We start from the raw sequence: 72,089 nt of genomic DNA, 5'->3' as shown, positions 1-72,089 counted from the left end.
GGAGGCCTAGTGGAAGGAGTGACCGCAGACAGGCATCGAAGGCCTAAAATAATAACACATGGCTGTAGGCAATTTTAAATTGGTTCCAGGGGTACACGGACAGCAGTGGTGTGGTCAGTGGAGGCCTAGTGGAAGGAGTGACCGCAGACAGGCATCGAAGGCCTAAAATAATAACACATGGCTGTAGGCAATTTTAAATTGGTTCCAGGGGTACACGGGCAGCAGTGACCTGGTCAGTGTAGTAGTAGTTGAAAGAATGGACCGCAGACAGGCATCGAAGGCCTAAAATAAAAAAATTGGGCTGGCTGTAGGCAATTTTAAATTGGTTCCAGGGGTACACGGGCAGCAGTGACCTGGTCAGTGTAGTAGTAGTTGAAAGAATGGACCGCAGACAGGCATCGAAGGCCTAAAATAAAAAAATTGGGCTGGCTGTAGGCAATTTTAAATTGGTTCCAGGGGTACACGGGCAGCAGTGGTGTGGTCAGTGGAGGCCTAGTGGAAGGAGTGACCGCAGACAGGCATCGAAGGCCTAACATAACAAACTTGGGCTGGCTGTAGGCACTTTTAAATTGGTTCCAGGGGTACACGGGCAGCAGTGGTCTGGTCAGTGGAAGTCTAGTGGAAGGAGTGACCGCAGACAGGCATCGAAGGCCTAAAATAATAACACATGGCTGTAGGCAATTTTAAATTGGTTCCAGGGGTACACGGACAGCAGTGGTGTGGTCAGTGGAGGCCTAGTGGAAGGAGTGACCGCAGACAGGCATCGAAGGCCTAAAATAATAACACATGGCTGTAGGCAATTTTAAATTGGTTCCAGGGGTACACGGACAGCAGTGGTGTGGTCAGTGGAGGCCTAGTGGAAGGAGTGACCGCAGACAGGCATCGAAGGCCTAAAATAATAACACATGGCTGTAGGCAATTTTAAATTGGTTCCAGGGGTACACGGGCAGCAGTGACCTGGTCAGTGTAGTAGTAGTTGAAAGAATGGACCGCAGACAGGCATCGAAGGCCTAAAATAAAAAAATTGGGCTGGCTGTAGGCAATTTTAAATTGGTTCCAGGGGTACACGGGCAGCAGTGACCTGGTCAGTGTAGTAGTAGTTGAAAGAATGGACCGCAGACAGGCATCGAAGGCCTAAAATAAAAAAATTGGGCTGGCTGTAGGCAATTTTAAATTGGTTCCAGGGGTACACGGGCAGCAGTGGTGTGGTCAGTGGAGGCCTAGTGGAAGGAGTGACCGCAGACAGGCATCGAAGGCCTAAAATAATAACACATGGCTGTAGGCAATTTTAAATTGGTTCCAGGGGTACACGGGCAGCAGTGACCTGGTCAGTGTAGTAGTAGTTGAAAGAATGGACCGCAGACAGGCATCGAAGGCCTAAAATAAAAAAATTGGGCTGGCTGTAGGCAATTTTAAATTGGTTCCAGGGGTACACGGGCAGCAGTGGTGTGGTCAGTGGAGGCCTAGTGGAAGGAGTGACCGCAGACAGGCATCGAAGGCCTAAAATAATAACACATGGCTGTAGGCAATTTTAAATTGGTTCCAGGGGTACACGGGCAGCAGTGACCTGGTCAGTGTAGTAGTAGTTGAAAGAATGGACCGCAGACAGGCATCGAAGGCCTAAAATAAAAAAATTGGGCTGGCTGTAGGCAATTTTAAATTGGTTCCAGGGGTACACGGGCAGCAGTGACCTGGTCAGTGTAGTAGTAGTTGAAAGAATGGACCGCAGACAGGCATCGAAGGCCTAACATAACAAACTTGGGCTGGCTGTAGGCACTTTTAAATTGGTTCCAGGGGTACACGGGCAGCAGTGGTCTGGTCAGTGGAAGTCTAGTGGAAGGAGTGACCGCAGACAGGCATCGAAGGCCTAAAATAATAACACATGGCTGTAGGCAATTTTAAATTGGTTCCAGGGGTACACGGACAGCAGTGGTGTGGTCAGTGGAGGCCTAGTGGAAGGAGTGACCGCAGACAGGCATCGAAGGCCTAAAATAATAACACATGGCTGTAGGCAATTTTAAATTGGTTCCAGGGGTACACGGGCAGCAGTGACCTGGTCAGTGTAGTAGTAGTTGAAAGAATGGACCGCAGACAGGCATCGAAGGCCTAAAATAAAAAAATTGGGCTGGCTGTAGGCAATTTTAAATTGGTTCCAGGGGTACACGGGCAGCAGTGACCTGGTCAGTGTAGTAGTAGTTGAAAGAATGGACCGCAGACAGGCATCGAAGGCCTAAAATAAAAAAATTGGGCTGGCTGTAGGCAATTTTAAATTGGTTCCAGGGGTACACGGGCAGCAGTGACCTGGTCAGTGTAGTAGTAGTTGAAAGAATGGACCGCAGACAGGCATCGAAGGCCTAAAATAAAAAAATTGGGCTGGCTGTAGGCAATTTTAAATTGGTTCCAGGGGTACACGGGCAGCAGTGACCTGGTCAGTGTAGTAGTAGTTGAAAGAATGGACCGCAGACAGGCATCGAAGGCCTAAAATAAAAAAATTGGGCTGGCTGTAGGCAATTTTAAATTGGTTCCAGGGGTACACGGGCAGCAGTGGTGTGGTCAGTGGAGGCCTAGTGGAAGGAGTGACCGCAGACAGGCATCGAAGGCCTAAAATAATAACACATGGCTGTAGGCACTTTTAAATTGGTTCCAGGGGTACACGGGCAGCAGTGGTCTGGTCAGTGGAAGTCTAGTGGAAGGAGTGACCGCAGACAGGCTTCGAAGGCCTAACATAACAAAATTGGGCTGGCTGTAGGCACTTTAAATTGGTTCCAGGGGTACATGGGCAGCAGTGTATGGTCAGTGGAAGTCTAGTGGAAGGAGTGACGGCAGACAGTCTTCGAAGGCCTAACATAACAAAATTGGGCTGACTGTAGGCACTTTTAAATTGGTTCCAGGGTAACACGGCCAGCAGTGGCCTGGTCAGTGTAGTAGTTGTAGAAAGAAGGGACCGCAGACAGGCTTCGAAGGCCTAACATAACAAAAATGTCAAAACAATGGTATTGTCAGTGCCAGGCATTGAAGGATGTCAGCGGCTAGACTACACATTGGTGAAGCTGTGAGAGATAATTTTGCTAGTGGTAGAGCACTGTTTGAGCTGGGGGGGGGAACTGTCTTGTGGCCGGCGGTACAGGCACAGGGCCCCTCATATTACAACGGTGTGTCTGACGTTGGGTGCGCACCACCACCGCCAGAGACACTTTATTGTACTATGAGGGACCCAGTGGCAGTGCCGTCGACCAAAAGCGGCCACACCCACCTCTTCAGACAAACAGCACTCTCAAGGGTCCAAGCGCAAAGTGGCGATAGCACGGCCCCGTGTGGGGAGTTTGGCCATTTCGTGAGGTGGAAACATGTCGTATGCTGGACAATCAGGTGAAGAAAATTACGAGATTGGAAAAGTCATTCAGAATAGTCCACAGGCAAGACCTTTTCATAGGAAAGCTAGGTGTCAGCCGGGCAGGGTGGGGCAAAAGATTTTGAAATCCAGTTGTGGTTCATTTTAATGAAGGTTAGATCATCTACATTTTGGGTAGCCAGACGAGTCCTTTTTTCTGTTAGTATTGAACCTGCAGCACTGAATACTCTTTCTGATAGGACACTAGCTGCCGGGCAAGCAAGCTCCTGCAATGCATATTCTGCCAATTCTGGCCAGGTGTCTAATTTGGATGCCCAGTAATCAAATGGGAATGACGGTTGAGGGAGAACGTCGATAAGGGATGAAAAATAGTTTGTAACCATACTGGACAAATGTTGTCTCCTGTCACTTTGAATTGATGCTGCAGTACCTGTCCTGTCTGCGGTCATAGAAAAATCACTCCACAACCTGGTCAGAAAACCCCTCTGTCCAACGCCACTTCTGATTTCTGCCCCTCTAACACCTCTGGTCTGCTGGCCCCTGGAGCTCGTGTGAGAACGATCACGGGCGCTGTGTGCAGGGAATGCCAGAAGCAAACGGTCAACAAGAGTTGATTGTTTTGTTGCTAATATTAGTTCCAAGTTCTCATGTGGCATAATATTTTGCAATTTGCCTTTATAGCGAGGATCAAGGAGGCAGGCCAACCAGTAATCGTCATCGTTCATCATTTTTGTAATGCGTGTGTCCCTTTTGAGGATACGCAAGGCATAATCCGCCATGTGGGCCAAAGTTCCCGTTGTCAAATCTGCGGTTGTGCTTGGTTGAGGGGCAGTTGCAGGCAAATCTACGTCACTTGTGTCCCTCAAAAAACCAGAACCCGGCCTTGCCACGCCACCAATTTCCCGTGCCCCCGGGAAAGCTTCCTCATTAAAAATATACTCATCCCCATCATCCTCCTCATCCTCCACCTCCTCTTCGCCCGGTACCTCGTCATGTACACTGCCCTGACCAGACAATCGCTGACTGTCATCAAGGCTTTCCTCTTCCTCTGGTGCAGACGCCTGATCCTTTATGTGCGTCAAACTTTGCATCAGCAGACGCATTAGGGGGATGCTCATGCTTATTATGGCGTTGTCTGCACTAACCAGCCGTGTGCATTCCTCAAAACACTGAAGGACTTGACACATGTCTTGAATCTTCGACCACTGCACACCTGACAACTCCATGTCTGCCATCCTACTGCCTGCCCGTGTATGTGTATCCTCCCACAAAAACATAACAGCCCGCCTCTGTTCGCACAGTCTCTGAAGCATGTGCAGTGTTGAGTTCCACCTTGTTGCAACGTCTATGATTAGGCGATGCTGGGGAAGGTTCAAAGAACGCTGATAGGTCTGCATACGGCTGGAGTGTACAGGCGAACGGCGGATATGTGCGCAAAGTCCACGCACTTTGAGGAGCAGGTCGGATAACCCCGGATAACTTTTCAGGAAGCACTGCACCACCAGGTTTAAGGTGTGAGCCAGGCAAGGAATGTGTTTCAGTTGGGAAAGGGAGATGGCAGCCATGAAATTCCTTCCGTTATCACTCACTACCTTGCCTGCCTCAAGATCTACAGTGCCCAGCCACGACTGCGTTTCTTGCTGCAAGAACTCGGACAGAACTTCCGCGGTGTGTCTATTGTCGCCCAAACACTTCATAGCCAATACAGCCTGCTGACGTATGCCAGTAGCTGCCCCATAATGGGAGACCTGGTGTGCAACAGTGGCAGGTGCGGATGGAGTGTTTGTGCGACTGCGGTCTGTGGACGAGCTCTTGCTTCTGCAGGAGGACGAGGAGGAGGAGGAGGAGGGGGTGCGAACGGCTACAGACAACTGTTTACTAGACCGTGGGCTAGGCAGAACTGTCCCAAACTTGCTGTCCCCTGTGGACCCTGAATCCACCACATTTACCCAGTGTGCCGTGATGGACACGTAACGTCCCTGGCCATGCCTACTGGTCCATGCATCTGTTGTCAGGTGCACCTTTGTGCTCACAGATTGCCTGAGTGCATGGACGATGCGCTCTTTAACATGCTGGTGGAGGGCTGGGATGGCTTTTCTGGAAAAAAAGTGTCGACTGGGTAGCTCGTAGCGTGGTACAGCGTAGTCCATCAGGTCTTTGAAAGCTTCGCTTTCAACTAACCGGTAGGGCATCATCTCTAACGAGATTAGTCTAGCTATGTGGGCGTTCAAACCCTGTGTACGCGGATGCGAGGCTAAGTATTTCCTTTTTCTAACCATAGTCTCATGTAGGGTGAGCTGGACTGGAGAGCTGGAGATCGTGGAACTAGCGGGGGTGCCGGTGGACATGGCAGACTGAGAGACGGTGGGAGATGGTATTGTTGCCGCCGGTGCCCTAGATGCAGTGTTTCCTACTACGAAACTGGTGATTCCCTGACCCTGACTGCTTTGGCCTGGCAAAGATACCTGCACAGATACAGCAGGTGGTGCGCTAAATGGTGGTCCTACACTGCCGGAAGGGATGTTGCGTTGATGACTAGCTTCATTGGCCGAGGGTGCAACAACCTTAAGGGACGTTTGGTAGTTAGTCCAAGCTTTCAAATGCATGGTGGTTAAATGTCTATGCATGCAACTAGTATTGAGACTTTTCAGATTCTGACCTCTGCTTAAGGAAGTAGAACATTTTTGACAGATGACTTTGCGCTGATCAATTGGATGTTGTTTAAAAAAATGCCAGACTGCACTCTTTCTAGCATCGGATACCTTTTCAGGCATTGCAGACTGAGCTTTAACCGGATGGCCACGCTGTCCTCCACCAGGTTTTGGCTTTGCCACGCGTTTTGGGCAAGATACGGGCCCGGCAGATGGAACCTGTGGCGATGTTGATGCCTGCTGCGGCCCCTCCTCCTCCTCTGCTTCAGAACTGCTGCCGCCTGCACCCTGTTCCCCCAATGGCTGCCAATCGGGGTCAAGAACTGGGTCATCTAATAACTCTTCTTGTACCTCCTGCGCAACTTCGTCTGTGTCACCGTGTCGTTCGGTGGTATAGCGTTCGTGATGGGGCAACATAGTCTCATCAGGGTCTGATTCTTGATCAGCACCCTGCGAGGGCAATGTTGTGGTCTGAGTCAAAGGACCAGCATAGTAGTCTGGCTGTGGCTGTGCGTCAGTGCACTCCATGTCAGATTCAATTTGTAATGGGCATGGACTGTTAACTGCTTCACTTTCTAAGCCAGGGACGGTATGTGTAAAGAGCTCCATGGAGTAACCCGTTGTGTCGCCTGCTGCATTCTTCTCTGTTGTTGTTTTTGCTGAAGAGGACAAGGAAGTGACTTGTCCCTGACCGTGAACATCCACTAACGACGCGCTGCTTTTACTTTTACCAGTTTCACGAGATGAGGCAAAAGAGCTAGAGGCTGAGTCAGCAAGATAAGCCAAAACTTGCTCTTGCTGCTCCGGCTTTAAAAGCGGTTTTCCTAATCCCAGAAAAGGGAGCGTTCGAGGCCTTGTGTAGCCGGACGACGAACCTGGCTCCACAGCTCCAGACTTAGGTGCAATATTTTTTCCCCCACGACCACCTGATGCTCCACCACTACCACTACCCTCATTACCAGCTGACAATGAACGCCCCCGGCCACGACCTCTTCCACTAGACTTCCTCATTGTTTTAAAAACGTAACCAAACTAACGTTATTTGTTGCAGTCACACAACTTACACGGTGAGCTATAACTTCTGTATGATTTAGCTACCCCTTTACAGGTTGGTGAGACCACAGCGAAAATCAGGCCCAATGTTACACACTCTTTTTTTGGTGGCTGCAAATTAGAGAGATGCCCCACACGCAGGACTGTCACTGAAGCACAAATGTTAATATTAATGTCACACTATTATTTTTTTTTTATTTTTATTTTTTTCAGGAACACTTTAGAAACCCCCCAAAAAAAAAAAAATAGATTTTTGCAGGGAGAATTTAGAAAACAAATGTAACAAACTATATGCTTTCTATGGGCCACTGAGTGAGAGATGACGCACACAGGAATCAGGAGTGGCACACAAGCCCAGAGGCCAATATTTTTCTACCAATGATTGATGGAGTTATTTTCTCTGGTAGATTTTGGAACCCAAATCAAGGAAAAAAAATGTAGGCTTTCTATGGACCACAATTGGAGAGAGAGAGAGAGAGAGATGGCACACCCAGGAGTCAAGACTGGCACACAAGCAGAAAGGCCAATATTAATCTCCCACTGTTTTTTTTGGTTGTTTTTTTTTTTTTTTTTTTCAGGGAGACTTTAGAAAAAAAAATAATAAAAAAAATATGATTTTATCAGGAAGAATTTAGAAACCAAATAAAATAAAATGATTTTTTCAGGGAGAATTTAGAAAACAAATAAAACCAAAAATAGGCGTTCTATGGCCCACTGACTGAGAGATGACGCACCCAGGAGTCAAGACTGGCACACAAGCAGAAAGGCCAATATTAATCTCCCACTGTTTTTTTTGGTTGTTTTTTTTTTTTTTTTTTTCAGGGAGACTTTAGAAAAAAAAATAATAAAAAAAATATGATTTTATCAGGAAGAATTTAGAAACCAAATAAAATAAAATGATTTTTTCAGGGAGAATTTAGAAAACAAATAAAACCAAAAATAGGCGTTCTATGGCCCACTGACTGAGAGATGACGCACCCAGGAGTCAAGACTGGCACACAAGCAGAAAGGCCAATATTAATCTCCCACTGTTTTTTTTGGTTGTTTTTTTTTTTTTTTTTTCAGGGAGACTTTAGAAAAAAAAATAATAAAAAAAATATGATTTTATCAGGAAGAATTTAGAAACCAAATAAAATAAAATGATTTTTTCAGGGAGAATTTATAAAACAAATAAAACCAAAAATAGGCGTTCTATGGCCCACTGACTGAGAGATGACGCACCCAGGAGTCAAGACTGGCACACAAGCAGAAAGGCCAATATTAATCTCCCACTGTTTTTTTTGGTTGTTTTTTTTTTTTTTTTTTTCAGGGAGACTTTAGAAAAAAAAATAATAAAAAAAATATGATTTTATCAGGAAGAATTTAGAAACCAAATAAAATAAAATGATTTTTTCAGGGAGAATTTAGAAAACAAATAAAACCAAAAATAGGCGTTCTATGGCCCACTGACTGAGAGATGACGCACCCAGGAGTCAAGACTGGCACACAAGCAGAAAGGCCAATATTAATCTCCCACTGTTTTTTTTGGTTGTTTTTTTTTTTTTTTTTTCAGGGAGACTTTAGAAATAAAAATAATAAAAAAAATATGATTTTATCAGGAAGAATTTAGAAACCAAATAAAATAAAATGATTTTTTCAGGGAGAATTTAGAAAACAAATAAAACCAAAAATATGCGTTCTATGGCCCACTGACTGAGAGAGAGAGAGAGATGGAACGCTTAGTACTGGCACACAAGCCCAAAGGGCAATATTAATCTCCCTTTTTTTTTCCAGGGAGAATTTCTGAAACCCAAAAAAAAAATAAAATAGGCTTTCTATGGCCCACTATTTGTGAGAGAGATGGGACGCTCAGGACTGGCACAGATGGCACGCTCAGGACTGGCACAGAAGCCCAGAGGCCAATATTAATCTCCCTTTTTTTCTGGGAGAATTTATAAAACCAAAAAAATATTTAAATAGGCTTTCTATGGCCCACTATTTGTGAGAGAGATGGCACGCTCAGGACTGGCACAGATGGCACGCTCACAACTGGCACAGAAGCCCAGAGGCCAATATTAATCTCCCTTTTTTTCTGGGAGAATTTATAAAACCAAAAAAATATTTAAATAGGCTTTCTATGGCCCACTATTTGTGAGAGAGATGGCACGCTCAGGACTGGCACAGATGGCACGCTCACAACTGGCACACAAGCCCAGAGGCCAATATTAATCTCCCTTTTTTCAGGGAAAATTTATAAAACCAAAAAAAAAATTAAATAGGCTTTCTATGGCCCACTATTTGTGAGAGAGATGGCACGCTCAGGACTGGCACAGATGGCACGCTCACAACTGGCACACAAGCCCAGAGGCCAATATTAATCTCCCTTTTTTCAGGGAAAATTTATAAAACCAAAAAAAAAATTAAATAGGCTTTCTATGGCCCACTATTTGTGAGAGAGATGGGACGCTCAGGACTGGCACAGATGGCACGCTCAGGACTGGCACAGAAGCCCAGAGGCCAATATTAATCTCCCTTTTTTTCAGGGAGAATTTATAAAACCCAAAAAAAAATAAAATAGGCTTTCTATGGCCCACTATTTGTGAGAGAGATGGCACACTCAGGACTGGCACACAAGCCCAAAGGCCAATATTAATCTCCCACTGTATTTTTATCAGGGAGAATTTATACACCCCACAAAAAAAAATACAGAAAAATGAAAAGGCTTTCTATGGCCCACTATGTGAGAGAGATGGCACACACAGGGATGGCACTCTAGCAGAAATGCCAAATTGCCAATCTTAATCTCCCACCAAAAAAAAAAAAAAAAAAAAAACAGGGAATGTCCTACAATTACTATCTCCCTGCCTGCAGTAATCTCAGCCAGGTATGGCAGGCAGCTACTATCTCCCTGCCTGCAGTAATCTCAGCCAGGTATGGCAGGCAGCAATAAGGAGTGGACTGATGCACAAATGAAATAAAAAGTGTGGACAAACAAAAAAGATAGCTGTGCAGAAAGGAAGGAACAAGAGGATTTGTGCTTTGAAAAAAGCAGTTGGTTTGCACAGCGGCGTACACACAGCAATGCAGCTATCAGGGAGCCTTCTAGGGCAGCCCAATGAGCTACAGCGCTGAGGGGAAAAAAAAAAAAAAAAAAAATTCCACTGTCCCTGCACACCGAGGGTGGTGTTGGACAGTGCAAATCGCTGCAGCACAAGCGGTTTTGTGGTTAATGGACCCTGCCTAACGCTATCCCTGCTTCTGACAAAGCGGCAGCAACCTCTCCCTAAGCTCAGATCAGCAGCAGTAAGATGGCGGTCGGCGGGAACGCCTCTTTATAGCCCCTGTGACGTCGCAGACAGCAAGCCAATCACTGCAATGCCCTTCTCTAAGATGGTGGGGACCAGGACCTATGTCATCACGCTGCCCACACTCTGCGTTTACCTTCATTGGCTGAGAAATGGCGCTTTTCGCGTCATTGAAACGCGACTTTGGCGCGAAAGTCGCGTACCGCATGGCCGACCCCGCACAGGGGTCGGATCGGGTTTCATGAAACCCCGACTTAGCCAAAAGTCGGCGACTTTTGAAAATGTTCGACCCGTTTCGCTCAACCCTAGTGGGGAAATTGTTTGTTCCTGATAGATGGACTAGTAGGGTAATTTCTGAGGTTCATTGTTCGGTGTTGGCTGGTCACCCTGGGATTTTCGGTACCAGAGATTTGGTGGCTAGGTCCTTTTGGTGGCCTTCCTTGTCGCGGGATGTGCGTTCGTTTGTGCAGTCCTGTGGGACCTGTGCTCGGGCTAAGCCTTGCTGTTCCCGTGCCAGCGGGTTGCTTTTGCCTTTGCCTATTCCTGAGAGGCCCTGGACGCATATTTCCATGGATTTTATTTCTGATCTTCCTGTTTCTCAGAAGATGTCTGTCATCTGGGTGGTTTGTGACCGGTTTTCTAAGATGGTCCATTTGGTGCCGTTGCCTAAGTTGCCTTCCTCTTCTGATTTGGTTCCATTATTTTTTCAGCATGTGGTTCGTTTGCATGGTATTCCGGAGAATATTGTGTCTGACAGAGGTTCCCAGTTCGTTTCTAGGTTTTGGCGGTCCTTTTGTGCTAGAATGGGTATTGATTTGTCTTTTTCTTCTGCATTCCATCCTCAGACAAATGGCCAAACGGAGCGAACCAATCAGACCTTGGAAACCTATTTGAGATGCTTCGTGTCTGCTGATCAGGATGATTGGGTGACCTTTTGCCGTTGGCCGAGTTTGCCCTTAATAATCGGGCTAGTTCGGCTACCTTGGTTTCGCCTTTTTTTTGTAACTTTGGTTTTCATCCTCGTTTTTCTTCAGGGCAGCTTGAGCCTTCTGACTGTCCTGGTGTGGATTCCGTAGTGGACAGGTTGCAGCAAATTTGGACTCATGTGGTGGACAATTTGACGTTGTCTCAGGAGAAGGCTCAGCGTTTTGCTAACCGTCGTCGGTGTGTTGGTCCCCGGCTTGGTGTTTGGGATTTGGTCTGGTTGTCTTCTCGTCATGTTCCTATGAAGGTTTCTTCCCCTAAGTTCAAGCCTCGCTTTATTGGGCCTTATAAGATTTCTGAAATTATCAATCCAGTGTCTTTTCGTTTGGCCCTTCCAGCTTCCTTTTCCATTCATAATGTGTTCCTTAGATCCTTGTTGCGGAGATATGTGGTACCTATGGTTCCCTCCGTTGATCCTCCTGCTCCGGTGTTGGTTGAGGGGGAATTGGAATATGTGGTAGAGAAGATTTTGGATTCTCGTTTTTCGAGGCGGAAGCTTCAGTATCTGGTCAAGTAGAAGGGTTATGACCAGGAGGATAATTCTTGGGTTGTTGCCTCCGATGTTCATGCTCCCGATTTGGTTCATGCTTTCCATTTGGCTCGTCCTGATCGGCCTGGGAGCTCTGGTGAGGGTTCGGTGACCCCTCCTCAAGGGGGGGGTACTGTTGTGAGTTCCGTTCTGGAGCTCCCTCCTGTGGTTGCTAATGGTATTTTTGCGAGTTCTGCCCTTGGGCTCCCTCTGGTGGTTTCAAGTGGAACTGCTGCTCCGTTAGGTAGCTGTGGCTGCTGCCTTCACTAATCGCCTTGCCTGGGTTTGTTATTTAAACCTGCTCTGGGCCTTAGTCCATGCCTGCTGTCAATGTTCTTGGTTGGATTTGATTCTTCCCTTGGATTTCTCATATGGCCAGTCCTTGTCTGCAAAAGATAAGTTTTGCTAGTTTTGTTTGTCCATTTGCTTGGACTCTATTGCTTTGCATTTTGTCCCTTTTGTCCAGCTTGTCACTATGTCTTATTCAGGCTAGCTAGAAGCTCTGGGAAAGCAGATTTGCCCCTCCACACCGTGAGTCGGTGTGGAGTTCATTTTTGTAAACTCTGCGTGGATTTTGTAGTTTTTAATACTGACCGCACAGTATCCTTTGCTCTCTGTCTATCTAGTTTAGTTTTGGCCTCCCTTTGCTGAAATCTAATTTCATTTCTGTGTTCGTCATTTCCCTCTCCTTTCACAGTCAATATTTGTGGGGGGCTGTCTTTCCTTTTGGGGGTTTCTCTGAGGCAAGATAGCTTTCTATTTCCTACTTTAGGGGTAGTTATATCTGAGGCTGTGACGAGGTGTCTAGGGAGTGTCAGGAACATCCCACGGCTATTTCTAGTTGTGTTGTTAGGATTAGGGACTGCGGTCAGTAGAGATACCACCTTCTCAGAGCTCGTTCCATGTTGCGTTTTAGCCACCAGGTCATTTCAGTGTGGCCTCTTAACCACCAGGTCATAACAGACCCCTCCATTGAAAACAGTATCCGCAAAAATAAAGTACATCACAGCAGTAATAATATCCCTTAATTAGTCCCTACAGTTATAATGTCCCCTATCCTGGCCCATTCCTAAAATAATGTCCTCCATCCTAGTACCTTTCTGTAATAATGTCCCCATCCTGGGCCCCTTCCTGTAGTGTCTACCATCCTGGCCCCCCATATTTCTCCATCTTGGCCCCCATATGTCTCCATCTTGGCCCCATATGTCTTCATCCTGGTTCCCATATGTCTCCATCCTGACCCCATATGTCTCTATCCTAGTTCCTATACGCCTCCATCCTAGTTCCCATGTGTTTCCATCCTAGGTCCCATATGTCTGTCCCCCATATTACGGCTTTTCAGTAAAAAAAATAAATTCTTCATATGCGAAGTGAATGGGCCGGCGCATAGCAGTGAAGTCATGCTCCTGCGACACGGATATGTGAACATGAGCATAGGTTATTATTGGTACATGGGGTCCGTGAAAACAAACTGATACCACAAGCACTAGAAACACAAATATGTAAAGGTGATATAAAAGTTGTTTCCTAAGATTACGAGAGTAATGGCCTATACTTAGCATAGGTCATCATCAATATCAGATTGCTGCAAATCCGACACCCGATCACCTGTTTTTAGCAGTGGCCATGTGTAATTAGTGGACAGAGCCAAACACTACCGCTCTTTACTGAAGAACTGCAGTTCTGTTCCTAATCAGGTACGGAGATGTTGAGCTGCAGTACCTGGGAATAGTCACGAGTCAGACACAGTGTATGCAGCTGTAGTGTTCTGCTCTGTTAACTAATTAGATGGGTCCTATACTCAGCCTATGGGAATCCACAAGGCTCCATCGAGTGTTACATATGAGTTCTGGCCCCAGTGTAAAATGTTTACAAACCCACCTTGTCCAAGAACTCATTTCTCATCAAAGCATCACTGCTTTTCCATCAATATTTGCAGATGATACAAAACTATGTAAAGCAGACAATACTGGTGCTCAGGAAGGATATAATGGAACTAGGGCGAGTACAAAGGAGGGCAACAAAATAAATAAAGGGGAATGGGGGAACTACAATACCCAGAGAGATTAGGATTACTTAGTCTAGAAAAAAGACGACTGAGGGGCGATCTAATAACCATGTGTAAGTATATAAGGGGACAATACAAATATCTCTCCGAGGATCTGTTTATACCAAGGAAGGTGACGGGCACAAGGGGGCATTCTCTGCGTCTGGAGGAGAGAAGGTTTTTCCACCAACATAGAAGAGGATTCTTTACTGTTAGGGCAGTGAGAATCTGGAATTGCTTGCCTGAGGAAGTGGTGATGCCGAACTCAATCAAGGGGTTCAAGAGAGGCCTGGATGTCTTCCTGGAGCAGAACAATATTGTATCTTACAGTTATTAGCTTCTTTAGAAGGACGTAGATATGGGGATTTATTCTGACAGAACATAGGCTGAACTGGATGGACAAATGTCTTTTTTTCGGCCTTGCTAACTATGTTAGGATTACATTTCCCAGAAGCCTTCAGAGGAAGATGTCAAAGTCGTTATTTCTAAGCAATGAGATTGGCATGTCAACAGAAAGGAACAATCCTAATTTAATGGGGGAGCGTGTGCTGAGGATTGATTGATTCATGTCCCTGATCTCCGGTAGCAACAGTGCAGCCATTTGTGAAGGGGCGGCCACAACCTCCAGGCCCTTCCCCCTGGCCCACACTGTTTCCAGACCGAGGACGCATATTCGCTACTTGAAAACTCTGGGCCAGGGAACTGGATCAGGGTGCAGCTTTTTGTTGGTTAGGGGAACTGCCTGCTATTTTAACAGGTGATTCCACTGAACCAGGGAGAACCTCTTGAATACCACCACTGCTTCAGCTTGAGACTACTTCCCCAGCATAGATGGTGGAGAGAGTAGTGATGGACCAGTTCATACACTCTCTGGTGAGGCTGGTTCAGTGGTTTGCCCAGGGAGATCCCCGAACACCGATGCCGGATAAGCCAGGTGGAGAGACACCGGGAGGTCGATAATTCCCTGGAATGTCATGGGGCTTTAACGTCACTTTACTGGGGTTCCCAAAGGGGTTGACACTCAAATACACTTCTAAGCCACTGTATTGCTATTGCCAGCGCCCTTGCATGGTCCCTCTTTTCCCCCATGCAGGGAAGCCTGCATTCTAACTGCTCTGGTCCGCAATGTGCTCCCTGTCTCCAGCTGTTATGCGCCTCGCCGTTACTGGCGGCACACCTAGTGCACACACTCTCTTGCTTATAAAGGGGCAGCGCGCACACACAGTTAACCCGATGTCCCTGATCCTAATGCAGTCATTGCCTCATCCTTGTGCCCCAGTCTGTGTGCTGCCAGTCCCTCAATCAGTATCCGTGACCTACAGTAAAGACCAAAAGTTTGGACACACCTCATTTAAAGACTTTTCTTTATTTTTATGACTATGAAAATTGTAAATTCACACTGAAGGCATCAAAACTATGAATTAACACATGTGGAATTATATACTTAACAAAAAAGTGTGAAACAACTGAAAATATGTCTTTTATTCTAGGTTCTTCAAAGTAGCCACCTTTTGCTTTGATGACTGCTTTGCACACTCTTGAAGTAAACAAGTGACCAACAGCACTCACTCATTCGGGCGCCCGTTCCATATCCAGGGAACCCTCCTGGGTAATACGCTAATATCTGCACAGAAGAACAGCGCTCCACCGGGTGTAGTAATCCAAAAAACAATCTTTATTCAGCCATATAGCATCAGCGACGTTTCGACCATATGCTGGTCTTTGGTGCTTGAAAAAGACCAGCATATGGTCGAAACGTCGCTGATGCTATATGGCTGAATAAAGATTGTTTTTTAGATTACTACACCCGGTGGAGCGCTGTTCTTCTGTGCAGATATTAGTGCTTTGCACACTCTTGGCATTCTCTTGATGAGCTTCAAGAGGTAGTTACCGGAAATGGTCTTCCAACAATTTTGAAGGAGTTCCCAGAGATGCTTAGCACTTGTGGACCCTTTTGCCTTCACTCTGCGGTCCAGCTCACCCCAAACCATCTCGATTGGGTTCAGGTCTGGTGACTACGGAGGCCAGGTTATCTGGCGTAGCACCCATCACTCTCCTTCTTGGTCAAATAGCTCTGACACAGCCTGGTGGTGTGTTTGGGGTCATTGTCCTGTTGAAAAATAAATGATGGTCCAACTAAATGCAAAGCAGATGGAATAGCATGCCGCTGCAAGATGCTGTGGTATCCATGATGGTTCAGTATACCTTCAATTTTGAATAAATCCCCAACAGTGTCACCAGCAAAGCACCCCCACACCATCACACCTCCTCCTCCATGCTTCACGATGGGAACCAGGCATGTAGAGTCCATCCATTCACCTTTTCTGCGTTGCACAAAGACACGGTGGTTGGAACCAAAGATCTCAAATTTGGACTCATCAGACCAAAGCACAGATTTCCACTGGTCTAATGTCCATTCCTTGTGTTCTTTAGCCCAAACAAGTATCTTCTGCTTGTTGCCTGTCCTTAGCAGTGGTTTCCTAGCAGCTATTTTACCATGAAGGCCTGCTGCACAAAGTCTCCTCTTAACAGTTGTTGTAGAGATGTATCTGCTGCTAGAACTCTGTGTGGCATTGACCTGGTCTCTAATCTGAGCTGCTGTTAACCTGTGATTTCTGAGGCTGGTGACTTGGATAAACTTAAGCAGAGGTGACTCTTGGTCTTCCTTTCCTGGGGCAGTCCTCATGTGAGCCAGTTTCTTTGTAGCGCTTGATGGTTTTTGCAACTGCACTTGGGGACACTTTCAAAGTATTCCCAATTTTTGGGATGGACTGACCTTCATTTCTTAAAGTAATGATGGCCACTCATTTTTCTTTACTTAGCTGCTTTTTTCTTGTCATAATACAAATTCTAACAGTCTATTCAGTAGGACTATCAGCTGTGTATCCACCAGACTTCTGCTCAACACAACTGATGGTCCCAACCCCATTCATAAGGCAAGAAATCCCACTTATTAAACCTGACAGGGCACACCTGTGAAGTGAAAACCATTTCCGGCGACTACCTCTTGATCATCAAGAGAATTCCAAGAGTGTGCAAAGCAGTCATCAAAGCAAAAGGTGGCTACTTTGAAGAACCTAGAATATAAGACTTATTTTCAGTTGTTTCATACTTTTTTTGTTAAGTATATAATTCCACATATGATAATTTTGATGCCTTCAGTGTGAATTTACAATTTACAGTCATGAACATACAGAAAATCTTTAAATGATAAGGTGTGTCCAAACTTTTGGCCTGTACTGTATATACAAAAGAATTTCAGTGTATCCTGTGTGATACAGTTATATGAAAAAGTTTGGGCACCCCTATTAATATTAAGCTTAATGTTTTAGAATTTTTTTTTTTTTTGCAACAACTATTTCAGTTTCATATATCTAATAACTGTTGGACACAGTAATGTTTCTGCCTTGAAATGAGGTTTATTGTACTAACAGAAAATGTGCAATCTGCATTCAAACAAAATTTGACAGGTACATAAGTATGGGCACTCTTATCATTTTCTTGTTTTAAATACTCCTACCTACTTTTTACTGACCTACTAAAGCACTTTTTTTTTGTTTTCTAACCTCATTGAGCTTTGAACTTCATAGCCAGGTGTATGCAATCATGAGAAAAGCTACTTAAAGTGGCCACTTGCAAGTTGTTCTCCTGTATGAATCTCCTCTGAAGAGTGGCATCATGGGCTCCTGTTGTGAATTCTGTTGTCGGGCTCCCTCCTGTGGTCATGAATGGTACTTCGGCTGGTTCTGTCCATGGACTTCCTCTGGTGGGTGTTTCTGAGTTTCCTTCCTCAGGTGACGAGGTTAATTCGTTAGCTGGCTGCTCTATTTAACTCCACTTAGATCTTTGCTCCATGCCACCTGTCAATGTTCCAGTATTGGTCTTGTTCACTCCTGGATCGTTCTTGTAACCTGTCTTCCCAGCAGAAGCTAAGTTCCAGCTTGTATTTCTTTGGTTTGCTATTTTTCTGTCCAGCTTGCTATTTTTATTGTTGTCTTGCTTGCTGGAAGCTCTGGGACGCAGAGGGAGCGCCTCCGCACCGTGAGTCGGTGCGGAGGGTCTTTTTTGCGCCCTCTGCATGGTCTTCTTGTAGGTTTTTGTGCTGACCGCAAAGTAACCTTTCCTATCCTCGGTCTGTTCAGTAAGTCGGGCCTCACTTTGCTAAATCTATTCAATCTCTGTGTTTGTATTTTCATCCTTACTCACAGTCATTATATGTGGGGGGCTGCCTTTTCCTTTGGGGAATTTCTCTGAGGCAAGGTAGACTTTATTTTTCTATCTTCAGGGCTAGCTAGTTCCTTAGGCTGTGCCGAGTTGCATAGGGAGCGTTAGGCGCAATCCACGGCTATTTCTAGTGTGTTTGATAGGATTAGGGATTGCGGTCAGCAGAGTTCCCACGTCCCAGAGCTCGTCCTTTATTATCAGAAACTATCAGGTCATTCCGTGTGCTCTTAACCACCAGGTCCATTATTGTCCTGACCACCAGGTCATAACAGTACAGGTGGCCCAAAGTACTAATGCATCTCAATAGAGGGATAAGAGAAGTTCTGAGACCATTTTTTTTTCTTTGCAGTGTGTTTTGTCTCTCTCTTCCCCTTTACCTCTGGGTGGTTCAGGACACTGGTGTAAACATGGACATTCAAGGTCTGTCCTCTTGGATGGATAATCTCACTACAAGGGTACAAAACATTCAAGATTTTGTGGTTCAGAATCCTATGTTAGAGCCTAGGATTCCAATTACTGATTTGTTTTTTGGTGATAGATCTAAGTTCTTGAATTTCAAAAATAATTGTAAATTGTTTCTTGCCTTGAAACCTTGCTCCTCAGGTGACCCTGTTCAACAAGTAAAGATCATTATTTCTTTGTTACGTGGTGACCCTCATGACTGGGCATTTTCCCTTGTGCCAGGAAATCCAGCATTGCATGATGGTGATGCGTTTTTCCTGGCGCTTGGATTGCTTTATGACGAACCTAATTCAGTGGATCAGGCAGAGAAAATCTTGCTGGCTCTGTGTCAGGATCAGGATGAAGCGGAGATATATTGTCAGAAGTTTAGAAAGTGGTCTGTGCTCACTCAGTGGAATGAATGTGCCCTGGCAGCAATCTTCAGAAAGGGTCTCTCTGAAGCCCTTAAGGATGTCATGGTGGGGTTTCCCATGCCTGCTGGTCTGAATTAATCTATGTCCTTGGCCATTCAGATCGATCGACGCTTGCGTGAGCGTAAAGCTGTGCACCATTTGGCGGTACTATCTGAGCATGGGCCTGAGCCTATGCAATGTGATAGGACTTTGACCAGAGCTGAACGGCAAGAACACAGACATCGGAATGGGCTATGTTTTTACTGTGGTGATTCCACTCATGCTATCTCCGATTGTCCTAAGCGCACTAAGCAGTTCGCTAGGTCTGCCACCATTGGTACGGTACAGTCTAAATTTCTATTGTCTGTTACTCTGATTTGCTCTTTGTCATCCTATTCTGTTATGGCATTTGTGGATTCAGGCGCTGCCCTGAATTTGATGGACTTGGAGTATGCTAGGCGCTGTGGTTTTTTCTTGGAGCCCTTGCAGTATCCTATTCCATTGAGAGGAATTGATGCTACGCCTTTGGCCAAGAATAAGCCTCAGTACTGGACCCAATTGACCATGTACATGGCTCCTGCACATCAGGAGGATATCCGCTTTCTGGTGTTGCATAATCTGCATGATGTGGTCGTTTTGGGGTTGCCATGGCTACAGGTTCATAATCCAGTATTGGACTGGAAATCTATGTCTGTGTCCAGCTGGGGTTGCCAGGGGGTACATGGTGATGTTCCATTTTTGTCTATTTCGTCTTCCACTCCTTCTGAAGTTCCAGAGTTTTTGTCGGATTATCGGGATGTATTTGATGAGCCCAAAGCCAGTGCCCTACCTCCTCATAGGGATTGCGATTGTGCAATTAATTTGATTACTGGCAGTAAGTTTCCTAAGGGCTGATTGTTCAATTTATCTGTGCCAGAACACGCCGCTATGCGGAGTTATATAAAGAAATCCTTGGAGAAAGGCCATATTCGCCCGTCGTCATCACCGTTAGGAGCAAGGTTCTTTTTTGTGGCCAAGAAGGATGGTTCTTTGAGACCTTGTATTGATTACCGCCTTCTTAATAAGATCACAGTCAAATTTCAGTACCCTTTGCCGTTGCTGTCTGATTTGTTTGCTCGTATTAAAGGGGCTAGTTGGTTCACCAAGATAGATCTTCGAGGGGCGTATAATCTTGTGCGTATTAAACAAGGCAATGAATGGAAAACAGCATTTAATACGCCCGAGGGCCATTTTGAGTACCTGGTTATGCCATTTGGGCTTTCCAATGCTCCATCAGTATTTCAGTCCTTTATGCATGACATCTTCCGAGAGTACCTGGATAAATTCCTGATTGTGTATTTGGATGATATTTTGGTCTTTTCGGATGATTGGGAGTCTCATGTGAAGCAGGTCAGAATGGTGTTCCAGGTCCTTCGTGCGAATTCCTTGTTTGTGAAGGGGTCAAAGTGTCTCTTTGGAGTTCAGAAGGTTTCATTTTTGGGGTTCATTTTTTCCCCTTCTACTATCGAGATGGACCCTGTTAAAGTCCAAGCCATTTACGATTGGACTCAGCCGACATCTGTGAAGAGCCTGCAAAAGTTCCTGGGCTTTGCTAATTTTTATCGGCGCTTCATCGCTAATTTTTCTACTGTTGCTAAACCGTTGACTGATTTGACCAAGAAGGGTGCTGATGTGGTCAATTGCTCTTCTGCAGCTGTAAAGGCTTTTCAGGAGTTGAAGCGTCGTTTTTCTTCTGCCCCTGTGTTGTGCCAGCCAGATGTTTCGCTCCCGTTTCAGGTTGAGGTTGATGCTTCTGAGATTGGAGCTGGGGCTGTTTTGTCGCAAAGAAGTTCTGATGGCTCGGTGATGAAGCCATGTGCTTTCTTTTCTAGAAAGTTTTCGCCTGCTGAGCGCAATTATGATGTTGGTAATCGAGAGTTGTTGGCCATGAAGTGGGCATTCGAGAGGTGGCGTCATTGGCTTGAAGGAGCCAAGCATCGCGTGGTGGTCTTGACAGATAACAAGAATTTGACTTATCTTGAGTCTGCCAAACGGTTGAATCCGAGACAGGCTCGATGGTCGTTATTTTTCTCCGTTTTGATTTTGTGGTTTCGTACCTTCCGGGCTCTAAGAATGTGAAGGCTGATGCCCTTGTCAAGGAGTTTTGTGCCTGACTCTCCGGGTGTTCCTGAGCCGGCGAGTATTCTCAAAGAGGGGGTAATTTTATCTGCCATCTCCCCTGATTTGCGGCGTGTGCTACAAAAATTTCAGGCTGATAGACCTGACCGTTGCCCAGCAGAGAAACTGTTTGTCCCTGATAGATGGACTAGTAGAGTTATCTCTGAGATTCATTGTTCAGTGTTGGCTGGGCATCCTGGAATCTTTGGTACCAGAGATTTGGTGGCTAGATCCTTTTGGTGGCCGTCTTTGTCACGGGATGTGCGTTCTTTTGTGCACTCCTGTGGGACTTGTGCTCGGGCTAAGCCCTGCTGTTCTCATGCCAGTGGGTTGCTTTTGCCCTTGCCGGTCCCGAAGAGGCCCTGGACGCATATTTCTATGGATTTTATTTCGGATCTCCCCGTCTCTCAAAAGATGTCGGTCATTTGGGTGGTTTGTGATCGCTTTTCTAAGATGGTCCATTTGGTACCTTTGTCTAAATTGCCTTCCTCCTCTGATTTGGTGCCATAATTTTTCCAGTATGTGGTTCGTTTACATGGTATCCCGGAGAACATCGTTTCTGACAGAGGTTCCCAGTTTGTTTCGAGGTTTTGGCGATCTTTTTGTGCTAGGATGGGCATTGATTTGTCTTTTTCCTCGGCTTTCCATCCTCAGACAAATGGCCAAACCGAACGAACTAATCAGACTTTGGAAACATATTTGAGATGCTTTGTTTCTGCTGATCAGGATGATTGGGTGTCCTTTTTGCCGTTGGCTGAGTTCGCCCTTAATAATCGGGCCAGCTCGGCTACTTTGGTTTCGCCGTTTTTCTGCAATTCTCGTTTCCATCCGCGTTTCTCTTCAGGGCAGGCTGAGTCTTCGGACTGTCCTGGTGTAGATACTGTGGTGGATAGGTTGCAGCAGATTTGGACTCATGTGGTGGACAATTTGACATTGTCCCAGGAGAAGGCTCAACGTTTCGCTAACCGCCGGCGTTGTGTGGGTCCCCGACTTCGTGTTGGGGATTTGGTTTGGTTGTCGTCTCGTTATGTTCCTATGAAGGTTTCCTCTCCTAAGTTTAAGCCTCGTTTCATTGGTCCGTATAAGATTTCTGAGGTTATCAATCCTGTGTCATTTCGTTTGGCCCTTCCTGCTTCTTTTGCCATCCATAATGTGTTCCATAGGTCGTTGTTGCGGAGATACGTGGCGCCTGTGGTTCCATCCGTTGATCCTCCTGCCCCGGTGTTGGTTAAGGGGGAGTTGGAGTATGTGGTGGAGAAGATTTTGGATTCTCGTATTTCGAGATGGAAACTCCAGTACCTGGTCAAGTGGAAGGGTTATGGTCAGGAAGATGATTCCTGGGTTTTTGCCTCTGATGTTCATGCTGCCGATCTGGTTCGTGCCTTTCATTTGGCTCATCCTGGTCGGCCTGGGGGCTCTGGTGAGGGTTCGGTGACCCCTCCTCAAGGGGGGGTACTGTTGTGAATTCTGTTGTCGGGCTCCCTCCTGTGGTCATGAATGGTACTTCGGCTGGTTCTGTCCATGGACTTTCTCTGGTGGCTGTGGGTGTTTCTGAGTTTCCTTCCACAGGTGACGAGGTTAAGTCGTTAGCTGGCTGCTTTATTTAACTCCACTTAGATCTTTGTCCATGCCACCTGTCAATGTTCCAGTATTGGTCTAGTTCACTCCTGGATCGTTCTTGTGACCTGTCTTCTCAGCAGAAGCTAAGTGACTGCTTGTTTTTCTCTGGTTTGCTATTTTTCTTTCCAGCTTGCTATTTTGATTGTTGTCTTATTTGCTGGAAGCTCTGGGACGCAGAGGGATCGCCTCCGCACCGTGAGTCGGTGTGGAGGGTCTTTTTGCGCCCTCTGCGTGGTCTTTTTGTAGGTTTTTGTGCTGATCGCAAAGCTACCTTTCCTATCCTCAGTCTGTTCAGTAAGTCGGGCCTCACTTTGCTAAATCTATTTCATCTCTGTGTTTGTATTTTCATCTTTACTCACAGTCATTATATGTGGGGGGCTGCCTTTTCCTTTAGGGAATTTCTCTGAGGCAAGGTAGGCTTTATTTTTCTATCTTTAGGGCTAGCTAGTTCCTTAGGCTGTGCCGAGTTGCATAGGGAGTGCTAGGAGCAATCCACGGCTATTTCTAGTGTGGTTGATAGGATTAGGGATTGCTGTCAGCAGAGTTCCCACGTCCCAGAGCTCGTCCTATATTATCAGTAACTATCAGGTCCATTATTGTCCTGACCACCAGGTCACAACAGACGCCCTTCTCGGATATGCTGGGATTCTGGTGTCGGGGACGTATCTACGGCTACGGTCCAATGATCTCCTTGCTTCACTGTCAGCTGCAGGGCCTGAGTTGGTGTTACTTCGTTTGACATGGCCATAATTTGAGTCACTTCACTTCTGGGAATCAGTGTGATGTTACCCTCTCCCAAATTGACATACTGTATTGGAACCGTCCCATCCCGTATGATGGCTAGTGTTATGACCTTGTGGTCAGGACAATAATGGACCTGGTGGTTAAGAGCACACGGAATAACCTGATAGTTACTGATAATAAAGGACGAGCTCTGGGACGTGGGAACTCTGCTGACCGCAATCCCTAATCCTATCAAACACACTAGAAATAGCCGTGGATTGCGCCTAACGCTCCCTATGCAACTCGGCACAGCCTAAGGAACTAGCTAGCCCTGAAGATAGAAAAATAAAGCCTACCTTGCCTCAGAGAAATTCCCCAAAGGAAAAGGCAGCCCCCCACATATAATGACTGTGAGTAAAGATGAAAATACAAACACAGAGATTAAATAGATTTAGCAAAGTGAGGCCCGACTTACTGAACAGACCGAGGATAGGAAAGGTTACTTTGCGGTCAGCACAAAAACCTACAAAAAGACCACGCAGAGGGCGCAAAAAAGACCCTCTGCACCGACTCACGGTGCGGAGGCGCTCCCTCTGCGTCCCAGAGCTTCCAGCAAGCAAGACAACAATAAAAATAGCAAGCTGGACAGAAAAATAGCAAACCAAAGAAATACAAGCTGGAACTTAGCTTCTGCTGGGAAGACAGGTCACAAGAACGATCCAGGAGTGAACTAGACCAATACTGGAACATTGACAGGTGGCATGGAGCAAAGATCTAAGTGGAGTTAAATAGAGCAGCCAGCTAACGAATTAACCTCGTCACCTGTGGAAGGAAACTCAGAAACACCCACCAGAGGAAGTCCATGGACAGAACCAGCCGAAGTACCATTCATGACCACAGGAGGGAGCCCGACAACAGAATTCACAACAGTACCCCCCCCCTTGAGGAGGGGTCACCGAACCCTCACCAGAGCCCCCAGGCCGACCAGGATGAGCCAAATGAAAGGCACGAACCAGATCGGCAGCATGAACATCAGAGGCAAAAACCCAGGAATTATCTTCCTGACCATAACCCTTCCACTTGACCAGGTACTGGAGTTTCCGTCTCGAAACACGAGAATCCAAAATCTTCTCCACCACATACTCCAACTCCCCCTCAACCAACACCGGGGCAGGAGGATCAACGGATGGAACCACAGGCGCCACGTATCTCCGCAATAACGACCTATGGAACACATTATGGATGGCAAAAGAAGCAGGAAGGGCCAAACGAAATGACACAGGATTGATAACCTCAGAAATCTTATACGGACCAATGAAACGAGGCTTAAACTTAGGAGAGGAAACCTTCATAGGAACATAACGAGACGACAACCAAACCAAATCCCCAACACAAAGTTGGGGACCCACACAGCGCCGGCGGTTAGCGAAACGTTGAGCCTTCTCCTGGGACAATGTCAAATTGTCCACCACATGAGTCCAAATCTGCTGCAACCTATCCACCACAGTATCTACACCAGGACAGTCCGAAGACTCAGCCTGCCCTGAAGAGAAACGCGGATGGAAACGAGAATTGCAGAAAAACGGCGAAACCAAAGTAGCCGAGCTGGCCCGATTATTAAGGGCGAACTCAGCCAACGGCAAAAAGGACACCCAATCATCCTGATCAGCAGAAACAAAGCATCTCAAATATGTTTCCAAAGTCTGATTAGTTCGTTCGGTTTGGCCATTTGTCTGAGGATGGAAAGCCGAGGAAAAAGACAAATCAATGCCCATCCTAGCACAAAAAGATCGCCAAAACCTCGAAACAAACTGGGAACCTCTGTCAGAAACGATGTTCTCCGGAATACCATGTAAACGAACCACATGCTGGAAAAATAATGGCACCAAATCAGAGGAGGAAGGCAATTTAGACAAAGGTACCAAATGGACCATCTTAGAAAAGCGATCACAAACCACCCAAATGACCGACATCTTTTGAGAGACGGGGAGATCCGAAATAAAATCCATAGAAATATGCGTCCAGGGCCTCTTCGGGACCGGCAAGGGCAAAAGCAACCCACTGGCACGAGAACAGCAGGGCTTAGCCCGAGCACAAGTCCCACAGGACTGCACAAAAGAACGCACATCCCATGACAAAGACGGCCACCAGAAGGATCTAGCCACCAAATCTCTGGTACCAAAGATTCCAGGATGCCCAGCCAACACTGAACAATGAATCTCAGAGATAACTCTACTAGTCCATCTATCAGGGACAAACAGTTTCTCCGCTGGGCAACGGTCAGGTCTATCAGCCTGAAATTTTTACAGCATCCGCTGCAAATCAGGGGAGATGGCAGACAAAATTACCCCCTCTTTGAGAATACCCGCCGGCTCAGGAACACCCGGAGAGTCAGGCACAAAACTCCTTGACAGGGCATCAGCCTTCACATTCTTAGAGCCCGGAAGGTACGAAACCACAAAATCAAAATGGGAGAAAAATAACGACCATCGAGCCTGTCTCTGATTCAACCGTTTGGCAGACTCAAGATAAGTCAAATTCTTGTGATCTGTCAAGACCACCACGCGATGCTTGGCTCCTTCCAGCCAATGACGCCACTCCTCGAATGCCCACTTCATGGCCAACAACTCTCGATTACCAACATCATAGTTACGCTCAGCAGGGGAAAACTTTCTAGAAAAGAAAGCAAATGGCTTCATCACCGAGCCATCAGAACTTCTTTGCGACAAAACAGCCCCTGCTCCAATCTCAGAAGCATCAACCTCAACCTGAAACGGGAGCGAAACATCTGGCTGGCACAACACAGGGGCAGAAGAAAAATGACGCTTCAACTCCTGAAAAGCCTCTACAGCTGCAGAAGACCAATTGACCACATCAGCACCCTTCTTGGTCAAATCAGTCAACGGTTTAGCAACAGTAGAAAAATTAGCGATGAAGCGCCGATAAAAATTAGCAAAGCCCAGGAACTTTTGCAGGCTCTTCACAGATGTTGGCTGAGTCCAATCGTAAATGGCCTGGACTTTAACAGGGTCCATCTCGATAGTAGAAGGGGAAAAAATGAACCCCAAAAATGAAACCTTCTGAACTCCAAAGAGACACTTTGACCCCTTCACAAATAAGGAATTCGCACGAAGGACCTGGAACACCATTCTGACCTGCTTCACATGAGACTCCCAATCATCCGAAAAGACCAAAATATCATCCAAATACACAATCAGGAATTTATCCAGGTACTCTCGGAAGATGTCATGCATAAAGGACTGAAATACTGATGGAGCATTGGAAAGCCCAAATGGCATAACCAGGTACTCAAAATGGCCCTCGGGCGTATTAAATGCTGTTTTCCATTCATCGCCTTGTTTAATACGCAAAAGATTATACGCCCCTCGAAGATCTATCTTGGTGAACCAACTAGCCCCTTTAATACGAGCAAACAAATCAGACAGCAACGGCAAAGGATACTGAAATTTGACTGTAATTTTATTAAGAAGGCGGTAATCAATACAAGGTCTCAAAGAACCATCCTTCTTGGCCACAAAGAAGAACCCTGCTCCTAACGGTGATGACGACGGGTGAATATGGCCTTTCTCCAAGGATTCCTTTATATAACTCCGCATAGCGGCGTGTTCTGGCACAGATAAATTGAACAATCGGCCCTTAGGAAACTTACTACCAGGAATCAAATTAATTGCACAATCGCAATCCCTATGAGGAGGTAGGGCACTGGCTTTGGGCTCATCAAATACATCCCGATAATCCGACAAAACCTCTGGAACTTCAGAAGGAGTGGAAGACTAAATAGACAAAAATGGAACATCACCATGTACCCCCTGGCAACCCCAGCTGGACACAGACATAGATTTCCAGTCCAATACTGGATTATGAACCTGTAGCCATGGCAACCCCAAAACGACCACATCATGCAGATTATGCAACACCAGAAAGCGGATATCCTCCTGATGTGCAGGAGCCATGCACATGGTCAATTGGGTCCAGTACTGAGGCTTATTCTTGGCCAAAGGCGTAGCATCAATTCCTCTCAATGGAATAGGATACTGCAAGGGCTCCAAGAAAAAACCACAGCGCCTAGCATACTCCAAGTCCATCAAATTCAGGGAAGTGCCTGAATCCACAAATGCCATAACAGAATAGGATGACAAAGAGCAAATCAGAGTAACAGACAATAGAAATTTAGACTGTACCGTACCAATGGTGGCAGACCTAGCGAACCGCTTAGTGCGCTTAGGACAATCGGAGATAGCATGAGTGGAATCACCACAGTAAAAACATAGCCCATTCCGACGTCTGTGTTCTTGCCGTTCAGCTCTGGTCAAAGTCCTATCACATTGCATAGGCTCAGGCCCATGCTCAGATAGTACCGCCAAATGGTGCACAGCTTTACGCTCACGCAAGCGTCGATCGATCTGAATGGCCAAGGACATAGATTAATTCAGACCAGCAGGCATGGGAAACCCCACCATGACATCCTTAAGGGCTTCAGAGAGACCCTTTCTGAAGATTGCTGCCAGGGCACATTCATTCCACTGAGTGAGCACAGACCACTTTCTAAACTTCTGACAATATATCTCCGCTTCATCCTGACCCTGACACAGAGCCAGCAAGATTTTCTCTGCCTGATCCACTGAATTAGGTTCGTCATAAAGCAATCCAAGTGCCAGGAAAAACACATCAACATCACGCAATGCCGGATCTCCTGGCGCAAGGGAAAATGCCCAGTCTTGAGGGTCACCACGTAACAAAGAAATAATGATCTTTACTTGTTGAACAGGGTCACCTGAGGAGCGAGGTTTCAAGGCAAGAAACAATTTACAATTATTTTTGAAATTCAAGAACTTAGATCTATCACCAAAAAACAAATCAGGAATTGGAATCCTAGGCTCTAACATAGGATTCTGAACCACAAAATCTTGAATGTTTTGTACCCTTGTAGTGAGATTATCCATCCAAGAGGACAGACCTTGAATGTCCATGTTTACACCAGTGTCCTGAACCACCCAGAGGTAAAGGGGAAAAGAGAGACAAAACACACTGCAAAGAAAAAAAAAATGGTCTTAGAACTTCTCATATCCCTCTATTGAGATGCATTAGTACTTTGGGCCACCTGTACTGTTATGACCTGGTGGTCAGGACAATAATGGACCTGGTGGTTAAGAGCACACGGAATAACCTGATAGTTACTGATAATAAAGGACGAGCTCTGGGACGTGGGAACTCTGCTGACCGCAATCCCTAATCCTATCAAACACACTAGAAATAGCCGTGGATTGCGCCTAACGCTCCCTATGCAACTCGGCACAGCCTAAGGAACTAGCTAGCCCTGAAGATAGAAAAATAAAGCCTACCTTGCCTCAGAGAAATTCCCCAAAGGAAAAGGCAGCCCCCCACATATAATGACTGTGAGTAAAGATGAAAATACAAACACAGAGATGAAATAGATTTAGCAAAGTGAGGCCCGACTTACTGAACAGACCGAGGATAGGAAAGATTACTTTGCGGTCAGCACAAAAACCTACAAAAAGACCACGCAGAGGGTGCAAAAAGACCCTCCGCACCGACTCACGGTGCGCAGGCGCTCCCTCTGCGTCCCAGAGCTTCCAGCAAGCAAGACAACAATAAAAATAGCAAGCTGGACAGAAAAATAGCAAACCAAAGAAATACAAGCTTTAACTTAGCTTCTGCTGGGAAGACAGGTCACAAGAACGATCCAGGAGTGAACTAGACTAATACTGGAACATTGACAGGTGGCATGGAGCAAAGATCTAAGTGGAGTTAAAAAGAGCAGCCAGCTAACGAATTAACCTCGTCACCTGTGGAAGGAAACTCAGAAACACCCACCAGAGGAAGTCCATGGACAGAACCAGCCGAAGTACCATTCATGACCACAGGAGGGAGCCCGACAACAGAATTCACAACAGGCTAGCATTTGTGCCACATGGAGTCCTGGGGGTAGTTGTTATGTAGTAGCTGGTTCGATCTGGATCTTAACCCCTTTTAGAGGGGTACAGGTCCAGACAGGCAGGGTAAGCACGGTCTGTCCTGGTGGCAGTACGAGTGAAGCAGAGGCTGAGACAATCACTTTTCCCAACGCTCCTCGATCACTGGAGGATTCCTGCGCTTGAGCCACGTGGATTAACTGTTGGAACACTCTTTGTTGGGGAGTTTGTGGGCTCCACTGCTTCAAAGTTACATCTAAAGGCTCATTGTTGAGGAGAATCCCGAACTCTTTCAGCACGTTCATTCCCAGGGTGACAGCGTGTCCGTTTCCTGCTTCTCCAGTGGTCAACACTACTCCCTTATGGCCTAGATCTTTGCTGCAGATGGTTATTTGCATCCAGACCACCACTGTGACTAGGACGGGCAGGGCCGCCATCAGGGCATGACAGCCATCACTACAGTATGGGGCCCGGTGGTCAGAGGCAAAAAGGGGGGCCCGCACACGCTGGCAGGTCACTCCGCTCGGGCCCCCTTCTCTTTGTTTCTGTTCATCGGGCCCCTGGACATTTTGTTCTGTGTTCTGCCGAACGCCCGATGCATAACAACACTGTGGTGATTTAAAGATACACCTACAGTGTTGTTAATGCATCGGGCGGACGTAAATGGGCACTGTACCTTTAAGTTGACACTGGCCCGGGGACATCATGGTCCTGACGTCACTCTGCTCCTGCTCACACTTCCTCATGCTGAGCAGCAGAGCAGCGTGCCGTGTGCCAGGTGTCGGCGGCCTGACAAAGTAGGCTGAGGAGGAGGAGGAGGAGGGGGAGGCGGCGGGGGGCTGTCAGACTTACTGCAAGTTAGGAGACTGCACTGTGGCCAGTCTCTCGGAGTCTCGAGCAGATGAGGCTTCAGGTGGCTGGCTGATGAGGGAAGGCGAGTGGGGGCTGCATCCTACAGGGTTCAGTGGGAGGATAGTGGGGAGTGGGACTGCCAGTCCCCACTAGCCTCCCCCTGGGCCCTGCAGCCCCCACTAGCCGCTGCCTCCCCCTGGACCCTGCAGCCCCCCAGCCCCCACCAGCCTCCCCTGGGCCCTGCAGCCCCCACTAGCCGCTGCCTCCCCCTGGACCCTGCAGCCCCCCAGCCCCCACCAGCCTCCCCCTGGGCCCTGCAGCCCCCACTAAATGCTGCCTCCCCCTGGACCCTGCAGTCCCCCAGTCCCCACCAGCCTCCCCCTGGGCCCTGCAGCCCCCACCAGCCTCCCCCCGGACCCTGCAGCCCCCCAGTCCCCACCAGCCTCCCCCTGGGCCCTGCAGCCCCCACTAAATGCTGCCTCCCCCTGGACCCTGCAGTCCCCCAGCCCCCACCAGCCTCCCCCTGGGCCCTGCAGCCCCCACCAGCCTCCCCCTGGACCCTGCAGCCCCCCAGTCCCCACCAGCCTCCCCCTGGGCCCTGCAGCCCCCACCAGCCTCCCCCCGGACCCTGCAGCCCCCCAGTCCCCACCAGCCTCCCCCTGGGCCCTGCAGCCCCCACTAAATGCTGCCTCCCCCTGGACCCTGCAGTCCCCCAGCCCCCACCAGCCTCCCCCTGGGCCCTGCAGCCCCCACCAGCCTCCCCCGGACCCTGCAGCCCCCCAGTCCCCACCAGCCTCCCCCTGGGCCCTGCAGCCCCCACTAAATGCTGCCTCCCCCTGGACCCTGCAGTCCCCCAGCCCCCACCAGCCTCCCCCTGGGCCCTGCAGCCCCCACCAGCCTCCCCCTGGACCCTGCAGCCCCCCAGTCCCCACCAGCCTCCCCCTGGGCCCTGCAGCCCCCAGTCCCACTAGCCTCCCCCTGGACCCTGCAGCCCCCAATCCCACTAGCCTCCCCCTGGGCCCTACAGCCCCAAGTCCCCACTAGCCTCCCCCTTTGCCCTGCAGCCCTCTAACCTCCCCTGGGCCCTGTTGGATGTGGCAGCCAGTCATGGACTGGGGCCGCATCCAACAGGGCCGAGGGCGAGGCTAGTGGGAACTGGGGGCCACGTCCAACAGGGTGAGGGGAGGCTAGTAGGGTAAGGGTGCTAAGGGGAGTGTGCATTCAGCAGGTGGAGATTGCTAGGGGGAGTCTGCGTCCTGCAGGGGGAATCTGTTGTGGGGAGTCTGTGTCCCATTGGTGGAGGCTGCTAGGGTGAATCTGCATTCCGCAGGAGGAATCTGCTGCGGGGAGGCTGTGGAGACGGCGAGGACAACCAGGGCTAGTCGACGATGCGTTTCAAGAGGATGCCAACCTCTGCGAACAGGTAGCAAACAAGAATAGTTGACAATTGTAAATAGTTGTGGAATTAATGGTGCTATAAAAGTAAGTAAAATAAATAATAATTCTTATTTATATAGCGCCAACATACTCTACAGCACTTTACATTATATAGGGGACTTGTACGGACAATAAACATTACAGCATAACAATAAACACAAATCAAAACAGATACCGAGAGGAGTGAGGGCCCTGCTGCTCGCAAGCTACAAACTATGAGGAAAAGGGGAGACACGAGAGGTGGATGATAACAATTGCTTTAGTTATTCGGACCAGCCATAGTGTACCAATGATCACGACCAGCGATACGACCTGGCCGTGATCGTTGGTAAGTCGTTGTGTGGTCGCTGGGGAGCTGTCACACAGACAGCTCTCCAGCGACCAACGATGCCGAAGTCCACGGGTAACCAGGGTAAACATCGGGTTACTAAGCGCAGGGCTGCGCTTAGTAACCCGATGTTTACCCTGGTTACCATTGTAAAAGTAGAAAATAAAACACTACATACTTACATTCCTGTCGCGTCCCCCGGCGTCAGCTTCCCTGCACTGTGTCAGCGCTGGCCGGAAAGCAGAGCGGTGACGTCACCGCTGTGCTCTGCTTTACGGCCGGCCGGCGCTGACACAGTGCAGGGAAGCTGACGCCGGGGGACGCGACAGGAATGTAAGTATGTAGTGTTTTTTTTTCTACTTTTACAATGGTAACCAGGGTAAACATCGGGTTACTAAGCGCAGCCCTGCGCTTAGTAACCCGATGTTTACCCTGGTTACCAGTGAAGACATCGCTGAATCTGCGTCACACACGCCGATTCAGCGATGTCAGCGGGTGATCCAGCGACGAAATAAAGTCCTGATCATTCCCCAGCGACCAACGATCTCCCAGCAGGGGCCTGATCGTTGGTCGCTGTCACGCATAACGATTTCGTTAACGATATCGTTATGTGTGACGGTACCTTTAGGCTCAGGTGTTCATGTAAAGTTGCATGAACCAGTTAACAGCCGAAATATGTAGCAGTACAGATACAGAGGGCTAATAACTGCATAAAGTGTATGAGAACATGATGCGAGGAACCTGATTATGGTTTAGGTTTTTTGAATGGGCCACACAGGGATAGTTAGGTTAATGCATTGAGGCGGTAGGCCAGTCTGAACAAATGAGTTTTTAGGGCACGCTTAAAACTGTGGGGATTGGGGATTAAAGGGCACCTGTCACCCCGAAAATCGCGGGTGAGGTAAGCCCACCGGCATCAGGGGCTTATCTGCAGCATTCTGTAATGCTGTAGATAAGCCCCCGATGTTACCTGAAAAAGGAGAAAAAGACGTTAGATTATACTCACCCAGGGGCAGTCCCGCTGCTGGTCAGGTCAGATGGGTGTCGCTGGTCCGCTGCGGCGCCTCCCATCTTCTTTCCATGACGTCCTCTTCTGATCTTCAGCCACGGCCCCGCGCAGGCGTACTTTGCTCTGCCCTGTTGAGGGTAGAGGATAGTACTGCAGTGCGCAGGCGCCGGAAAGGTCAGAGGCCCGGCGCCTGCGCACTGCAGTACTTTGTCTGCCCTCAACAGGGCAGAGCAAAGTACGCCTGCGCCGGAGCCGTGGCTGAAGATCAGAAGACGTCATGGAAAGAAGATGGGAGGCGCCGGAGCGGACCGGAGACGCCCGTTTGACCTGACCAGCAGCGGGACCGCCCCTGGGTGAGTATAATATAACGTCTTTTTCTCCTTTTTCAGGTAACATCGGGGGCTTATCTACAGCATTACAGAATGCTGTAGATAAGCCCCTGATGCCGGTGGGCTTACCTCACCCGGGATTTTCGGGGTGACAGGTTCCCTTTAATCGTATTAACCTGGGTAGTAAATAAATGGGGTGATCTCCCCTTTACTGTTGACTACTTTTTATTTTTTATACGATCACTTTGAGTTAAGTTTTGAGGTGTATTTATGTTCTACAATTTATAGATTTTTAATAAATGCCAATAAAGATATTTTTTAGTTTTGCATAATTGGTGATTATATATGCAATAATATACACTGTTTCCATTTATTTGGTGGGCAGGCTGAGGCGGCAGCGGTGGGCAGGCTGAGGCGACCATTAGATTCTTCTTGACTGGGTAGTGCGCGCTGTGGCAACATCGGCTGTGTGAGTAAATAACAAGTCCATGTATTCGTTTGTCCACCATTTCAGTATGTGATTGTATGATACAATTATTCCTTTCCCCTCCCACTCCCCAACAGCAATGTATATATGTTACTGGATGAGCCTGAGCTGCTGCAAAACCTAATGCCCAATTACAACATCAGGCAGCAGCTCAGGATCATCCAGTAACTTATAACTTTTGGTTGAGGTTGGGAAGTGGGGTGGAGAATAATTGATGCAAGAGAGTATATATGATTGGGAAGCATCTTTATTATTATGGCAGCGTAATGTTTGAAAGGGGGAAATCGGTCTGTGCTCACAAAGCAGTGCATGGATCGGGCGCCGATCTCCTGACCAGCGTCCTCATACATGCTGTGAGGCTGCTGAGTTCAGGTCAGGAGACCCGCGGCCCATCCCAAGTGCAGACCGATATTCACCAATGGTTCCTCTAGTCAGATTCCTCTTGTTAGATCAAGAGTCTACCTTGTCGTCGTGGCAGCTTAAAAAATCTTTTGGTCAAAACAAAAGCTGATGGCTATGTATATGATATGGTGTTAATGTGTGATTGGTGAGGACGTGGTGCAGAAGTGTTTTTCCAAGAGTGGGTGGTGGGACTGTGGAAGGTTCGATGGTTGGAGGCGGAGCTAGGGTGGAGGTGGAACTGGGGGTGGAGCTTGGGTGGAGTTTGAGGGGGGGCCCCGAAATTTTGACAGTATGGGGCCCTGAAATCCCTAGTGGCAGCCCTGAGGACGGGCAGGTGATTGGCAGCTGTCAGTTTTATCACTGGGCCCCACTCAGGCCGCATGGCTTCAGGAAAATGTTGCCTAAAGTACTTTTCAGGCATTGTAGTCACCTGCGAGCCAGTATCTACAACATACAGTTATATGAAAAGGTTTGGGCACCCCTATTAATCTTAAGCTTAATGTTTTATAAAAATTGTTTTTTTATAAAACATTAATAAATGTCACCAGAAAAGTGACATTAATATTTAGTAGATCCTCCTTTTGCAAAAATAACAGCCTCTAATCATACAATTAGGTTCTGTAGAAGGACGTAGATCTGGGGATTTATTATGATGGAATATAGGCTGAACTGGATGGACAAATGTCTTTTTTCGGCCTTACTAACTATGTTACTATGTTACTTCCTGTAGCTTTTAAGGAGTTCCTGGATCCTGGATGAAGGTAATTTTGACCATTCCTCTTTACAAAATAATTCCAGTTCAGTTAAGTTTGATGGTCGCCGAGCATGGACAGCCCTCTTCAAATGATCCCACAGATGTTCAATGATATTCAGGTCTGTGGACTGGGATGGCCATTCCAGAACAGTGTAATTGTTCCTCTGCACTGATTCATGAACATTATTGTCAAGAATCTGCTGATACTGAGATGAATCCATGCATCCCTCAACTTTAACAAGATTCCCGGTGCCGGCATTGGCCACACAGCCCAAAAGCATGATGGAACCTCCACCAAATTTTACTGTGGGTAGCAAGTGTTTTTCTTGGAATGCTGTGTTTTTTGGCCGCCATGCATAATGCCTTTTTGTATGACCAAACAACTCAATCTTGGTTTCATCAGTCCACAGGACCTTCTTCCAAAAAGAAATTGGCTTCTCCAAATGTGCTTTTGCATACCTCAGCCGACTCTGTTTGTGGCGTGCTTGCAGAAACGGCTTCTTCCGCATCACTCTCCCATACAGCTTCTCCTTGTGCAAAGTGCGTTGTATAGTTGACCGATGCACAGTGACACCATCTGCAGCAAGTTGATGCTGCAGCTCTCTGGAGGTGGTCTGAGGATTGTCCTTGACTGATCTCACCATTCTTCTTCTCTGCCTTTCTGATGTTTTTCTTGTCCTGCCACTTCTGGCCTTAACAAGAACTGTACCTGTGTTCTTCCATTTACTTACTATGTTCCTCACAGTGGAAATTGACAGGTTAAATCTCTGAGACAGCTTTTTGTATCCTTCCCCTGAACAACTATGTTGAATAATCTTTGTTTTCAGATCATTAGACAGTTGTTTTGAGGAGCCCATGATGCCACTCTTCAGAGGAGATTCAAACAGGAGAACAACTTGCAAGTGGCCACTTTAAGTAGCTTTTTTTTTCAAAGCTCAATGAGGTTAGAAAACCCCAAAAAGTGCTTTAGTAAGTAAGTAAAAAGTAGGTAGGAGTATTTAAAACAAGAAAATGATAAGGGTGCCCATACTTATGCACCTGTCAAATTTTGTTTGAATACAGATTGCACATTTTCTGTTAGTACAATAAACCTAATTTCAAGGCAGAAACATTACTGTGTTCAACAGTTATTAGATATATGAAACTGAAATAGCTGTTGCAAAAAAAAACAATTTTTATAAAACATTAAGCTTAAGATTAATAGGGGTGCCCAAACTTTTTCATATAACTGTACGACCAATCTTCCTACACACACATGAAAGAGCAGTTGAAACTAGCAACATCAACAATACCATCTAACATAACATGCTTCAGGAAACAGTGCCAGTTGCATTCATCATATTAGGGGAGAGTTACTTAAGTGTTTGACCTAATATTGTAGGCTAATTTTAAGTTAACATAGTAACATAGTTATTAAGGTTGAAGGAAGACTTTAAGTCTGTCTAGTTCAACCCATAGCCTAACCTAACATGCCCTAAAATGTTGATCCAGAGGAAGGCAAAAAAAAAACAATGTGGCAAAGAGTAAGCTCCACACTGGGGAAAAATTCCTTCCCGACTTCACATACGGCAATCAGACTAGTTCCCTGGATCAACACCCTAACAAGGAATCTAGTATATATGTCCTGTAACATTATACTTTTTAAGAAAGGCATCCAGTCCCCTCTTAAATTTAAGTAATGAATCACTCATTACAACATCATACGGCAGAGAGTTCCATAGTCTCACTGCTCTTACAGTAAAGAACCCGCGTCTGTTATTATGCTTAAACCTTTTTTCCTCCAGACGTAGAGGATGCCCCCTTGTCCCTGTCTCAGGTCTATAATTAAAAAGATTAAGTTGATAACTTTGTATGGCCCACAAATGATGTTATAAGTAGTCAAATTGCCCTTGGCAGAAAAAAGATTCCCCACCCCTGTTATAAACAATTCTCCACAGAGTGGAGAAGGAAGAAAACATGCTCAGTACCAAACGGGGCAGAAACAAACAGGTTGTAGAAAAGAACATGAAGAGAAAATAAGTTCAGGATTAAAGCTGTGCTGATATATAAGCTAATGACAGCAGCACCATAGGTACACAAAGAACTCATATTCAACCTGTATTACAGGGGAATTTCCACAAGAAACTTAGATCAGCAGAAAACTTTAAGGGGGTCTGAAAATGAATGAAGAAATAAAGATTGTAGATTGAAACAGTGCAATTGTATTAACTAAAGATAAATATTAACTAATGTTAGAATTAAATTTGCCAATGTATCCATAGTGTGGCACCCCAGGAGTCTGGATGCTACAGTGGCAATGCCTCCCTCACAGGGGGTAATGTCATGCATGGAAGCAAGAAGGGATACCCTTAACAGGTAACACTGGCATACAATACCTTTCCTGACTCCAGACCAGTAGGGGGAGCTCTAAACCAGGTTTCAGGGGAACTTCCCTATAAGTTCTGGTCTGGAGGCGGGATTAGTCAGTGAGTCTGAGCTAGTGAAGGAAGAGGAAACAAGTGAGGAGAAGCTGGGGATAGGAGCTGCAACTGAGCTCACCCAAGGACTGAGCGCAACACACCGGACACCGGAGTCCATGGTTGTGTAAGAACTGCATGCCCAGCAACTGACTCCAGAGAACAGGAGATTACAGGTCTCCTTGCCACATCTGACGCCCGAAGGCACAACAGCAAACTAGAGAGCCCGAAGTCACCACGAGGGAGTGACATCAGGAAAAGGCTGGAGCTGCCTGCCATGCGGGTAGTGTTCCACTTAAAGGACAGACTGAGAGAGGGACTTGAAGAGAGCTTAAGGCATCAAGAACCTAAAGAACAGCGTAGTAGGGAGGCTTCCAACCCCACCTGGCTAACGTGATTCTGAACTGCCCAGATCTTGAATACCACCTGTACCTGTGCTCCGGACTGCACCTACAATTAAAGGTAAAGAAACTACAGTCCCTGTGTCCGCCAATCATTCCGGCACCCCAACATTCACAACCCCTCATAGACTGTTCCAGTAGCCCTGGGGCCCCGCTCCGCCTGTGGGGAGCAGAACCATTCCAGCTGCATCACCATCAGCCCCAGCGGTCCCTTTTAAGCAGTGTCTGCCGTCCATAGCTGAATACCACAGATGGCGTCACGAACAATCCCCTACAAACGTTCCCTCATCCCTTTTAATAGCATGCCCAGGGCTACGGACCGGGTCACTGCTGCTGTGACCACCCCTTTAAGAACCGTCCGAGTACCCCACGGCCTTAGCGGGTGTTGCAATAGTCTTTAAATTTCATAGCAAATGGCAAAGTTAAATGAGTTACATAGTAAATGCCAGTAGCATTGATTCCATTTATGCTGTTTATTCATCGTGTATTTGGGAAGCTTTGTTACATACTCATGCTTGGACAGAATGTATAGCCATTGTTTTCTGAAATAAACATATTCAGCAAATCTATTTCTATCTAATTTCGGATGAATTCATAATGTTCATCTACACATATATACCTACTTACATATGTGCATATTTATTCAGCCAACCCTATTTACCATTTTACTTATATCCCATCTCGTGATATTGTATCTCTTCTGCATGGAAATAAGAAGTTATGATAATTTAGCTTATTTTCAGCACTGTGCACCTCCTAGTAAAAGTAAGCGGGTAACCTTAGCCAGTATTTTTCATACGTTGGCTGCATAAGGCTACGTTCACATTTGCGCCTTTGGGCGCAGCGTCGTCGACGCATATCGACGCATGCGTCATGCGCCCCTATGCATGGACATGCGTTTGTATGCGTTTTCATGCGTTTTCCGACGCATGGGTCGTTTGGCTGCACCCGGCGGGGCGCGGCCGACGCTACATGTTGCATTTTTGTAGCGTCGACATTTTTTTTCAAAACGCATGCGTTGCTCTTGCGTCGTCGTTGTGTCGTTTAAAATCCCATTGAAACCTATTGACGACGCAAACAACGCAAGTGCTTGCGTCGCAGTGCGTTGTGCGACGCATGCGTCGTTAAATAAAATAACAAGATAAAGTGTCTAGACGGTGTCTAGACAGTGACAAAACAACCCATATATAAAATAAAGGTTGATGCATTGTTTGTCAGTTGGCTGCAGCATTGGACACGCACCAGACAAGCTCTCTCCCATCTGCTTTCAAGAGATGTAAGTATAGAATGTATTCTGCGCATTTTCTTGGTGTATTTTTTAATTTTTTTTATTTTTATTGCAAGTTGTGGATGTTTAATTTAATGTTTGTACTGTACTTTATTCCGGCTATACTGTTGTTGTTTAATGGAAATTGGTATTTTTTTATTCTGGTTGTGATGTATTTCTGGCGTTATATGATGGCGTTTCATTGTCTCCGGTCTTGTTGGTTTTATTGCAAAGTATGGTGGTCTATCCAGGATTGACTTTTCTTTTCCCTTATTTTTTATTTTTTTTTTGTATGAATTTATGGTGCTTTAAATTTATTTTGGGTTGTTCTGTATTGCATGCGGTTGTTCCCCTGTGGTTTTTTTTTTATAGAAATGTTTTTTTTCTTACCAGGTTCTGATGTATTTCTGGGGTTATATGTAACCGTATGGCGTTATCTTGGCTCTGTTGTTTTTTAAGAAAATTGTAAAGTATGGTGGTTTATCATGGATTGCCTTTTCTTTTGCCTTTCTGAAAAAAAAATTATTGTAAAAAATAGATATGTGTCTTTTTTTGATTTGTACATAGGGACTGTTGTTTATTTTTTTGTTATCTTTTCTGGGACTGTTGTATTCTGTTTTGCTATACTCTGCCATTGGCATTGTACTACGAGTGCACTGTTCATTGTGGTCGTAATGTTTATGTATTGATTTTTTGATATTTTCTTCTATGTGGCTGTGTATTGTGCATTCTGTTAATGTAATAATTATTTAACTTTTTCCTTGCAGAATTTATCTTGTTAAACCATGGCCAGCGACTCAAGCCACACAACACCGGAGAGGAGTTCGGTGAGTACATTATCTACTGTTGGTTACTATTCGTTGTACTTGTACACGTGTCAGTACATGTTTTGTAAACTGTTTTCCAGGCTTCTTCAAATGAGGAGGAAGAAGCGAGCCAGCAGGAGCAGCGAACTCGGGGCCAAGCTGTGGCGGCAAGACGGCGAGTAAGTATTTTTTCAAACAACATTAGGAATGTTTATATATTTAATTTTTTTTTTTGGGGGGGGGGAGATTTGTATTTAGCTTGCAAATATTAATGTTTTCCAATTATTCTAGGTTTCACGACGGGACCAACATGAGGCGATTGACATAGATATGATGGTCGCCTGTATCCAGGAGCGAGGCCCGTTGTGGGACAGCCGTGACCCCCCGTCACGCGGACCAGGTTGTTTTGAGACGTATGTGGGCTGAGGTGGCCAAATCGCTGTGGGATGGCTTTGACAACGCTTCACCCACGGACAAAGGAAACTTTTGTAAGTATTGCTGAAACGCCGCTCTGACCCTTCAGGCCAGGATAACACAACCGTGTGCGATGTGATCAACTCCTGCAAGTTTGTTGCATCGCACACGGTTGTGTTATCATTTGAAAATGTACAATCTCTAACCTTTTTTTTTTTTTTTTGGCTTTTTCACAGTCAAAAAATTGAAGACAAGATGGCGTTCCATGAAGGACCGTTTCAATCGGGGCCTGCGGAAGGAGGAGGAACAGGCTCGAAGTGGTGCTGCTGCGGCAAGGACATCTACGTATAAGTACACACGACTTCTACAGTTCATGAGACCGATCCTTGGCCGACGAGAGTAAGTATTTAGTACCTATTCCAACACATCGGGTATTGTACAACATGCATGTTCACGTAGTATATTGTCCAGCCATGTAGTATATTGCCCAGCCATTTAGTATATTGCCCAGTGACGTAGTATACAGCCCAGAGACACATAGTATATTGCCCAGCCACGTACAATATTTCATAGTGGCGTAGTATATTGACCGTGACGGCATGGCGGGTCCAACGATAAGCTTAAACCATGACGCCCGTCACAAACGGCTATGGAGGGTGAGTATAGCATCATAATTTTTAAAATCTAAATTTTTACATTTTTTAATACTGATGCAGTATAGGCAGCGTCAATATTAAAAAGTTGGCGACATAAAGGTTTAACGGCGGCAACGGATTGCACCCGCGGCATAACGTGGTGCGTTACCGCCGTTAAGTGTTTATGACAGAGGGGAGTATGCGGGCGACAGGCATTCACTGTGGGGAGTAAGGAGCGGCCATTTTATTCAGGACTGTGCCCCTCGCTGATTGGTCGTGTCAGCCATGTCAGCCCGCTGGCCAGAACAATCAGCGAATGAGTAACGGTTACTGAAGGACAGACAGAATGACAGACGGAACTGACCCTTTACAATTATGTTAGATTATTTTATAGTGTTGTGTGATGCAATGTTAACTTTATATTGCACAGGAGGTGGCGAATGTAAAATTTTATATTTTGTATACTAATGTTTTCCTTATGTTTTTACAGAAGACACAGCAGCACCCTCGAGCCTGTTCGGCCATCTGGAGCGGTCCTTCAGGAATCGCCATGTGAGCAGTCACAGCCATCCCACAGCGTGAGCAGGCTTGCACCACCATCTGGAGATCCGGCAGCCGGTACATCTGGTGTTCCCCTGGCCGAGGCCTCAGGCGCTCCTTCTTTCGGGTATTCCCGACAGCGTCAGCGGGCATCGGACAGGCCACTAATACCCGAATATTTTCATTTGGGCACGGTTTTCCAAAATTGTTTCAAGGTGCTGGGAGATAGGATGGACACTGCTCTGGCCACTATCGACCGGCGCCTTGAATCAATGGAATCCGAGCTCATGAAGCCGGCGAAACATTTTTTAGTACAATTGCGAAGGGCATGGTGGAACACCTTACGCCGGAACTCCAGATTTCGGTGATGCAGGCCTGCAACAACGCCTATGTGAGTGCTCTGCAGCAGGCCAGGATAATGCAGTCAGCGGCTACAATGCCAGTAGTACCAACGCTGTCAAGCATGACTCCTAGTCCTGCTGCAGAGCAACTCTACCGAGGTCCGGGTGCTGAGGGACGCCGCCACCGACACCATCGCACCGTGCCGCCGAGTCATGCTCCTGCCAGGCCCTCAAGTTCCCGAAGACGGCCTGCGGAGGAACACCCAGAGGGAGAGAGGAAGAAAAGGAAAACCCGGACAGCTACGGCAGCTCTGGCTGCTCCAACACCCACAACGAGCTCTCGGCCGGGTTCAACCCGGAGCAGGAGTAGCCAGAGCCAGTCAACAGTCACTCGTAGACTGGTCGTGCATCCCCTTCCCCCTCATGAGTTGGCAATCTCACCACAGACGGCCACAGGGTGGTCTGAGATACCGTAATGCATCCTGGAGTATGGTTCCTCCAACCCCTCCTCCTCCTCCTCCTCTAATCTTTGCCCCTTTTTTCTTGTGTCCCCCAATAAAAAAGTTTATGTTGCAAAATCAATGTATTTTTATTGTAGTTGCCGGCAGCTCACACCGTGCGCCGTGTACACAAATCTTTGGTTTTTCACACCTCATATCTGCAATGTAAGACACTATTTTAGCAATTTTTTAATCTCCTTTTTTTTCGCGTCTCTCATTGTACTATGAGGTGTTAAACACAAAAAGAGAGGAATAAATATTACAATTTTTAGGCTGCCGTCACACTCGCAGTATGCTGCCGTCACACTCGCAGGATTTGGTCAGTATTTTACTTCAATATTTGTAGCAAAAACCAGGAGTGGAACAAATAGAGGAAAAGTATAGTAGAAACATATGCACCACTTCTGGATTTATCACCCACTCCTGGTTTTGGCTTACGAATACTGATGTAAAATACTGACCAAATACTGCTAGTGTGACGGCAGCCTAAACATACTTGAAGGTAATGGGTCAGGTGAGGTGGTAGCAATGGTCACGTGGCCAAGAGTCACCACTATTTGACTCAGGATATTTTCCAGCATCCTGAGTTCAATAGTGTTAACTCACTAGAGTTGAGCGAACATGATCGGCTCCCTCCTTGGCAAGCTATAACACTTGCCGACTATAGCATATGGAAGCCGGCTTCCTGGAGTGCGGATTTTTTTCCTCCACCGCAGCCGCATGTTCCGAGGCTGTGTGACAGGCAGAACACATGCACAACCCATGCCTATATGTTGGCCTCGCCATGCATGTGTAGTGCCTGTCACACAGCCGTGGCACATGCAGCTGCGGCAGCTGAAAAATGCTTCAACCAGCGCGCTACATGAAGCCGTGTTCCATATGCAACTAGTCTGCAAGCTTCATAGCTTGACAAGGAGGGAGCCGATCATGTTCGCTCAACTATGAAACACACGGCCATGTGAACATAAGTGGGGTGGTTAGGCAGAGTGTATTTGGGAACTGGTGATCATCACCTGACTACATTTTTTGTGGTACACACAGTTGGTATTAAAATACACAGTGGAATAGTTTTAAAAAATTTTTTATTGAGCACAACTTTTTTAAAAAAAGGGGAGCAGTATTTAAAGGAAAGGCACAATAAAGTACATTTGTTGAAAACACAACTCAGTAGAAAATCTAGGTACATTACAAAATTAGAAGAACATTACAGTAGGCACACAAATGGTTATTTTATGGACACAATTGTGTTAAAATCTTTAATTGTCAGTATTTTCTTTGACTTTAATCACAATACATTTATGGTACGTTAAAAGCAGGATAAAGTAGAACTGTTACATAAACACTACACCATTGTATCTTGCCATGACACACGGCCAACATCAGAAACAAAACAGGAAGCAAATCGATCCCTCATCTGCCCAATTTCAACAGTTGTCCTCAGAGGATGATCTTGGTAATCGGGCAATGGGTTTGGTATGGGTTCATCTAGTTCCACGTTTAGTCTCACAATAATATAATTGTGTAAAACCACACAAGCCTTCACCACCTCATCCACTTTCTCAATTTTCAGATTGATGGCGGATCCTAAAGTACGCCATTTGGACACCGGGATCCCAAAGGCGCACTCCACAGTTCTTCTGGCCCTGGACAGTCTGTAATTAAAAATACTTTTGGTGTGGTCCAAGCCACGACTGGAGTAGGGTTTCACTAGGTTGGCACACATTTGAAATGCCTCATCCCCAACCACAACAAATGTCATCGCCGGGCCTTCTGTGTTGGGAAGAGGTTGTGGCTGGGGGAAATTAAAATTGTTCCCATATAACCTTCGGCCCATATCTGACTCTTTAAATGTCCGTGAGTCATTTGTCCAGCCAAACGCTCCAATATCCACGGCGACAAACCTGCAGTCCGCACCTGCAATTGCCACGGTGGAGAAGTATTTTTTGTAATTAAAGAACTGAGATCCAGTTCTTGCAGGCTTTGTAATCCGAATGTGCTTCCCATCCACAGCTCCAATACAGTTAGGGAAAGAACACAGTTATTCAAATTTTTTGGCGTTGGCCTCCCAAATTTCACTTGTAGGGAGGGGTAAAAATTCTTCACGGAGATTGCCCCACAAAGCGCAGCATGTGTCCGCAATAATTCCCGAAAGTGTGGAGACTCCAATCCTGAATTGAAAATGCAGGGATCTCAAGGTCTCTCCGGTAGCCAGGAAACTGCCAAGAAGAAAAATAAATAAATTTAATTAAAGTACAATAAAAAAAAAAAAACATTTACCATACCCACACAAAAAGAAAAAGCCAGAACATATCATAGTCATTCAAATATAGCTACATTACGTACCATAGAGTCACCAGCAGCCGTTCCTCTGCGGAAATTGATCTCCGAAGCTGTGTGTCCTGCCTGGTAATGGCTCCTTCCACACGACGCAGCAGATAGCGGAAGCTGTCCTCAGACATCCTGGTATATTCAAAATATTTTTTCAGGTTCTCATTTAGCTCGCCAAATAAACAATGGTAGGCTCCATGGCTCCCCCGGACTTCCACTATAGGGTGTAGCCAAAAGCGCCGATGACTCCTTCTCCGTTTTTCTCTTTTCCTTTGTTCATGAAAGGCAATAGCATAAGCATTAGCCAAGGCAAAATCCAACTCCATATTCATGTAGATACTCTCCATGGGACGCTCCATCATGATGCTGTAGCCGAATGGGAGGAATTCATCTATGCCGGGGTATATATACACACTAATTCCATTACACCCACCCTCTTCTATCCATTGGTGGTCTTTATCTAGTGTCTAGACACTAATGGGTTTTTTTTTCCTGCAATTGTGACACCATTGTTTGACAATGCATGCGTCATGAAACGCAGCGTTTTTTGACAAAAACGCAAGTCAAATTGAAAAAAAGCAGCGTTTTTCGACACGTGTTCAACGCATGCGTCCAAATATGCTGCGTTTTTTGTGCGTTTTCAAAGCGTCATGCGTTGCGTCACCGACGCTGCGCCCAAAGGCGCAAATGTGAACGTACCCTAAGTCATTAGTCGATATTTACTTCCACCGATGTAAGGAAAGCCAGTAAAAATAATATTTAGTACTGAAGAGATACTCGAGTGGGTATGAGATGACATAGAAGGAAATGGCAAACATTAAAATGATATCTACCGTTGTAATAGAGATCACTTCTCTTTTGTATAAATTCTACTTATAAATTATACTTTTGATGATGGTCACAAACTGATTTCAAATTAAAAGGATATGAAAACTAAACATACTGTATATGTAATTTCCTGATGACACATTCCCTTTAAGGACAGCTAGATAAGGCAGGATGGTAAGACTATACACGCACATAAGCTTCCACATGCATCTCCCCTGTCATTTCACAATCATAATGACTGATTTCAGCTAACTTATTATTTTCATTACAAGGTGCATAATCTCCAAAGGATAAGTAAAGCAATTTACTTTTTTTTTTGTAGCAATACAAAATAAAGCTCACCCCAGCTCTATAAATAAGCCCTTATCTAACTAAATCAAAGAAAAATAAGTCATGGCTGAGAATGCAGCGACCCAAAAAGAACAATTTCCTATGAACCATGTTTTTCTTGTGCAAAATGTTTTTTTTTCTTTTCAAAAAGTAAAAAAATAAAATATTGGTATCTTTGCATTTGGACCTACTGTTAGAGTATTGTTACCATGTTGTTATTAATGAATGGTAAACAGCTGAAAAAAAGCCAAACACTATTGCTGTTTTTGATAGTATCCCCCACCTTTTATGGCTACAAAACTATATATACATGTACAGTATATAAATATATATTTACTAGTTGGTGGCCCGATTCTAACGCATCGGGTATTCTAGAATATGCATGTCCACGTAGTATATTGCCCAGCCACGTAGTATATTGCCCAGTGACGTAGTATATTGGCCAGTCACGTAGTATATTGGCCAGTCACGTAGTACATTGCCCAGCCACGTAGTACATTGCCCAGCCACGTAGTATATTGCCCAGCCACGTTGTATATTGCACAGTGACGTAGTATATTGCACAGTCACGTAGTATATTGCCCAGTCACGTAGTATATTGCCCAGCCATGTAGTATATTGCCCAGCCACGTAGTATATTGCCCAGTGACGTAGTATATTGCCCAGCCACGTAGTATATTGCCCAGTGACGTAGTATATTGCCCAGCGACGTAGTATATTGGCCAGTCACGTAGTATATTGGCCAGTCAGGTAGTATATTGCCCAGTCACGTAGTACATTGCCCAGCCACGTAGTACATTGCCCAGCCACGTTGTATATTGCACAGCGACGTAGTATATTGCACAGTCACATAGTATATTACCCAGCCACGTAGTATATTGCCCAGTCACATAGTATATTGCCCAGGCACGTAGTATATTGCCCAGCCACGTAGTATATTGCACAGCGACGGAGTATACAGCACAGAGCCACGTAGTATAGAGACTTAAAAACAAAAGTAAACATATACTCACCTTCCGAAGGCCCGTTGAAGTCCTGCTATACTCACCATCCGCCGCCTTTCCCGCTCCTCGCGACACTCCCGGGACCACTCCATTGCAAGCGGCAGCTTCCGGTTCCAGGGCTGGTATGAGCAGGACCTGTGATGACGTCGCGGTCACATGACTGTGACGCCACGGCAGGTCCTTGTCGCACACCAGCCCTGGGACCGGAAGCTGCTGCTTGCAATGGAGCGGTCCCAGGAGCATCGCGAGGAGCGGGAAAGGCTGCGGATGGTGAGTATAGCAGGTTTTATGTTTTTTTTATTATTTTTAACATATTTTTACTATTGATGCTGCATAGGCAGCATCAATAGTAAATAGTTGGGGACACACCGGGTTAATAGCAGCGGTAACAGAGTGCGTTACACCGCGGGCCGTTACCGCTGCCCTTAACCCTGTGTGAGCGGTGAGTGGAGGGGAATATGGAGCGGGCGCCGGGCACTGACTGCAGGGGAGTAGGGAGGAACTGATCGGACTGTGCCCGTCGCTGATTGGTCGCGGCAGCCATGACAGGCAGCTGCCGAGACCAATCAGCGACGCTGGATTTCCGTTACGGAAGTTGAGGACAGGCAGACGGAAGTACCCCTTAGACAATTATATATATAGATATGTATAGCCCCATACACACCCATGCTTGTATATTTATTACATAGTTTCCTTTCTAATGGAGGAGCTGATGGACTGGTCGTCTGGTCACTGGCTGCTCCATCAGCAGTCATTTTATATCTAACAAGAGAAGAGACTATGTAATAAAAGGGGGCGCTGTGAATTGCAAAAATAACAAGAATACACTATGTAAGGGACGGTGCTGTACATAACAGCAGAGGAAGCAATATAATAAAGGGACGGCAGCATATATAACTAGAGACGATGGTGCATTATAAGGGAAGGTGTTATACATAATAAAAGAGGAAACTATGTAACAAAAGGCTGTGCTATACATAATGCTTGAGTACACTATATACTAAGGGACTGTAGTATACATAATAAGTGATTACACTATACAGCTCTGGCAAAAATTAAGAGACCACCACATCAAAACCCTGTCATGGGCAGCCCAATCTCCAGACCTGAACCCCATTGAAAACCTCTGGAATGTAATCAAGAGGATGATGGATAGTCACAAGCCATCAAACAAAGAAGAACTGCTTAGATTTTTGCGCCAGGAGCAGTGTGAAAGACTGGTGGAAAGCATGCCAAGACGCATGAAAGCTGTGATTAAAAATCATGGTTATTCCACAAAATATTGATTTCTGAACTCTTCCTGAGTTAAAACATTAGTATTGTTGTTTCTAAATGATTATGAACTTGATTTCTTTGCATTATTTGAGGTCTGAAAGCACTGTTGTTGTTTTTATTTTAATTTTGACCATTTCTCCTTTTCAGAAAAAAAATACAAAATTTATTGCTTGGAAATTCGGAGACATGTTGTCAGAAGTTTATAGAATAAATGAACAATTTAAATTTTACTCAAAAATATACCTATAAGGAGAAAAATCAGACAAACTGAACATTTTGTAGTGGTCTCTTAATTTTTGCCAAAACTGTATACTAAGGGACTGTGCTATGCATAATAAGGCTACATCCTTGTGCAGTGTCTGTGTGCTGCCCGCTTTTACAGAGGCATTGAGCATGTCCTATTGTGATCCTCAAAATGAAATCAAAACAGAACATTCTCTGGGCCTCACGGACCTCATTCTCAGATCTGTGATTTTCATGTATGTGTGAATGGACCTATAAAGCTCTATGAGTCCGTGCGCCATCTGATAAAAAAAACCTGGAAGCACACAGACATTTCACACAAATGAGAGAATGTAGGATAAAGGAGTTTACAGAATAACATTATCACGTTATTAACATTATCACCAAGTCGCACAGTGCAGATACAGAATAATATCTACATCCAGGCACTTTCCGCTGACGTATTGTCTGATTAGAGCAGCTTTCTGCTTTTTCTTCTCCATCTGGTCAAACCTTTATGTCGACATCTCCCAGACGCGACTTGTCTTGTGAAGATGATCTTCGCAGCTCTGAAAATAACAAGGTCACATACATTGTATACAGATATGTACCCCAACATTAATGTACTATTAGCCACGCACCATTAAAAATATAAAGTGCTAAGCAACACTGTGCTCTCATTAACTATGATCTCTGACTCCCAATAATATAAACTATTCAGTCTGTGACTCTCCCCAATTAACTGTAAGGCTATGTGCACAAGTTAGATTATATTCACCCAGGGGCGGTCCTGGTGCGGTCCAGTCCGATGGGCGTCACGGTCCGGGTCCAGCACCTCCCATCTTCATGAGATGACGTCCTCTTCCTTGCTTCCTGTCTCGGCTCCTGCGCAGGCATACTTTATCTGCCCTGTTAAGGGCAGCGTAAAGTACTGCAGTGCGCAGGCACTGGGCCTCTCTGACGTTTCCCGCTGCTTGCGCACTGCAGTACTTTGCTCTGTCCTCAACCAGGTTAATCACTGGTTTCTCGGTGGCGGTGGCCATCTTCCTGAGGCTGCGCATGCGCAGATTGTGTGTTCTGCTTCCTGGGGCTTCAGGAAAATGGCCGTTGGAAGCAGCGCATGCGCAGATGGAGATCACGGTGGCCATTTTCCTGACGCCAAGATCTCAATCCGCGAACTCGGCTTCAGGAAAATGGCCGCCGCGACCTCAACCTGTGCACGCTCGGCCTCCCACAGCCATTTTCCTGAAGCCCCGGGAAGCAGAGAACTCAATTTTGCGCACGCGCGGCCTCAGGAAGTTGGCCGCCGCCGCCACCAAGAAAGCCGTGATTCCCCCGGCTCTTCTACTTGCCTTGGATACTGGGCTGCGGAGTCACCTCACCTGTGGAAGGGACTCTGCTCACGCCATACCGCTCACCGCCCCTCATCATCTCCGCACCTCTGCTGCCGCCACCCCACTGCCGCCACCACACCACTGCCACAACCAACCGGTAAGCCTCCATTCGACCTATATGACGCACCCCCCATTTTTCTCACAAATTTTTTTGGGGAAAAGTGCGTCTTATAGTCGGAAAATATGGTATGTAAACATATAGGTTGTAATATTTATTTTCTCATCTCATAAGCCCCTGATGCCGGTAGGCTTAGCTCAACTTCCATTTTGGGGGCGACAGGTTCCCTTTAACAACTGAATATAACACAAAGCAGTCATGCAATTGATGTCATATCTGCACAGAAGACACTTGCAGATCATCCTGTCAGCCAATCACAGATGTGCTTGTAAGGCAGTGTGTGATTGGCTGAGAGGTTACCATGCACAAATGTCACTGTGCACTCCATATAACCTTAAACATGTACCAGGCGCTCTGTAGATCTCTATCCCCATCCACCCCCTATATAGTGGATCGGTCATTTTAATACACTTATTCCAGGGGGGCCGGCCCTTCACCTACCTAGACCAGTGATTAATTCATTCCTCCCCTCACCCCCCCTATTTTCACGTGTAATGTAAAGACCCAGTCCCGCGGATCACTGAGGCTCTGGGAAGAGTGCACAAACTACTGCCCGTGCACAGCAACAGTGAGTCACAAGCAGAGCAACCTTCAGTGACTCACTGTGACTGAGAGGCCCTCCCCCTCCCTCCCTGGCCCAGCGTCTGCTACCCGTCACATCACCGCAGACCGCAGCAGTGACAGCCGGCTGGACAGCAGCATAATATATGCTAGCAGGTGAGGAGGGGGGCCCATTTATCTGTCATATCACATGCGTGCACAGAGCGGGCCCCCCGCTTCTCCTGTTAGCAGTAATACTACCACCGGCTGTCATTCACATTCATTGCTTTGTATGTCCGTCGGGGGCCCCCTCCCGCTCTGGGCCCCTGTGTGGTTGCACAGGTTGAACAGGCGGTATGTACGCCCATGATTGCAAGTGATGCACCGCCTTGTGAGATGCAGGGCCGAGTATCTCGGAGGATGGTTCAGTCACGGTGACTCCGATGGCTCTAACAATTTCTAGGTTCGGTGGCAATTATAAAGAGGGAGACGACGGATATATGAGACTGTGAGTTATGTTGATGCCCACAAGGGATGAGGCTGCGGATGAAAGAAGCATATACCGGGGTCTCATGCAAACTCGAAAGATGAACTTTACTGAAGACTTGTAACAATCCTTATATTTTTCACTATAAGGCCGGAGTCACACTAGTCTGTAATACGGACGAGTGCTATGCGATAAAAAAAAAATCGCATAGCACTCTGACCAGTATTTCTCTATGGGGCAGCTCACATCTTCCATTTTTTCTCGTCCGTATTACACTTGCGAGTGAAATCACAGCATGCAGCGATTGTCCGCGTATCTCAGCTGAGAAGCGCCAATGCAAGTCTATGGATGTGAGAAAAAAAAATCACACAGCACAAGGACATCAGTGTGACTTGTGAGAAATCCTCAGACATTGGCAGGTGATATGATATTGGCTCAGCCATTATTTGCTCATTTTGCAAGTGTGTGAGAAAATCTCACCATTCGGATGAGATACGGATGAGATACGGATGACACACGGATACTTTTTTGAAAAAATAAAACGCATCCTGGCATTGCACACGGATGAGATACGGATCACCATACGGAGAACATTTGTGCGATTCTCAGCAGCCATAATCGGACAGATTTTTTATACATTGTGTGTGACTCCAGCCTAAGAGTTATGGGTAGCCGATAAAATTTTTCTTACAATTGCGACGGTCAAAGCCTTTTTTCGGTCCCGGCCTTGGGAGGATGGTGGTAACTTTTCATTTGACTAATTGTGCTGCATGAAGGCGGAGGATCAAACTGACCTTAATCAGATCGGAGTATCCAGGGAATCTGCTGCGCAGTTCTACAGTTCCTTCTCTTGTCTCAGTACTCTGTTGCTGTAAGACGCGGGGCACTCCGAATACTGTGCTATTTGTACACCCCACTTGTTCCAATCCAGGAGCCCAAATTCTCTACCTCCTCTCCCCACCAAAACCATCCATAAAGTGCTTTTTGTCCCGCACGCACCACCTCCAACTGCCACTTATCTTCCAATCAGAAAAACACGTTGCAATGCCAAACGAAGGCAAAAGAGGGCAGCATAGTACTACAAGTTGTAATACCAAAACAAGGCAGGAGAGGGCAGCATAGAATTAGTTTACCTCCTCCCAAGGCAAGACAAGGAGCCGGTGTGGCAAGTGTAACCATGTAAGGAATAGAGAACACACTTACCATATGATTTATAACATACATTAGTAATGGCTTTCCTGGTCACTACACAAGCAACTGATAAATATATCAACCACATGGTCCAATGATGTCACTGGGAGAATTTTAGATACTTGAAGCTGCATTGACGCCACAGACATATTTTACAGGTAGAGATATATTGTACTGAGATATATTATACTACAGAAATACAGAAAGCCTTTGATTCTTCACTTAAAAATGGAACGTTTTTAGTTGTTGTTTTGTTACCTTGTGTGTAAAAACATTGCTGAACTGTGCTGTTTTGGTGCATTTCCTTCTCTTAAAGGGCCACTGTCACCCCCTCCAGCCGTTATAAACTAAAAGAGCCACCTTGTGCAGCAGTAATGCTGCATTCTAACAAGGTGGCTCTTTTAGTTTTTGGTGCATGTATTCCCAAAATAAGTTTTATTACTTCTGCAAAGTACCTGTCTTTATCCAGGGAGGCAGGTCCTCACCCCCCTGCTTGAAACGCCACACTGCCGTCACTCAAATATTCAGGGGCTCCGGGCGCCGCCCCCTCCGCGCTGTATTTGCTTGAAATCCGGCGCCTGCGCTGTGTAGTACTGTCTGGTGCAGGCGCAGTGAGCTCTGGCCATGTGACGTCACAGCCAGGCTTGCAGACTGCGCCTGTGCGACCAGTGTGGCCACCCACCTTGGGAATCCCAGCCCCGCAGTGTGTTATGCATTATGCACAGTGCGGGGCTGGGATTCATAGGCAGGGCAGTCGCACAGGCCCTAAAAAAAGCCACACAGACATCCCGGAAGTCTGCCGCTCGCCTCCACGGAGTTGCAAGCAGCATGGCATCCATCATTAATGTGGATATGCTCCTCATCCTGGTCCAAGAAAGGCCTGAAATCTGGGACCAGCGGGATCCAAACTACTCCAACCGGGCCAGGAAAGAGGCAGCTTGGAGGGCCATCTGTGGGATGCTATTCCCAGATTTTGACCAACACACACGTGCGGAGCAGACACAACTTTGTAAGTACACTCATATTGCGACATTAATTAACCTTGAAAAATGCTTTACCTACACGATTTCATGCAGATTTTTCTTTGGCTTAGGCCGGCGTCACGCTAGCGAGTTTTACAGACGTATGAGAGGTGCAGAAAATACGGATTGCACACGGTACAATGATTCTCTATGGCCCAGCTCCAGGCTACTAATATCTGCCCTCAGTCACTGGCTTTCCCACTCTGGCGGAGAAAATTGCGCGGGAGCCCACGCCAATTTTTTCTGGGATTTAACCCTTTAATTTAATAGCTACAGCCCCCAAATTTTACACCAAGACACCTCTTACATTACTAAAGATGAATATGTAATAAAAGAAGGGATATGAGATGGTTTACTGTATGTAAACCATGTCTCGTATCATGTCGGGTTTGAGAAGGAAATAGGAAAAGCCGGAAATTGAATTACTGGCTTTTCTGCTATCTAGCGCTGTATGAAATATTAATATATATATATATATATATATGTTTCTCATATACATATTTATATATATATATATATAGACAGTATATATGTTTTAACGAATATTTGAGACCATGGATCCATTGTATGTCCGTTTTGCAAACCTGCGAGAAAATCCATACGGATTACATACGGAGGATGACATGCGCAAAATACGCTGACACACCCTGCCTACGGATGACATATGGATCACTATTTTGGGAACATTTCTGCGTATTACGGCCGTAAAAAACAGACTGTATTTTCATACGCTGAGTGTGACGCCGGCCTTACTCTGTTTTTTTAAAAGAATTTTTGCCCCAAAACAAAGATGCTGAACATGAGAAAGTGTTTGCGTACATACATAATATAGATGTTGCGTTGGGTACTATTTTTGGTAACGCCAGACTGGTACAGAGGGGAGTGGACCCTGTCCTTGTGTTGTTTCATTTTATTGTGTATAATGTATTTGTTGTTTTAAGCAATTTAAACTTTAGGTAATGCATTTAATAAGGCATTTTATTAGCATCGTTAAAATATGATCAATCAATGCCAACTGTTTTAATCAATGTTGAGAATGAGCTTATATAATATTTACCATGTCATTGCAGTGGAAGATGTTATGACACGATGGCGCAGCATCAGGGACCAATACAGGGTCGGACTGGGGCACCGGGACACCGGACAATCCTCCGGTGGGCCCCGCCCCCAGCTCCTGCCTCCTTCATTTGTGCCTGCCTGGCCCCTGCATCATGCTCATAGTGTAAACCCAGCCGGCACCGCATTATATAGACGGCACCGCAGCAGCTGGCAGACTGCACAGGTGATGGGAAGTGCAGGAGCAGCTCCTTCACATCACCTGCTGCCGCTGCCATTCCTCTGCCAGGAGAGCTGTGTGCAGAGGGCGGACCCTCAATACAGCCAGCACAGTCAGAGGAACAGCTGACTGTGAGGCTGAGAGCAGACAGCACACAGCTCACCCGCAGTCACCTGTTTCCTTTCCTGTGCTCCACGGCTCTGCTCCTCTTCAAAAATGCCCTGGGCAGCAGTGTAAACGCTGATTGGCTGCAATTCAGCCAATCAGCGTTAGTTTTCTTTGTGTGAGCTCACAGCACAGCTCAGGCAAGGAGCTGTGCTGTGATTGGCATACCTCCCAACCGTCCCGGATCCAGCGGGACTGTCCTGATTTTGACAGTCAGCCCCGCGATCCCGGGCGGGACATTAATTGTCCCGCACTGGTTGGGAGGTATGTGAATCACCCGGTCGGTCAGCTGAGAGCTCCCTGCACCCGGCCAGCACAGCAGCACATAATGGCTGCTCTGTGCACAGGACCTGTGATGAGGTCACAGGATGGGAGGAGTCAGGGGTCACATGATCGGATTCGGGAGGAGGACCTCCGTGTACAGGACTTTGCTGGTTGCCATGGCGCCGGAGGAGGGTAAGGCAGCGTATGTGTGAGGTCAGGAGGTGTTTACAGGGTGGATGTAGCAGAGCCGTGTGTGTACGAGGTGTATGGAGCTGAGCCGTGTGTGTACGAGGTGTATGGAGCTGAGCCGTGTGTGTACGAGGTGTACGGAGCCGTGTGCATGAGGTGTACGGAGCGCAGCCGAGTGTGTACGAGGTGTACGGAGCCGTGTGCATGAGGTGTACGGAGCGCAGCCGAGTGTGTACGAGGTGTACGGAGCCGTGTGTATGAGGTGTACGGAGCGCAGCCGCGTGTGTACGAGGTGTACGGAGCCGTGTGTATGAGGTGTACGGAGCGCAGCCGCGTGTGTACGAGGTATACGGAGCCGTGTGTATGAGGTGCACGGAGCGCAGCCGCGTGTGCATGAGGTGTACGGAGCGCAGCCGCGTGTGTACGGAGCCGTGTGTATGAGGTGTACGGAGCACAGCCGCGTGTGTACGAGGTGTACGGAGCCGTGTGCATGAGGTGTACGGAGCGCAGCCGCGTGTGTACGAGGTGTACGGAGCCGTGTGCATGAGGTGTACGGAGCACAGCCGCGTGTGTACGAGGTGTACGGAGCACAGCCGCGTGTGTACAAGGTGAGCGGAGTCGTGTGTAAGAGGTGTATGGAGCACAGCCGCGTGTGTTATGAGGTGTACGGAGCACAGCCGCGTGTGTACGAGGTGTACGGAGCCGTGTGCATGAGGTGTACGGAGCACAGCCGCGTGTGTACGAGGTGTACGGAGCACAGCCGCGTGTGTACGAGGTGTACGGAGCACAGCCGCGTGTGTACGAGGTGTACGGAGCCGTGTGCATGAGGTGTACGGAGCACAGCCGCGTGTGTACAAAGTGAGCGGAGTCGTGTGTACGAGGTGTACGGAGCACAGCCGCGTGTGTACGAGGTGTGCGGAGCGGAGCAGCGTGTGAAAGGTGTACGGAGCGGAGTCGTGTGTAAGAGGTGTACGGAGCCATGTGTACAAGGTGTACGGAGCGGAGCAGCATGTGAAAGGTGTACGGAGCGGAGTCGTGTGTACGAGGTGTACGGAGCACAGCCGCGTGTGTACGAGGTGTACGGAGCGGAGTCGTGTAAGAGGTGTTCGGATCAGAGCAGAGTGTGAAAGGTGTATGGAGTGGAGCCACGTGTGTACGAGGTGTACAGAGCAGAACCACGTGTGTACGAGGTGTGCGGAGCAGAGCCATGTGTGTGCAAGGTATACGGAGCAGAGCAGTGTGTGCAATGTGTATAGAGCGGAGCCGTGTGTGTACGAGGTGTACGGAGTAGTGCCGTGTGTGTACGAGATGTATGGAGAGGAGCCGTATGTGTATGAGGTGTACGCAGCGGAGCCGTGTGTGTGCAAGGTATACGGAGCGGAGTAGCTTCTGCAATGTGTATGGAGCGGACCGGTGTGTGTATGAGGTGTACGTAGTGCCGTGTGTACGAGATGTATGGAGCGGAGCCGTGTGTGTATGAGGTGTATGGAGCGGAGCTGAATGTGTACGAGGTGAACGGAACGGAGCCGTGTGTGTTTGAGATGTATGGAGTGGAGCCGTGTGTATGGAGCAGAGCCGTGTATGCAAAGTGTACGGAGCGCAGCCGCGTGTGTAGGAGTAGCTATGTGTGGCCATTATACGGTACGAAGTATCATGTGCGGCCAATATACAGTATGGAGCATCATGTGCGGCTGTTATACAGTATTGAGCATCATGTGGGGTCATTATACAGTATGGAGCATCATGTGGGGCTATTGTACAGTATATAGCATCATGTGTGGCCGTTATACAGTATGTAGCATCATGTGTGGCCGTTATACAGTATGTAGCATCATGTGTGGCTATTATACAGTATGGAGCATCATGTGCGGCCATTATACAGTATGGAGCATCATGTGTGGCCATTATACAGTATGTAGCATCATGTGTGGCCATTATACAGTATGGAGCACTGTGTGGCCGTTATACAGTATTGAGCAACATGTGTGGCCATTATACAGTATTGAGCATCATGTGTGGCCGTTATACAGTATGGAGCACTGTGTGGCCATTATACAGTATTGAGCATCATGTGTGGCCATTATACAGTATGGAGCATCATGTGCAGTCATTATACAGTATGGAGCACTGTGTGGCCATTATACAGTATGGAGCATCATGTGCGGCCATTATACAGTATGGAGCACTGTGTGGCCATTATACAGTATGGAGCATCATGTGCGGCCATTATACAGTATGGAGCACTGTGTGGCCGTTATACAGTATTGAGCATCATGTGTGGCCATTATACAGTATTGAGCATCATGTGTGGCCGTTATACAGTATGGAGCACTGTGTGGCCATTATACAGTATTGAGCATCATGTGTGGCCATTATACAGTATGGAGCATCATGTGTGGCCATTATACAGTATGGAGCATCATGTGTGGCCGTTATACAGTATGGAGCACTATGTGTGGCCATTATACAGTATTGAGCATCATGTGTGGCCATTATACAGTATGGAGCATCATGTGTGGCCATTATGCAGTATGGAGCACTGTGTGGCCATATTTTTTTGTTTATAATTATTCTTTATGAACAGTGTGATCAGCAGTGCTAAATGGGTGTGGTTGAGACGTGGATATGGGTGTGACTAGTGAATGGGTGTGGTCAGAGGCGTGGGCTAAAATTTGCCGCGGCGCGCGTTGCGCGCCGCTAACTTTATCCCTCTTTCACAGCTTCAAAAGTTGGGAGGTATGGTGATTGGTCAGCTGTCCTACCCAAGCAGGCAGCATACAGCATGGCAGTGGAGCAGAGGGAGTCTGATGGCTGCAGTCAGTGTGACTGTAAGTGCATAACTATATGATGCCGGCACCTGAGTAGATCTCCGGCCACAGAGGCAGTTAGGGGAGGGGGCCCCATGCATCCTATAGGTGACACAGGGGATGGGGCCCACAGTGATATTCTAATTTTCTTGTGGGCCCCCTCCCCTACCTCTATTTTAGGGTATGTGTACACGTATTCTGGGTCCACTGTGGATTTTTCTGCAGCAGATTTGATAAATCCGCAGTGGAAAACCGCTGCGGATTCACCGCGGTTTTTCTGCATTTTCCACTGCGGTTTTACAACTGCGGTTTTCCGTAAGAGCAGTTGTAAAACCGCTGCGGAAACGCAGAAAGAAGTGACATGCTGCGGAATGTAAACCGCTGCGTTTCTACACGGTTTTTTCCACAGCATGGGCACAGCGTTTTCTGTTTCCCATAGGTTTATATGGTACTGTAAACGCATGGGAAACTGCTGCGGATCCGCAGCTGCGGAAATACTGCGGATCCGCAGCAAAATCTGCATCGTCTTACTGTGGCTTCCCTTTCACTCTCTGAGCAGGCCCACAGGAAAATAGAGGTGAAACAGTGGGGGAGGGGGCCCATAGGATATTGGGTGACACAGTGGTGAAGGGGGTCCTCAGGTGATTAACTCCCTTACGACATCTGCCTTACATGTATGGCGCGTGTTAAATGCCAGTGTCAATCTCTGACTGCAGCATATAACACATGCCAGCATGCGTGCGTATCATTCTCTCACCCATTGGTGCCCATGAGGTGATCGTGGGTCGCCGATGGGTTTTAATGACAGCCAGGGGTCTTCTTCCTGTAGCCAGGCTTTAAAGGAGACCATAATTTCTTCTATATGCAGGGATGCTGTGGCATCACTGTATATAATAGCACATGCGATCGGATGATCGCATCTTTATGTCCTCGAAGGCTATGTGCACACGTTGCTGATTAGGCTTAGGAATATATGGTACGGATTCAGCCTCTCCTGGCAGAAAACGCACCTGCGGATTTGTCGCATTTTTTTGTGCAATTCTGCAGCGTTTTTTGTGCGTTTTTGCTGCGGTTTTCTTGCGGATTTGCTGCGGTTTTTACCCCTGCGGTTTTCTATAATGGAATGGGTACAAAAACGCTGCAGTTTCACAAAAAAAGAGGTGACATGCTGCTTCTTTTAAACCGCAGTTTTTCTGCAGCGGATTTTCCACAAAGTGTGCACGGCATTTTTTTTCTCATTGATTTACATTGTACTGTAAATCAATTGCGGATCTGCAGCGTTTCTGCACCGCAAAAAATGCTGCGGATCCTCAGAGAATCCGCAACGTGTGCACATAGCCTAAGGGGGCTAACTGTACCAGTGAAAGGTAAAAAGAAAATAAAAAAATTCCTAAAAGTTCAAATCACCCTTTTTATCCCATTGAAAATAAATATATTTTAAAAATAAAAAACAACAAATATTTGGTATTGCTAGGTTCAGCAAAGTCCGATCGATAAAACTATAAAAAACAATTAACTTGATCAGAAAACACCGTAAAAAGAAACAAATGCCAAATGTCCTTTTTTCTGTTCACCACAATTCCACAAAAAAAGCTATAACAAATGATGAAAACATTACATCTATCCCAAAATCGTACTAACAAAAACAATGTCTCGCCCCCAACAGAAAGCTTCCCTGTGTGTAATAAAATACGCAGCAGTCGCCATCTTCTGCCGCTGTGTCGTTGCTTGTGTCTTCATTGCAGAGGAATATGGCCACCGGTAAGTATTTTACTACACACACTGGACCTACATTACTGTTCTCATGTGTAATGTAGTATATAGAGGATCTGTCGGCTCTTCTATGTGGTGTAGTATATAGAGGATCTGTCAGCTCTCCTGTGTGGTGTAGTATATAGAGGATCTGTCGGCTCTCCTGTGTGGTGTAGTATATAGAGGATCTGTCAGTTCTCCCGTGTGGTGTAATATATAGAGGATCTGTCAGCTCTCCCGTGTGGTGTAGTATATAGAGGATCTATCCTGTGTGATGTAGTATATAGAGGATCTGTCAGCTCTCCTGTGTGGTGTAGTATATAGAGGATCTGTCAGCTCTCCTGTGTGGTGTAGTATATAGAGGATCTGTCAGCTCTCCCATGTGGTATAGTATATAGAGGATCTGTCAGCTCTCCCGTGTGGTGTAGTATATAGAGGATCTGTCAGCTCTCCTGTGTGGTGTAGCATATAGAGGATCTGTCAGCTCTCCTGTGTGGTGTAGTATATAGAGGATCTGTCAGCTCTCCTGTGTGGTGTAGTATATAGAGGATCTGTCAGCTCTCCTGTGTGGTGTAGTATATAGAGGATCTGTCAGCTCTCCTGTGTGGTGTAGTATATAGAGGATCTGTCAGCTCTCCTGTGTGGTGTAGTATATAGAGGATCTGTCAGCTCTCCTGTGTGGTGTAGTATATAGAGGATCTGTCGGCTCTCCTGTGTGGTGTAGTATATAGAGGATCTGTCAGCTCTCCTGTGTGGTGTAGTATATAGAGGATCTGTCAGCTCTCCTGTGTGGTGTAGTATATAGAGGATCTGTCGGCTCTTCTGTGTGGTGTAGTGTTGTGAGTTCTGTTTTTGGGCTCCCTCTGGTGGTTACTGATGGTACTGGGTGATTTGTGTTCTGCTGTCTCTGGTGTCCACCTGTTCTATTAGGATTTGGGAGTTTCCTATTTAACCGGGCTTTCTTGTCATTTCCCCGCCGGCTATCAAGGTTATCAGAGTGTTTTGTTACCTCAGCTTCTGGCTTCAGTAATCTTCAGGACAAGCTAAGTTTTTGATTTTCTTGTTCCACGTTTTGCTTTATTTTTGTCTTGTCCAGCTTGCATATAATTGTTTCTTTGCTGCTGGTTGCTCTAGCGGGCTGTAATTGCTCCTCATGTTCCATGAGTTGGAACATGAGTTCAAGTAATTACAGGATGGTTTTTTTGAAGGGTTTTTTGCTGACCGCGCAGTTTACTTTTGTATCCTCTGCTATCTAGTTTTAGCGGGCCTCATTTTGCTGAATCTGTTTTCATACTGTGTATGTGCCTTCCTCTCATTTCACCGTCATTATATGTGGGGGGCTGCTATTTCTGTGGGGTATTTCTCTGGAGGCAAGAGAGGTCTGTGTTTCTTCTAATAGGGGAAGTTAGATCTTCGGCTGGTGCGAGACGTCTAGGATCAACGTAGGCACGTTCCCCGGCTATTGTTATTTGTGTGTTCAGGTTTAGGGTCGCGGTCAGCTCAGGTTCCATCACCCTAGAGCTCGTTGGTGCTTGTCCTTTTGTGATTCCCTGCCATTGGAATCATGACAGTATAGCCGGCCAAAAATGTTTGGGCTGAAGTAGGAGGAAAAGTAGTCTGAGGAAGTTTTTTTTTTTTTTTTTTTTTCTCCTCTGAGGTTGCTGCCTAGCCCTAATTGCAGCCTGGCTGATTTATTTTTTTTATTTTTTTTTTTCCTCCTCTTAATCCTTGAATGGCTCTGACCTTAGCTGTTTATCATGGACGTCCAGAGTTTAGCTTCCAGCTTGAATAATCTTACTGCTAAGGTTCAAAATATACAAGATTTTGTTGTACATGCTCCTATGTCTGAACCTAGAATTCCTATTCCAGAGTTCTTTGCTGGAGATAGATCTAGTTTTCTGAATTTTAGGAACAATTGCAAGCTGTTCCTTTCTTTGAAATCTTGCTCTTCTGGAGACCCTGCTCAGCAGGTTAAGATTATTATATCTTTCCTGCGGGGTGACCCTCAAAATTGGGCATTTGCATTGGCACCAGGGGATCCTGCATTGCTTAATGTGGATGCGTTTTTTCTGGCATTGGGTTTGCTCTATGCGGAACCTAACCAAGAGATTCAGGCTGAAAAAGCTTTATTAGCTCTCTCTCAGGGGCAAGATGAAGCAGAAATATATTGTCAAAAATTTCGGAAATGGTCAGTGCTTACTCAGTGGAATGAGTGCGCCCTGGCTGCAAAGTTCAGAGATGGCCTTTCTGAGGCCATTAAAGATGTTATGGTGGGGTTCCCTGCGCCTACGGGTCTGAATGAGTCTATGACTATGGCTATTCAGATTGATCGGCGTTTACGGGAGCGCAAACCTGTGCACCATTTAGCGGTGTCTTCTGAACAGGCACTTGAGACAATGCAATGTGATAGAGTTCAGTCTAGAAGTGAACGGCAAAACTATAGGCGGAAAAATGGGTTGTGTTTTTATTGTGGTGATTCAGCTCATGTTATATCAGCATGCTCTAAACGCACAAAAAAGGTTGATAAGTCTGTTGCCATTAGTACGTTACAGTCTAAGTTCATTCTGTCTGTGACTCTGATTTGCTCATTATCATCCATTTCCGTCGATGCCTATGTAGATTCAGGCGCTGCCCTGAGTCTTATGGATTGGTCATTTGCCAAGCGATGTGGGTTTAGTCTTGAGCCTCTGGAAGTCCCTATTCCTTTGAAGGGAATTGACTCTACACCTTTAGCTATGAATAAACCTCAGTACTGGACACAAGTGACCATGCGTATGACTCCCGTTCATCAGGAGGTGATTCGCTTCCTGGTATTGTATAATTTACATGATGTTCTAGTACTTGGTCTGCCATGGTTACAAACTCATAATCCAGTCCCTGACTGGAAAACAATGTCTGTGTTAAGCTGGGGATGTCAGGGGGTTCATGATGATGCACCTCCGATTTCTATCGCTTCATCTACTCCTTCTGAGGTTCCTGTATTTTTGTCGGATTATCGGGATGTTTTTGAGGAGCCTAAGCTCAGTTCGCTTCCTCCTCACAGGGATTGCGATTGTGCTATAGATTTAATTCCTGGTAGTAAATTTCCTAAAGGTCGTTTGTTCAATCTGTCAGTGCCAGAGCATACTGCTATGCGGGATTATGTTAAGGAGTCCTTGGAAAAGGGACATATCCGTCCATCTTCGTCCCCTTTGGGAGCAGGTTTTTTTTTCGTGGCCAAGAAAGATGGGTCCTTGAGGCCTTGTATAGATTATCGTCTTTTGAATAAGATTACCGTAAAATGTCAGTATCCTTTGCCTTTGTTGACTGATTTGTTTGCTCGCATTAAGGGGGCTAAATGGTTCACTAAGATTGATCTCCGGGGTGCGTATAATCTTATACGAATAAAGCAAGGTGATGAGTGGAAAACCGCATTTAATACGCCTGAGGGCCATTTTGAGTATTTGGTAATGCCTTTCGGACTTTCTAATGCTCCTTCAGTCTTCCAGTCCTTTATGCACGATATTTTCCGTGAATATCTGGATAAATTTATGATTGTGTATTTGGATGATATTTTGTTTTTTTCTGATGACTGGGAGTCTCATGTTCAGCAAGTCAGGAAGGTGTTTCAGGTCCTGCAGGCTAATTCCTTGTTTGTAAAGGGCTCAAAGTGTCTCTTTGGAGTCCAGAAGATTTCTTTCTTGGGGTATATTTTTTCCCCTTCTACTATTGAGATGGATCCCGTCAAGGTTCGGGCTATTTGTGACTGGACGCAGCCTGCATCTCTTAAGAGTTTGCAGAAGTTCTTGGGCTTTGCTAATTTCTATCGTTGTTTTATAACTAATTTTTCTAGTGTTGTTAAGCCTTTGACGGATTTGACTAAGAAGGGTGCTGATGTTGCTGATTGGTCTCCTGCGGCTGTGGAGGCCTTTCAGGAACTTAAACGCTGGTTTTCTTCTGCTCCTGTGTTGCGTCAGCCTGATGTTTCGCTTCCTTTCCAAGTTGAGGTTGATGCTTCCGAGATTGGAGCGGGGGCGGTTTTGTCACAGAGAAGCTCCGATTGCTCGGTGATGAAGCCATGTGCGTTCTTTTCTAGAAAATTTTCGCCCGCTGAGCGGAATTATGATGTGGGTAATCGGGAACTTTTGGCCATGAAGTGGGCATTTGAGGAGTGGCGTCATTGGCTGGAGGGTGCTAGACATCGTGTGGTGGTCTTGACTGATCACAAAAATCTGATTTACCTTGAGTCTGCCAGGCGTCTGAATCCTAGACAGGCTCGTTGGTCACTGTTTTTCTCTCGTTTCAATTTTGTGGTTTCATACCTGCCAGGTTCAAAGAATGTGAAGGCGGATGCTCTTTCTAGGAGTTTTGTGCCTGACTCCCCTGGAAATTCTGAGCCCACTGGTATCCTTAGGGATGGGGTGATTTTGTCGGCCGTCTTCCCAGACTTGCGACGTGCTTTGCAGGAGTTTCAGGCGGGTAAACCTGATCGTTGTCCGCCTGAGAGACTGTTTGTTCCGGATAGTTGGACCAGTAGAGTCATCTCCGAGGTCCATTCTTCTGCGTTGGCAGGTCATCCTGGAATATTGGGTACTAGAGACTTGGTGGCCAGGTCTTTTTGGTGGCCTTCCTTGTCGAGGGATGTGCGTTCTTTTGTGCAGTCTTGTGAGGTTTGTGCTCGGGCTAAGCCTTGCTGTTCTCGAGCCAGTGGATTGTTGTCACCTTTGCCTATCCCGAAGAGGCCTTGGACGCACATTTCCATGGACTTTATTTCGGATCTCCCTGTCTCTCAAAAAATGTCCGTCATCTGGGTTGTGTGTGACCGCTTTTCTAAAATGGTTCATCTTGTACCCTTGCCTAAGTTGCCTTCCTCCTCTGAGTTGGTCCCTCTGTTTTTCCAGAACGTGGTTCGTTTCCATGGGATTCCGGAGAACATCGTTTCTGACAGGGGATCCCAGTTTGTGTCTAGATTTTGGCGGACGTTCTGTGCTAAGATGGGCATTGATTTGTCCTTTTCGTCTGCATTCCACCCTCAGACGAATGGCCAGACGGAGCGAACTAATCAGACCTTGGAAACTTATTTGAGGTGTTTTGTTTCTGCTGATCAGGATGACTGGGTTACCTTTTTGCCGCTGGCCGAGTTTGCCCTTAATAATCGGGCTAGTTCTGCTACCTTGGTTTCTCCTTTCTTTTGTAATTCGGGGTTTCATCCTCGTTTTTCCTCTGGTCAGGTGGAGCCTTCTGATTGTCCTGGAGTGGACATGGTGGTGGATAGGTTGCATCAGATTTGGAGTCATGTGGTGGACAATTTGAAGTTGTCCCAGGAGAAGGCTCAGCAGTTTGCTAATCGCCGTCGCCGCGTGGGTCCTCGACTTCGTGTTGGGGACTTGGTGTGGTTGTCTTCTCGTTTTGTTCCTATGAAGGTCTCTTCTCCTAAGTTCAAGCCTCGGTTCATCGGTCCTTATAGGATCTTGGAAATTCTTAACCCTGTGTCGTTTCGTTTGGATCTCCCGGCATCGTTTGCTATTCATAATGTGTTCCATCGGTCGTTGTTGCGGAGGTATGAGGTACCTGTTGTTCCTTCGCTTGAGCCTCCTGCTCCGGTGCTGGTGGAGGGAGAATTGGAGTATGTTGTGGAGAAGATCTTGGATTCTCGTGTTTCCAGACGGAAACTCCAATATTTGGTCAAGTGGAAGGGTTATGGTCAGTTGCCTCTGATGTTCATGCTGATGATTTGGTCCGCGCTTTTCATAGGGCTCATCCTGGTCGCCCTGGTGGTTCTCGTGAGGGTTCGGTGACCCCTCCTCAAGGGGGGGGTACTGTTGTGAGTTCTGTTTTTGGGCTCCCTCTGGTGGTTACTGATGGTACTGGGTGATTTGTGTTCTGCTGTCTCTGGTGTCCACCTGTTCTATTAGGATTTGGGAGTTTCCTATTTAACCGGGCTTTCTTGTCATTTCCCCGCCGGCTATCAAGGTTATCAGAGTGTTTTGTTACCTCAGCTTCTGGCTTCAGTAATCTTCAGGACAAGCTAAGTTTTTGATTTTCTTGTTCCACGTTTTGCTTTATTTTTGTCTTGTCCAGCTTGCATATAATTGTTTCTTTGCTGCTGGTTGCTCTAGCGGGCTGTAATTGCTCCTCATGTTCCATGAGTTGGAACATGAGTTCAAGTAATTACAGGATGGTTTTTTTGAAGGGTTTTTTGCTGACCGCGCAGTTTACTTTTGTATCCTCTGCTATCTAGTTTTAGCGGGCCTCATTTTGCTGAATCTGTTTTCATACTGTGTATGTGCCTTCCTCTCATTTCACCGTCATTATATGTGGGGGGCTGCTATTTCTGTGGGGTATTTCTCTGGAGGCAAGAGAGGTCTGTGTTTCTTCTAATAGGGGAAGTTAGATCTTCGGCTGGTGCGAGACGTCTAGGATCAACGTAGGCACGTTCCCCGGCTATTGTTATTTGTGTGTTCAGGTTTAGGGTCGCGGTCAGCTCAGGTTCCATCACCCTAGAGCTCGTTGGTGCTTGTCCTTTTGTGATTCCCTGCCATTGGAATCATGACAGTGTAGTATATAGAGGATCTGTCAGCTCTCCTGTGTGGTGTAATATATAGAGGATCTGTCAGCTCTCCCATGTGGTGTAGTATATAGAGGATCTATCCTGTGTGATGTAGTATATAGAGGATCTGTCAGCTCTCCTGTGTGGTGTAGTATATAGAGGATCTGTCAGCTCTCCTGTGTGGTGTAATATATAGAGGATCTGTCAGCTCTCCTGTGTGGTGTAGTATATAGAGGATCTGTCAGCTCTCCTGTGTGGTGTAATATATAGAGGATCTGTCAGCTCTCCTGTGTGGTGTAGTATATAGAGGATCTGTCAGCTCTCCTGTGTGGTGTAGTATATAGAGGATCTGTCAGCTCTCCTGTGTGGTGTAGTATATAGAGGATCTGTCAGCTCTCCCATGTGGTATAGTATATAGAGGATCTGTCAGCTCTCCCGTGTGGTGTAGTATATAGAGGATCTGTCAGCTCTCCCATGTGGTATGGTATATAGAGGATCTGTCAGCTCTCCTGTGTGGTGTAGTATATAGAGGATCTGTCAGCTCTCCTGTATGGTGTAGTATATAGAGGATCTGTCAGCTCTCCTGTGTGGTGTAGTATATAGAGGATCTGTCAGGTCTCCTGTGTGGTGTAGTATATGGAGGATCTGTCAGCTCTCCTGTGTGGTGTAGTGTATAGAGGATCTGTCAGCTCTCCTGTGTGGTGTAGTATATAGAGGATCTGTCGGCTCTCCTGTGTGGTGTAGTATATAGAGGATCTGTCAGCTCTCCTGTGTGGTGTAGTATATAGAGAATCTGTCAGCTCTCCTGTGTGGTGTAGTATATAGAGGATCTGTCGGCTCTCCTGTGTGGTGTAGTATATAGAGGATCTGTCGGCTCTCCTGTGTGATGTAGTACATAGAGGATCTGTCGGCTCTCCTGTGTGGTGTAATATATAGAGGATCTGTCAGCTCTCCTGTGTGGTGTAGTATATAGAGGATCTGTCAGCTCTCCTGTGTGGTGTAGTATACAGAGGATCCGTCAGCTGTCCTGTGTGGTGTAGCATATAGAGGATCTGCCAGCTCTCCCGTGTGGTGTAGTATATAGAGGATCTGTCAGCTCTCCTGTGTGGTGTAGCATATAGAGGATCTGTCAGCTCTCCTGTGTGGTGTAGTATATAGAGGATCTGTCAGCTCTCCTGTGTGGTGTAGTATATAGAGGATCTGTCAGCTCTCCTGTGTGGTGTAGTATATAGAGGATCTGTCAGCTCTCCTGTGTGGTGTAGTATATAGAGGATCTGTCAGCTCTCCTGTGTGGTGTAGTATATAGAGGATCTGTCAGCTCTCCTGTGTGGTGTAGTATATAGAGGATCTGTCGGCTCTCCTGTGTGGTGTAGTATATAGAGGATCTGTCGGCTCTCCTGTGTGGTGTAGTATATAGAGGATCTGTCAGCTCTCCTGTGTGGTGTAGTATATAGAGGATCTGTCGGCTCTTCTGTGTGGTGTAGTGTTGTGAGTTCTGTTTTTGGGCTCCCTCTGGTGGTTACTGATGGTACTGGGTGATTTGTGTTCTGCTGTCTCTGGTGTCCACCTGTTCTATTAGGATTTGGGAGTTTCCTATTTAACCGGGCTTTCTTGTCATTTCCCCGCCGGCTATCAAGGTTATCAGAGTGTTTTGTTACCTCAGCTTCTGGCTTCAGTAATCTTCAGGACAAGCTAAGTTTTTGATTTTCTTGTTCCACGTTTTGCTTTATTTTTGTCTTGTCCAGCTTGCATATAATTGTTTCTTTGCTGCTGGTTGCTCTAGCGGGCTGTAATTGCTCCTCATGTTCCATGAGTTGGAACATGAGTTCAAGTAATTACAGGATGGTTTTTTTGAAGGGTTTTTTGCTGACCGCGCAGTTTACTTTTGTATCCTCTGCTATCTAGTTTTAGCGGGCCTCATTTTGCTGAATCTGTTTTCATACTGTGTATGTGCCTTCCTCTCATTTCACCGTCATTATATGTGGGGGGCTGCTATTTCTGTGGGGTATTTCTCTGGAGGCAAGAGAGGTCTGTGTTTCTTCTAATAGGGGAAGTTAGATCTTCGGCTGGTGCGAGACGTCTAGGATCAACGTAGGCTCGTTCCCCGGCTATTGTTATTTGTGTGTTCAGGTTTAGGGTCGCGGTCAGCTCAGGTTCCATCACCCTAGAGCTCGTTGGTGCTTGTCCTTTTGTGATTCCCTGCCATTGGAATCATGACAGTGTAGTATATAGAGGATCTGTCAGCTCTCCTGTGTGGTGTAATATATAGAGGATCTGTCAGCTCTCCCATGTGGTGTAGTATATAGAGGATCTATCCTGTGTGATGTAGTATATAGAGGATCTGTCAGCTCTCCTGTGTGGTGTAGTATACAGAGGATCCGTCAGCTGTCCTGTGTGGTGTAGTATATAGAGGATCTGCCAGCTCTCCCGTGTGGTGTAGTATATAGAGGATCTAGCTTTCCTGTGTGGTGTAGTATATAGAGGATCTGTCAGCTCTCCTGTGTGGTGTAGTATACAGAGGATCTGTCAGCTCTCCCGTGTGGTGTAGTATATAGAGGATCTGTCAGCTTTCCTGTGTGGTGTAGTATACAGAGGATCTGCCCCCTCTCCCGTGTGGTGTAGTATATAGAGGATCTGTCAGCTCTCCTGTGTGGTGTAGTATATAGAGGATCTGTCATCTCTCCTGTGTGGTGTAGTATATAGAGGATCTGTCAGCTCTCGTCTGTGGTGTGGTACATAGAATCTATCCTGGGTGGTATTTTTAAACTGCGTGGTGGGCCCCAAGAATGATTTTTCTCTGGTGGGCCCAAGGTACTCCAGTCCGACGCTGGACCAATATCGCCGGGAAAGGCAGCAGCGGGCAAGAAGTGGGTCATCAGCTCCAACCAAAAAGTGAAAGTACAAACTGTATACTACGATCGACTTTCCATTTTGGATCCCAGTATGGATCTAAGACCGCAAGTGAAAACATCACAACACAATTATTATTATTAATATTATTATTGTTATTATTTTGGATTGTTATAGCGCCATTTATTCCATGGCGCTTTACATGTGAGGAGGGGTATACATAATAAAAACAAGTACAATAATCTTAAAAAATACAAGTCATAACTGGTACAGAAGGAGAGAGGACACTGCCCGTGAATACTCACAATCTACAAGGGATGGGTGAGAATACTGTAGGTGGTCGTGCAGTGGTTTGGTTGATCTGTGGTTACTGCAGGTTGTAGGCTTGCCGGAAGAGGTGGGTCTTAAGGCTCTTTTTGAAGGTTTCAATGGTATGCGAGAGTCTGATGTGTTGTGGTAGAGGGTTCCAGAGTAGGTGTGATGCACGAGTTAAATCTTGTATACGATTGTGGGAAGAGGAGATAAGAGGGGAGTAGAGAAGGAGGTCTTGTCAGGATCGGGGGTTGCGTGTAGGTAATTACTGGGAGACGAGGTCACAGATGTATAATAAACTTATGTTAGCAAATGACACAACTATTAATTATGGGTATTCTTTTTTTTTAATAACAGAACACAGTCCAACCTCACTGAGAGGGAGACCGGGTCAGACTCGGAGGTTGTCATAGATCCGGTTGGTGTTGAAGAAGAGGTGGCAGGCCCATCTTTGGCCTCTTCTACCTCCATCCTTCCTGGACCATCAGCTTCTGCAACACAAGAGACAGCAACAAGTGTCCAAGATGCAGCACCACCACCACCCTCAGCAGCACCTGATCCTGTAAGCCAGGAAGAGCATTGACACAGCAGCAGCCCTACTGTCCCACTGGTGTCCTCCCCACAGGCAGCTGGGCCTTTATGCAGAGGCCGCAGAAGGAGAGAGCTGCAAGCCAGTAGGAGGGATGTGGACGCGGGGGTCCTCAATTATTTGGCCAGGGCAGCCACGGATGATGGTGAGGAGGCCTTTGCTCGCAGCCTGGCCCGGTACCTTCGTCCCCTTCCCCGTGAGGTGCGGCTACACGTGAGAGGGTGTATTCAAATCCTGATTGATTTATGCACCTCCCCAAATGACCCCTGTGAGGTTTTGGAATTTATTGAGAGAAGGCAGCTTTCACCACATAACCTCTTGCGCCTTCCACGAACTCAACAGGTGCATGGTCAATCAGGATTTAAAGCAGCTCCACGTGTGCCTATACCTCAACCCCTCCCCACCCAAAATCAACCAAGGCCAGCACCGTACCATATGGCAGCCTACAACCAACCTTCCCAATATGGCCACTTTTCCAGACTCAGTGCTGTAGGCTGGTCCCAACCTGGGTTTGGACGACATGGCCATATTGGGGGTAGCTATGAGTCCAGCCAATATATTCAGCAGCATGAGGGTCAGAGACAAATCCATTATGGCCAATACCCAACTGGCCAATATGACCATGGCCTGTATTTTGAGCCGCAATACACAGCATCCACACAGGGTGAAGGACAATTGGCCCAACAAAGGCCAGCTGAGCAGGACCCTGAGCTGCCGCCACCACCTACACCAACTTAGCGCAATTTGTAACCAAAAGTTGTTTTTGTTTATATTTGTTACGTCTAACCATGTTTTGCTTAACTTTGTGCCGTAATTGCACTTTGTTCTGTTGTGGTTTACAGAAAAAAAAAAACATATGAAACAAATATGGTTAAAAGTTAAGACCAAAAGGCTTTTGCTATAAGTAAAAAATGTTGTCAAAAGCCAATTGACGTTTGTGGGACAATCATTCTTACATCACACACTTATGCTCTGTTAATAACCATCTGGTAATTAAGTAAATACAACACACAGAGTACAGTTTCTGTAGGCATAAAATATTTTATGGTGATAATATATTTGGAAACTAAGGAAATCACAACTGAGAAACAGCATATTCTTGCCAGGGAGTAGCACCCTGAGGAGAAACAAAATAATTTGTGAAAATATCTCTCACTTTTATTCCAGAAATGGGACGGCGCGAAGGAGGGCCATGTGGTGTAGACCTACTCACATTGGGCAACATTTCTTGACCAATAACAGATGATGGGCAATCATGAAGTCTAGTAAAATTGTGCAAAACAACACAAGCCTTAATCACTTCATTAATAGTAGCCTCACTCAGCTGAATGGCAGCCTGGAGGAGACGCCATTTGCCACACAGAATCCCAAAGGCGTTGGGTCAAAAGAGGATGCACCCACACTCTTCTTCTCCTCCTTCGCAGATCTACAATCACAGGATATCGCTGGCCAAAACGACGCGACAAGACCCAGTTAAACAAAACCCGCTGAGTTGGGGTGAAGTGCGGTAGGTCAGACATGGTGCAAATGTTACCACAACACACCAACAGATGCACAACCACAAAATGGCCATATGGGAGGGTGCCACCTGTTGTAGAGGCCTTAAATAGGGTTGCTGATGGTGATTTTAATTAATTTCAGGCTCCAAAACCGTTAAATGTCCATTTTGTCAGGTTGCGTGGAAAAAACGCATTACGGATGTCATACGGATTACATACGCAACATTACATGTGCAAAATACGTGACCACACCTTGCCAACGGATTACATACGGAACAATATTTCTGGAATTTTTATGTGTATTATGGCGGTAAAAAACGTACCGTATTTCCCTACGCTGAGTGTGACGCCGGCCTAAGGCTTCTATGTAGAGCCTAAAAAATAAATGCAAGTAAAAAAAAACTGCAGTTACTTTTTAATTGCAGAATAAAAGCTTTTCTGTACTATAAAAACACAGCACATCTGCACCAGAAATGCATCAAAAAATGGGGGAAAAGGCATAAAAAATTGAATAACCAGAGAAGATTGTTATTGCGTAGGTTGGTGCCGGCACCTGCAGAAAACAAATAACACAGTATTTACTCTATGTGTGAACATGGCCTTACACACACCAAAAAAGCCAGATGTCATACAGTGAAGTTACATAAAAATGATAAAGTTCTGAAGGAACAAAAAAATAAATCCACAGGTTGCAACTAAACATGAGAAGGACGCACAGATAATGTCTC

General features: G+C 46.4%; 1 long non-coding RNA gene across 1 annotated transcript; it reads left to right on the top strand.

Moving 5' to 3' along the window:
- The first annotated feature begins 31,221 nt into the window (after positions 1 to 31,221).
- LOC138671094 (uncharacterized) lies at positions 31,222 to 70,751 on the top strand. Its single transcript, XR_011319426.1, has 3 exons — positions 31,222 to 31,707; positions 33,773 to 33,856; positions 69,631 to 70,751. It is a non-coding gene; the product is annotated as an uncharacterized lncRNA (long non-coding RNA).
- The last annotated feature ends 1,338 nt before the right edge of the window (positions 70,752 to 72,089 follow it).

The sequence above is a fragment of the Ranitomeya imitator genome, chromosome 3 (assembly GCF_032444005.1).
Source record: "Ranitomeya imitator isolate aRanImi1 chromosome 3, aRanImi1.pri, whole genome shotgun sequence".
In the NCBI taxonomy this organism is placed as follows: Eukaryota; Metazoa; Chordata; class Amphibia; order Anura; family Dendrobatidae; genus Ranitomeya; species Ranitomeya imitator.
The sequence above is the reverse complement of the archived record's forward strand: the minus strand, read 5'-3'. Positions and strand labels throughout refer to the sequence as shown.